At 42.0% G+C, this 72,089-nt stretch overlaps 2 protein-coding genes and 1 pseudogene across 3 annotated transcripts; all 3 read left to right on the top strand.

The window, feature by feature from the left end:
- Positions 1–46,497: 46,497 nt before the first annotated feature.
- LOC110607504 (protein PYRICULARIA ORYZAE RESISTANCE 21) lies at positions 46,498–47,986 on the top strand. 2 transcript variants are annotated; one of them, XM_043959539.1, is made up of 4 exons: positions 46,498–46,640; positions 46,883–46,967; positions 47,066–47,391; positions 47,443–47,986. In XM_043959539.1, the coding sequence occupies exons 1-4, from the start codon at positions 46,629–46,631 to the stop codon at positions 47,761–47,763; spliced, it is 744 nt and encodes a 247-aa protein (XP_043815474.1). In that variant the 5' UTR covers positions 46,498–46,628; the 3' UTR covers positions 47,764–47,986. The 2 variants fall into 2 exon arrangements, with proteins under 2 accessions (XP_043815474.1, XP_021602325.1); XM_021746633.2 differs by having other exon boundaries at positions 47,066–47,986.
- An 8,326-nt stretch (positions 47,987–56,312) lies between these two features.
- On the top strand, positions 56,313–62,170 carry LOC110608134 (annotated as a pseudogene).
- Positions 62,171–65,905: 3,735 nt separating this feature from the next.
- On the top strand, positions 65,906–67,314 carry LOC110608135 (protein PYRICULARIA ORYZAE RESISTANCE 21). The gene is made up of 3 exons (XM_021747344.2): positions 65,906–66,126; positions 66,372–66,456; positions 66,556–67,314. Exons 1-3 carry the CDS (start codon positions 66,115–66,117, stop codon positions 67,089–67,091), a joined length of 633 nt encoding a protein of 210 aa, XP_021603036.1. The 5' UTR covers positions 65,906–66,114; the 3' UTR covers positions 67,092–67,314.
- Positions 67,315–72,089: the final 4,775 nt, after the last annotated feature.

Below are 72,089 nucleotides of genomic sequence, written 5' to 3'. Positions count from 1 at the left end.
AATCTCAGTCACTGTCGTGGGTCTGGGCCAGTTAGCTACAGCCTCTATCTTCTTGGGGTCTACCTCAATCCCTTCTGCTGATACCACGTGTCCCAAGAAGAAAATGCTCCTTAACCAAAACTCACACGTAGAGAACTTGGCATACAAACCATGCTCTCTTAGTGTCTGCAGAACTATCCTCAGATGCTGGGCATGCTTCTCTGCATCTCTGGAATACACAAAGATATCATCGATAAAAACAATAACAAAAGTGATCCAGATACTCGCTGAAAACTCTGTTCATGAGATCCATGAATGCTGCATTAGTCAACCCGAACGGCATCACTAAGAACTCATAATGCCCATATCTGGTCCTAAAGCTATCTTTGGCACATCTGCCTCTCTGACTCTCAACTGATGATACCCGGATCTCATATCTATTTTAGAGAAACAACCCGCTCCAGCTAGCTGATCGAATAGATCATCAATCCTAGGTAGGGGATACCTATTCTTGGTAGTGACCTTGTTCAACTGTCTGTAGTCGATACAAAGTCTGAGAGATCCATCCTTCTTTCTGACAAAGAGCACTGGAGCACCCCAAGGTGAGGTACTAGGGCGGATGAAACCCTTATCTACCAAATCCTGCAACTGCCTTTTCAACTCTTGTAATTCTACTGGCGCCATCCTGTAGGGAGGAATAGAGATAGGTCTGGTATCAGGCAGCAATTCAATTTCAAACTCTATCTCCCTACCAGGTGGTAGTCCTGGAAGTTCGTCTGGGAAGACATCTGGAAACTCTCGGACTACTGGTACTGTGGCTGGTTCCCTAACCTGATTATCTAGCTCTCTCACATGAGCTAGAAACACCTAACAACCCCTCATAAGCAAACGACGAGCCTGAAGGGCTGAAATCAAACCTCTGGGTGTACCTCTCCTGTCTCCTCTGAAGACACACTCTGACCCATCCTGGTCTCTGAGACTAACTACCTTCTCTCTACAGTCCAAGGTCGCACCATATGCAGATAACCAATCCATCCCTAGAATGACATCAAAATCTGTCAAATCTAGAACAACAAGGTCAACTGGAAGGTATCTACCCTCTATGAATACTAGACTGAAACGACAGACTGACGCTGCCACTGATGGGTCTCACTTGGGTCCACTGACCCAGAGAGGATACTCTAACTCAGAAATCATCAAACCCAACCTCTCTATGGCTCTCGAAGCAACAAAGGAATGAGAAGCACCGGGGTCCATCAAAGCATACACATCGGAACACCCTATGATGAGATTACCTGACACCACTGTGTTCGATGTGTTAGCCTCCTCCTGTGTCACAGTGAAAATCCGTGCTGGGGCTACCGGATTTCCACCTCGGGAACCTGCTGCTGAAGTAGAGGCTGCCCCTCTCCCTCTACCTCTGCCACTACTTTGAGGTACGGCTGGAGCTGCTGGCTGTACTACACTGCCTGAACTCATCCGCTGGGATGGTGCAAAAGTCACCTGAGGACAATCCCGAGCAAAATGCCCTTCCCGTCCACACCTATAACAAGCTGAAGATCCCAACTGATAAGCTCCTTTGTGTGGTCTCCCACATCTTCTACATACTGGACTGCTTGCGCCAGAGCTTGAGCCACTACCTATTCCCAGACCAGACTTAACTTTACTCCAGAACTTACTCTTTGTTCCTTTTGCTCTATCCCATCTTTTGCTACTTGAAACTGCTGCACTGGGGGCCTTAGAACCCGAAGCCTGTGCCTTTGACTGTCTCTGAATATTGGCACTTGCTTCCATTTTCCTGGCTGCATCCACTATCGAGTGGAAACTCTCCTTTTCTGCTGGAAGAATCAAGGAAGAATACCTGGGATGAAGTCTCATAGTGTATCTCCTTGCCTTCTTTTGATCAGTATCATAGGCTTGACCCACATACTGAAGCAAATCTAGGAACTTATCTGTAAACTCGTCAATAGTCATCTCGTCTGTCTGTCTCAACTGCTCAAATTCAATTACTTTCATCTCCCTGGAGCTATCAGGAAAAGCCCACCCTGCAAACTCATTGGCAAACTCTCCCCATGACATACTGTCCTTCCTGGGCTCCACATAGTTCTTGAACCATTCTCGAGCTTTCTTACACTTAAGTGTAAACCCCGCCATTTCAATGGCTCTACTATCATCAGCTCCCAATTCATCAGTAATCATCTTCACAGTTCGAAGATACTCAAATGGATCATTTCCTGGGTTGTATTTAGGAGCATCCAATTTCAAGTACTCTGTCATTTGCACCTTACCTCCAGATGAGCTAGGTTGATGTCTATCAACAATAGGGGCTACTGGTTCTGGTGGTGGTGATACTGGGTCATTTAGCTCTGGGTGTGCTGCACTTGGATGGGTAGGGGAAGGTGGATACATAGGATATGGTGGGTAATAATGAGGATAAGGCATATATGGCATGTAAGTAGGATATGGGACAAAGCTAGAGTACTCCAACATACCTTCCATCGGATACCCTGGGTCCTAAGGAAAGGATGGATAGCCATAACTTGAGGCCTGAACGCCTCCCTGAGACTCTCCCATACCTTCTTCAGATCTGCCTACACCCATGCTTCCATCTATAGACTGGTCAATCTCCATAGCCTCCCTCACTTCCTCTGATCTTCCTCCTCTCACGATACCTCTTCTGCTCTCGTCTACAGACCTTCTAGGGCCTATTGACGTACCTTCCCTGCTAGATCTTTGTGACTATGCCCTTGGCAATGCAGGAGGATGAGCAGCTGTTCTCTCACTATCTGGTGGGACTCCAGTCAATCGAGCTGATCGACGAGTTCCTCGCATTCTTAACTCTGAAAACAAAACAAACACAGCACATAATATAGCATATCAGCATATATTTAACTCACATATATGTCAATAATGCACATGCATATCATGGCATTTCATAGCATCAAACAGACAGGACTCAACATCCTATCCTAGTGGACATGATTTCCTATTGTACTTGACTTCCTCTAGCCATTATGAGCCCAACACTCTCTCTATAGGTCCGATTATGTGAACCTAGGGCTCTGATACCAATCTGTAACGACCCCAAAATAGACCGCCACCGGCGCTAGGATTAAGGTCGGCTTAAGGCCGCCAGAACCCGTAGCAAGCCTGCTATATGCTCTGTGTACCTATAAATCTCATACATGATCATGCATTTTCTGTGAAAATAAACACTCTTTTCTGAACCACGGCTTAACCTGTGCATGCACTATCTCTGTACTCTGTACCCTTACTAGAGCTTGCTCTAGATGGGTTAACTCATACCTGTTAAGCCTGGTTTTTCACATACTCTGTAAAACAGTTATATAAACAGACCAGGTATACAAAAGATTTACAACACAAACTAACTAAGTCAAGCACAACTGTAGCTGTATACACAACTAGTACATCTCATTAATATTACATGTCCACTCTAAGCTATTACAAATCTCTTTACTCTTGCTGTACTCTGCTGATCTCCCCTGTACACTGTATACTGAACCTGCAAGACTGGGGTTAAGGGAGTGGGATGAGCTCTATAGCCCAGTGAGTAGAACAGTAAAACAAGTCATTAACACATGATCTTATGGAATGCATCATATCACAGACAAACCACATCAAGGGTAAACCTGTCACCAAATAGTCCCAGTATCTCATACCAGGGCGTAGTCAAAGGCACTTGGATTTCCTGTCTCATATATGTATATGTGTATATAACACCTGTACTTACCATTGCCAGGGCGTAGTCACAGGCTCCTGGACTTTACTATACCTGCCAGGGCGTAGTCAAGGCTCCTGGACTTCTATACCTGCCAGGGCATAGTCAAAGGCTCCTGGACTTATCTCAGTGACTATTGGATCATTCAGCATTCACCCACATCAATAAATAACTATGCAATGCAACATATTCGTGGAGTCTAATGCAATCAACCTACTGCATAACCATGATGCATGAAACATGCTAAAAACATTCCATTTCTTAATTAAAAGAATTAAGTTTAGTTCCACTCACCTCTGGCTATCTGGACTGACTCTGCAGGCTCTGAAGCAGTACTCACTGCTGCTCTCTCTGGTTCCTCTGGTCTGTGTAGGCACAGATAAACTCAAATGAGGGACCAAACGAACTCAAGAACAACTCTATTAACCTTCCCAAGACTCCCCTTAAACGCACGCAAACATCCATGCAAAACATGCAAAGGAAGGCTAGACAGAACACTTTCGGAGGCAGGTTCGGCGGCCGAAAGTCCTCTCCAGAGCCGAAACTCATGCACCTTTGGCGGCCGAATCTCAACTTTCGGCAGCCGAACCCTTTCGGGGGCAAGTTTCGGGGGCTGAAAGGCACTCCAAAGAAGAAAGTCTCTAACCTTCGGCGGCATCTTCGGCGACCGAAACTCCCCGCCAGAGCCGAAAGTCCAAAGGCTCGGGGGCAAGCTTAGGCAACCGAAGCCACCTTCTCAGCACGTTCAGCGGCCGAGCCTTTCTTCGGCGGTCGAAGCTGGGTTCATCAGCAAGGCAGAAACTTGCTCTGCCTCTCGCCAAATGCACAAAACGCTCCCAATCTCAAACACCTCACTTCCTCAACTTGCATACACCCAAGTATATGCTCAAAGGGGTCAAAACCTACCTAAAAACCCCAACAAACATCAAAACATAACACATATACAAGCTTTCTCACAACATATCACAAAACCTCTCTTTTACCCTATTCATGCACAACTCTCCCAAAACCACATAAAACCTTCAGAAAACATAAAAACAAGGTCAGGATCTTCACTTACCTCTTGAAACCAAGAAGATGAACGATCCTAACGTGGAGTTTTGAAGCAACTCTCCTTCAAACTCTCCAAACTTCACAACGTTGTGTTTTTAGCTCAAAACCTTCATAAAAACTATAAAACTCAATCAAATCTTTGCACGATTGAATGAAAACATGAAGAGAACATCAGGAAGACAGAGTCTCACCTCAGAAAGTGAAAGAAAAAGGCAAAGCTTAGCCTTTCAACCGACTGAGGGCCTTTTATAGGTGGCTGGCCAGACCACCTTCGGCAGCCACACGTGAAACCGAAAGCCATGCATGTTCGGCGGCCGAACCTGGCTTTTCTGCCTTGGTTCTTTTCTTTCCAAAACTCTTTGTGCTATGTACCTGTAAAACATTAAAACATTCTATATTCCATTAGAAAACCATAAATCTCACCCGTCTAAAGATGCCGACATCCTGGATTCCACCGGACGATAGGAATTCCGATGCCGGACTCTAGCCGGGTATTAATGCAAAGGAAGGCTGAACAGGGTACTTTCGGTGGCAGGTTCGGCGGCCAAAAGTCCCTCCAAAGCCGAAAGTCAGGCAGGTTCGGCGGCACCTTCGGCGGCCGAAACTCCCAGACAGAGACGAAACTCATGCATGTTCAACGGCACTTTCGGCGGCCGAAACTGCCCTCCAGAGACGAAAGTCCTCTTTCAGGGGCAGGCTTCGGCAGCCGAAGGCTGCCTCCACAAGCGGGTTCGGCGGCCGAAAGTTCCTTCGGCGGCCGAACCTGAGTTTCTCCAAAGTGGCAGAAACTCAGCTCCAACATGCACAAACGCCTCCCAAACCTTTCAACATGCATAAACCTATTCTACAACACTCCCAAACATACAAAACCAAGCATACAAGCTCCTAGGGGCTTCAAACCAACAAAAACCCCAACTACAACACATCAAACAACTCACATTGTTCATAAACATACATAAACCCATAAACCTAACAATAACCTAAACATGCATTTCTACCCCATAGATCTACTCAAAACTTACTTAAAACATGCAATGAGCTCAAGATCGGCTCTTACCTCTTAAAGATCAAGAGGAAGATGACCTAAACTTGGAAACCAAAGGAAAGGAGCTCCTGTGCCTTCCAAGCTTCAAAACTTGCTCAAATGCTCAAAATCTTCAAAACAAAGTGAAAACTTATGAAAATCTTGAAAGATCTGAAGGAAGAAACTCAAAATTGGTGAGGGACGGCGGAGAGCTCACCTTGGCCGAAAATGGGGAGAAAACTCGCCTATTTCGGCTAAGGAACCCATTTATAGGTGGCTGGCCAGGCCACATTTGGGAGCCGAACGTGCCTCCGCATGCATGCCATGTTCGGCAGCCGAACATAAGGTTCAGCGGCCGAACCTGGACTTCCCTCACTTATGCTTTTGGGGGCCTAAAGCACACCCGAAACATATGCATGTTCGGCGGCCGAACTTGAGGTTCGGCGGCCGAACCTGCATCTTTCTCCAAGGCTATTTTCATTCAAAACTTAACTTCCTTTTTACTTAAAATCATAAAACATATTAAAACATTTTATAAAAACATGATTTTACCCTTCTAGAGGTTTCCGACATCCGAGATCCGACCGGACGGTAGGGATTCCGATACCGGAGTCTAGCCGGGTATTACACTTTCGGCCGCCAAACCTGCCTGTGGAGGCAAGCTTTTAGCTGCCGAACCCTACCCCCGAAAGTGGACTTTCGGCTCTGGAAGGGACTTTCGGCCGTCGAAGGTGCCGCCAAACCTGCATGAGTTTCGTCTCTGGAAGGGACTTTTGGCCGCCGAAGGTGCCGCTAAAAGTGGCTGAGTTTCGGCTCTGGAGGGACTTTCGGCCGCCGAAAATGCCTTGTTCAGCCTTTCTTTGCATGATTTCTATGATTGTTTTATTGTGTTTTAGGGGGGTTTTGGGGAGTATTTTAGAGTCATGTTCGTGTATGTTTGGTCCCTCATTTGAGTCCACCTGTGTAGGTTCGGACCCGAGGAACCGAGGACCCCAGCAATGAGTTAGCTGCTTCAGTGTTTTTCAAAGCTAGCCTAAGGTGAGTAGAATAACTCTTTAATGTTTCAAAGCAAATAGATCAATTTTTTAGTATGTTCATGCATCACGAATGCCATGAGATATATTAGGTCGTTTGCATTAGAATTCACGAATATGTTACATTGCATAATATGATGATGATGTGGATGAGTATTGGATGATCCTTTAGTCCTCATATGATATGATGTGATATGGTATGATATGGTATGGTATGGAAGTCCAGGTCGAGGCCCATTCTACGCCCCTGGCACTATGTTAAGAGAAAGACCAGGTTGAGGCCCATTCTACGCCTCTAGCACTAATGGATATGTAGAGGACTATTGGTGACAAGACCATCCTTGATTGTGATTTGTTTGTGATGTGATGCATTCCATGAGATCATATATTTTAAATACAATGTTTTATTATTCTGCTCACTGGGCTCTAGTAGCTCACCCCATTCCCTAAATCCCCAGGTTTGCAGGTACGGGATAGATTAGGAAGTCATCAAGAGTAAAGAAGTCATGTGTATGTAATAGTTAGATGTGGACATGTAATGTGAAATGATTTAATGTGATGTAATGTAAAGAATTGTATTAAGGATAGAATTGTGTTTGACCCTAGTGTATGTTAATCCCTTTGTAATACATGATATTTTTAATGAAAGGTTTTAATGATGTTTATGTAAACCAAGCTTAATGTATGGTATGTTACCCCATTGGAGCATTTGATGAGGGCTCCAGTGTGGGGTTTAATGTTTATGATTATGAGTTGTGCATGCACAGGTTAAGCTTGGTGAATGAAAGGAGAAAGTTTAAAATTTTTATGTAAATGTATGATCATGTATGGGATTTAACAGGTGTACAGGATGTATGTTAGGCTTGCTACAGGTCCCGGCGGCCTTAAGCCAATCTGGATCCTAGCGCCGATAGCGGTCCGGTTTCCGGGTCATTACAGATTGGTATCAGAGCCCTAGGTTCATATGTTCGGACCTATAGTGTGTTGGGCTTATAGAGGTTATAGAAGGGCAAGCACAATAGGAAAATCATGTCCACTTGGATAGGATGTAGAGTCCTGTCTTGAATAATGATGTGAAATGCCATGATTTTATGCATGTGCATTGATGATATGTTATGTATGTGATGTATGTGATGCGGGTTCATGTGTTTCCACATGAACCATATGATGCTAATGTTTTATGTGATGTGTGTTGTTTTTCAGTAAGCAAGATGAGAGGAACTCGTCGATCTGCACGATTAACTGGAGTACCACCTCAGGATGACGGCACGGATGCCCGTCCTCCTGCATTGCCTAGGGCAATATCCTGCAAGTCTAGCAGGGAGAGAACATCAAGGGACCCTAGAAGGTCTTTTGATGTGAGCAGAAGAGGAACAGTTCAAGGTCGAATGTCAGAAGATGTGGGGGATGATATGGAAGTGGATCAGAGGAGGGATGACAGTCTTGGTGTGAGCATGTCTGAAGAGGGCATGGGAGAGTCTCAGGGAGGCACTCAGGCCTCGGGGTTTGTTCAGCCACCCCAATACCCACCATTTTCACAGAACCCCGGGTATTCGATGGGAGGTACATCGGATTACCCCAATGTTAACCCTTACCCTTCTCACATGCCATACCCACCTTTTTACCCACCATACTCTCAGTACCCTATGTACCCACCCCCATCCTTTTATCCAGGTACAACAAACCCTAATCCAGGGGATGTTGCACCTCCTCCACCACCAGCAGAACCTATGGTCCTAGAAACCCAAGTACCTAAACCTAGCTCATCTGGAGGGAGCAAGGTCAAGATGATCGACTATTTGAAGTTGGATGCTCCTAAGTATGAAACAGGAGATGACCCGTTTGAGTACCTCAAGATGGTCAAGATGATAACAGATAAGTTAAGGGCTGATGATAGTAGAGCCATTCAGATGGTTGGGTTCACACTGAAGTGCAAGAAGGCCCGTGAGTGGTTTAAAAATTATGTGAACCCGAGGGTGGACAGTCTATCATGGGAAGAGTTTGCAAATGAGTTTGCAGGATGGGCTTTCCCTGATAGTTCAAGGGAGTTGAAGATGATTGAGTTTGAGCAGTTAAGGCAGATGGAGGAAATGAGTGTAGATGAGTACACAGATAGGTTCTTGGAGCTGTTACCGTTTGCACGGCAAAATCTTGACACAGATCAGAAGAAGGCTAGGAGGTATATCATGAGGCTTCATTCCAGGTATTCCTCCTTGATCCAGTCAGTAGAGAGGGAGAGTTTCCATGCCATAGTGGATATGGCCCGGAGGATGGAGGCTAGTGCAATAATCGAAGGAAGAGTCAGGCAGTCAGTGGCACAGCCTTTTGATTCCAAGACCCCAGGTGGGGGAAGGTTGGACCCTTCTTCTCTGAGTGCAGCAGCTTCAGGCAGTAAAAAGTGGGGAAAGGCCAAGTCCAAGAAGAACAAGTTCTGGAACAAGATCAAGTCAGGTTTGGGATTAGGAAGTGGCTCGAGCTCAGGTGCAGACAATGCAGTTTGTATGAAGTGTGGGAAGCCGCACAAGGGAATATGTTGGTTTGGGACGACAGCCTACTTCAGATGTGGGCAGGAGGGACACATGGCACGGGAGTGTCCTAGAGCAGCTTTTATGGCACAGTCCCAGCAGACAGCTTCTGGTAGTGTGGCTCAGCCAACAGCTCCAGCCGCGATGCAGGCCAGTGGCAGAGGCAGAGGGAGAGGGGCAGCCTCTTCTTCAGCGGGATTCAGGGGTGAAGGTCCATCAGCTCCAGCACGGATCTTCACCATGACACAGCAGGAGGCAAATGCATCAAACACCGTGGTGGCAGGTAATCTCATCATTGGTTGTTCAGATGTTTATGCCTTAATGGACCCTGGTGCATCTCATTCTTTTGTTGCTCTGAGAGCCATCGAGAGGTTGGAGTTGATGGTCTCTGGGTTAGAGTGTCCCCTATGGGTCAGTGGACCTAAGTGCGACCCATCAATTGCAGAGTCAGTCTGCTAGTGTAGTCTAGTTTTTGTTGAGGGGAGATGCCTTTCAGCCGACCTTGTGGTTCTAGATTTGACGGATTTTGATGTCATTCTAGGGATGGATTGGCTACCTACCCATGATGCTACCTTGCACTGCAGAGACAAGGTAGTTAGGTTCAGAGGTCAGGATGGGTCAGAGGTTGTCTTCAGAGGAGACAAGAGGGGTACACTTAGAGGTTTGATATCAGCCCTACAGGCTCGTAGGTTGCTCAGGAGGGGTTGTCAGGGTTTTCTAGCTCATGTGAGAGAGTTGGATAGTCATGTCAGAGAGCCAGCCTCAGTGCCCGAGGTCAGAGAGTTTTTAGATGTCTTCCCAGACGAGCTACCAGACCGATCTCTATCCCTCCCTACAGGATGGCGCCAGCAGAGTTGAAAGAACTGAAGGAGTGTAACGACCCGAAAATCGGACCGCTACCGGCGCTAGGATCCAGATCGGCTTAAGGCCGCCGGGACCCGTAGCAAGCCTGACATAAACCTGTAAACCTGTATAATCCCATACATGATCAACAACATACATAGAAATTAAAACTTTTCTTTCCATGAACATCGACCAAACTCAACCTGTGCATAACATAAACATAACTTTGATCCCTCTGTGGGATAACATCTGTGCCCTCAATGGGTAACAAATCAAGTGCTGAGTTGGTTTACATAAGTGACATAAAAATCTCTAAGATCATGTAATTAACAAGGGATAACAACAATCTATGGTCAAGCACAATTCTAGTATCCATATACATCATCTCCTTACATATCTATACTGATAAAGACTTTACATTACAATTTGATCATGTCCATTGCTAGCTATTACATAAACAGAACTTCTTTACTCTATCCGGACTCCCGCACTATACTGTACCTGCAAGCCTGGGGGTAAAGGGAGAGGGGTGAGCTAAAAGCCCAGTGAGTAGAGCTATTAAAACACATTAACACTATGCTCTATGAAATGCATCATAACACAAACAATCCACATAAGGGTTGGGTGAACTCGTCACCAATTAGTCCAAGTTAACTCTGTGCCAGGCCTGTAGAATGGGGTCCTGGTCTTTCCTGTCAGAACATACATTACTTACCATATTCCCAGGGCCTCCTCTGGCTCCTGGTCTTCAAGTCCCATAACCGTGCTAGACCATAGGATGGAATCCTGGTCTTTCCTTACTGTGTGCCAGGCCTGTAGACTGGGGCCTGGACTTGCTTACTCTGTGCCAGGCCTGTAGCATGGGGCCTGGTCTTCCTGTCTTGGACTAATTGGGTCATCTGACATTCACCCACATCAACAACAATAATTTATGCAATGCGGCATATTCGTGAAAACTAATGCAATCATCCTATTGCGTAATCATGATGCATGAAACATGATAAAGCATTTAATTTAAAAGATTAAGTTTTAGTTCCACTCACATCTGGCTGACTCTGACAACACCGAAGCAGCTGAACTCACTGCTGGGGTCCTCGGTTCCTCGGGTCCGAACCTACACAGGTGGACTCAAATGAGGGACCAAACATACTTGAACATAACTCTAAAATATTCCCCAAAAACCCCTAAAACATCCTGAAAATATCTCATAGAGATATGCATGAAATAGCTGAACAGGGCACTTTCGGCGGCACCTTCGGCGGCCGAAAGTCCTGGACAGATCCGAAAGTCAGGCACTTTCGGCGGCACCTTCGGCGGCCGAAAGTCCCAGACAGAGACGAAAGTCTCCTTTCGGGGGCAACTTCGGCAGCCGAATGCTGCCTCCACAAAGGGGGTTCGGCGGCCGAAACTCCCTTCGGCGGCCGAACCTGGTTTCTGCCAGAAGGGCAGAAACTTGGTTCAAATGAACCTCTTGCCTCCCAAAACTTCAAATCAAGCATAAACCTCAACCAAAACATGCATACAAGTTCCTAGGGGTCTCAAACAGTCATATACCCCAACTACAACACTTCAAACATACTCAAGCAAGCCACATTGTTCAAAACATCAATATAGACCCATAACTCAACATAAACCCTAACATGCATTTCTACTCAAAGAACTCATAAAATCTCACTTAAAACACATAAGGAGCTTAAGATCGGCCCTTACCTCTTGAAGATCGAGAGGGAGACGACCTAAACTTGGAGATCCACGAAAATGAGCTCCTGAGTTCCCAAAGCTCCAAAACTTGTTTCAAAAGCTTAAATCTTCAAAACCAAGGGAAAACAAGTGAAAATCTTGAAAGATTTAGAGGAAGAACATCAAAAATGGGTGAGGGACGGCGGAGAGCTCACCTTGGCCGAAAATGGGAAAAAAGCTCGCCCGTTTTCGGCTAAGGGACCCTTTTATAGTGGCTGGCCAGACCACGTTCGGGGGCAAAATGTGCCTCCGCATGCATGCCATGTTCGGCGGCCGAACATGAGGTTCGGCGGCCGAACCTGGACTTCCCTCACTCATGCTTTCGGGGGCCTAACGTGCCTCCAAAACGCATGCATGTTCGGCGGCCGAACTTGACTTTCGGCGGCCGAACCTGGGTTTTCCTCCAAGGACTTTTCATGCAAAAACTCATTCAATTTCATACTCAAAACCATTAAAAACATGAAAACATTTCATAAAAACATGATTCTAACCTTCTAGAGGTCTCCGACATCCGAGATTCCACCGGACGGTAGGAATTCCGATACCGGAGTCTAGCCGGGTATTACATTCTCCCCCCCTTAAGAACATTCGTCCCCGAATGTTCCTCAACTAGTACATGTATAACATAAAACGTAACATACATACTAAACACATAGAACACATAGAGACTAACCTTAAAAGAGATGAGGATATTGCCGGAGCATGGACTCCCGTGTCTCCCAAGTGCATTCTTCCATATTGTGGTGGTTCCACAGGACTTTCACCATCGGGATTTCCTTGTTTCTCAGCTTCCTGATCTGGGTGTCTAGGATCCGTACTGGCTGCTCAACATAGGTGAGATCCTCCTGGATCTCTACATCAGGCTCACTAAGAACCTTGCCCGGATCTGACACGAATTTTCTTAACATAGAAACATGGAAAACCGGATGGATTCTCTCCATTGGAGTAGGTAAATCCAGCTTGTACGATACATTCCCAATCTTTTGCAAGACTTCAAAGGGTCCGATGTACCGCGGAGCCAGCTTACCTTTCTTCCCAAAGCGAACCACTCCTTTCATTGGAGACACTTTGAGCAATACCAGATCCCCCTCCTGAAACTCTACTAGCCTTCTGCGGATGTCTGCATAACTCTTCTGTCTGCTTGCAGCCGTCTTGATTCTCTCTCTGATTAAGGGTACCACCCTGCTGGTGATCTCTACTAGCTCAGGCCCTGCCAAGGCCTTTTCTCCAACTTCCTCCCAGCAAACAGGTGACCTGCACTTCCTTCCATATAAAGCTTCATATGGAGCCATCCCGATGCTAGCATGATGGCTGTTATTGTAGGCAAACTCCACCAAAGGTAGATGCTGCCTCCAAGAACCGCCAAAGTCCAGCACACACATTCTTAGCATATCTTCTATAGTTTGGATGGTCCTCTCTGACTGTCCGTCTGTCTGTGGATGGAAGGCAGTGCTAAAATCCAATCTAGTACCCATGGCATTCTGCAGACTCCGCCAAAACTTGGAGGTGAACTGGGGCCCTCTATCTGACACTATAGAAACAGGAACCCCATGCAGTCTGACTATCTCATCTACATACACCTGCGCCAACTTGTCCACAGAATAACCACTCCTGACAGGGATGAAGTGAGCAGATTTGGTGAGTCTGTCCACAATCACCCATATGGAGTCCAATCTGTTGGACGTTGCCGGTAACCCCACTACGAAGTCCATAGCTATATTCTCCCATTTCCACTCTGGAATAGGTAGCGGGTTAAGCATTCCAGCCGGCTTCTGATGTTCCAGCTTCACCCTCTGACATACTTCGCAGGCTGACACAAACTGTGCCACTTCTCTCTTCATAGCTGGCCACCAATAAACTTTCTTCAGATCTTGATACATCTTGGTGGCTCCGGGGTGAATGCTGTATTTTGCATTATGGGCCTCTCTCATAATGTCTCCTTTTAGCTCTATGTCATCTGGTACACACAATCGACTCCCATAGCGGAGGATCCCCTTATTGTCGAATCTGAACTCACTGTCCTTGCCTGACTGAACAGTCCTGGCAATCTTCACTAACTCTGGGTCCTCATGCTGTTTCTGAGCCACCTGCTCCAGAAACACGTGTGTCACTTTCATCTGAGCAACCAAGGCACCTGTACCAGACAACTCCAACTGTAGACCTTCCTCAATGAGCTTGTAAAACTCCTTCACCACTGGTCTCCTCTCTGCCGTGATGTGGGATAGACTGCCTAGTGACTTCCGGCTTAGGGCGTCTGCCACGACATTCGCCTTACCCGGATGATACTGAATCTTGCAATCATAGTCACTCAGCAACTCTACCCATCTCCTCTGTCTCAAATTCAAATCTCTTTGACTCAGGATGTACTGCAGGCTTTTATGATCTGTGAAGATCTCACATTTTACCCCATAGAGGTAATGCCTCCACATCTTGAGTGCAAAGATTACTGCTGCCATCTCAAGGTCATGTGTGGGGTAATTCAACTCATGCTTCTTTAGCTGCCTAGAAGCATAAGCAATCACCCTCTCATTCTGCATAAGCACACAACCCAGTCCCACACGGGACGCATCACAAAAGACTGTAAAGTCCTCTCCACTAGATGGCAGAGCTAAAACTGGTGCTGAAGTCAACCTCTTCTTGAGCTCTTCAAAACTCTCCTCGCACTGGTCGGTCCACAGAAACTTCTGATTCTTCCTGGTTAGTCTGGTCAGAGGAGCTGCAATTTTTGAGAAGTCCTGAACGAACCTCCAGTAGTAACCTGCCAAACCCAAGAAACTCCTAATCTCTGTCACTGAAGTGGGTCTAGGCCAGTTAGCCACAGTCTCTGTCTTCTTGGGGTCTACCTCAATCCCATTCTCTGACACTACATGCCCCAAGAACGAAATGCTCCTCAGCCAGAACTCACATTTAGAGAACTTGGCATACAAGCCATGTTCCCTCAAGGTCTGTAGAACCAACCGCAGATGATGGGCATGCTCCTCTGCATTCCTGGAATACACTAAGATATCATCTATGAAGACAATAACGAAGTGATCCAGGTACTGGCTAAACACTCTATTCATGAGGTCCATGAATGCTGCAGGGGCGTTAGTTAACCCGAACGGCATTACAAGGAACTCAAAATGCCCATATCTGGTCCTGAAAGCTGTCTTTGGTACATCCTCTTCCCTGATCCTCAACTGATGATACCCGGACCTCAGATCTATTTTAGAGAAACAACCCGCTCCTGCTAGCTGGTCGAATAGATCGTCGATCCTTGGCAATGGGTACTTGTTCTTGGTAGTGACTTTGTTCAACTGCCTGTAGTCGATACAAAGTCTAAGAGATCCATCCTTCTTTTTCACAAACAGCACTGGAGCACCCCAAGGTGAGGTACTTGGTCGGATGAAGCCCTTGTCTACTGTAACTGCTCCTTCAACTCTTTCAATTCTGCTGGCGCCATCCTGTAGGGAGGGATAGAGATCGGTCGGGTTCCAGGCATTAGTTCTATCTCGAACTCTATCTCCCTAGCAGGTGGTAAACCTGGCAGTTCGTCTGGGAACACATCTAAGAACTCTCTAACCACTGGCACCGAGGCGGGTTCTCTAACCTGACTATTTAGCTCTCTCACATGAGCCAAATACCCCTGACATCCCTTCCTAAGCAACCTACGAGCCTGAAGAGCTGAGATCATACCTCTAGGTGTACCCCTCCTGTCTCCTCTGAAGACGACCTCTGATCCATCCTGACCTCTGAACCTGACTACCTTGTCCCTGCAGTCCAAGGTAGCACCATGGGTAGATAACCAGTCCATCCCTAGAATGACGTCAAAGTCTGTCAAATCTAGAACCACAAGGTCGGCGGACATGCATCTCCCCTCAACAAAAACTGGACTACACTGACAGACTGACTCTGCCACTGATGGATCACACTTGGGTCCACTGACCCAGAGAGGACACTCTAACTCAGAGATCATCAATCCCAACCTCTCTACGGCCCTCGGAGCAATAAAAGAATGAGATGCACCAGGGTCCATCAATGAATAAACATCCGAACAACCTATGACGAGATTACCTGCCACCACGGTGTTGGATGCGTCTGCCTCCTGCTGTGTCATTGTGAAGATCCGTGCTGGGGCTGATGGACCTTCACCTCTGAAACCCGCTGAAGAAGAGGCTGCTCCTCTCCCTCTGCCTCTGCCACTGGCCTGAGTCATGGCTGGAGCTGCTGGCTGCGCTACACTGCCTGAAGCTGTCTGCTGGGACTGAGCCATCGGGGCCGCTCTTGGACAATCTCGAGCTATATGCCCCTCCTGACCACATCTGAAGCAGGCGTTCGTCCCAAACCGACATACTCCCTTGTGTGGCCTACCACACCTTGCACAAATTGCATTATCCGCACCAGAGCTTGAGCCACTCCCAAATCCCAGACTAGACTTGACCTTGTTCCAGAACTTATTCTTCTTACCCTTGGGTTTACTCCATCTCTTACTGCCTGAAGCTGCTGCACTCAAGGTAGAGGGATCTAACCTTCCCCCACCCGGAGTTTTAGAACCAGAAGCTTGTGCCACTGTCTGCTTAACTGTCCCCTGAATGATGGCACTAGCCTCCATTCTCCTAGCCATGTCTACTATGGCGTGAAAACTCTCTCTATCTGCTGACTGTACCAAGGAGGAATACCTGGGATGGAGCTTCATGATATACCTCCTCGACTTCTTCTGGTCTGTGCTAAGGTCCTGCCCAGCAAATGGCAGCAACTCCATAAACCTGTCAGTATATTCGTCTACACTCATGTCATCAGTCTGCCTCAACTGCTCGAATTCTATCATCTTCAATTCCCTTGAACTATCAGGGAAAGCCCATCCTGCAAACTCGTTTGCAAACTCTTCCCAAGTCATGCTGTCCACTCTCGGGTTCACATAATTCTTGAACCACTCCCGTGCCTTCTTGCACTTAAGCGTGAACCCGGCCATCTGAATGGCTCTACTGTCATCCGCCCCTATTTCATCTGTAATTGCCTTGACCCGCTCCAAGTACACGAACGGATCATCACCGGTTTCAAACTGGGGAGCACCCAGCTTCATATAGTCTGTCATCTTGACCTTGCTCCCACTGGCTGAGCTAGATCTAGGAGGTTGAGCAACTGGGGCTGCTGGTTCTGCAGGTGGTGGAGGTGGTGCAACATTTTCTGAGGTAGGGTTTTCTGGATTTGGATAGTAGGGTGGAGGTGGATACATTGGGTACTGAGAGTACGGTGGGTAGTATGGTGGGTATGGCATCTGTGTGGGATAAGGGGTGAAACTAGGGTAATCCGATGTACCTCCCATCGAATACCCGGGATGTTGTGAGAAATGTGGGTAGTGAGGTGGCTGTACAAATCCCGAGGCCTGAGTGCCTCCTTGGGACTCTCCCACTCCTTCTTCTGACATACTGACTCCCAAACTGCCATCCCTCCTCTGTTCTACGTCCATATCATCCCCCATATCCTCTGACGCTCCTCCCTGAACTGTTCCTCTGACTGATCTGCTCCTACCCAGATCCAGAGACCTTCTAGGGTCTCTTGCTACTCTGTCCCTGTTGGACCTGCTAGACATTGCCCTAGGCAATGCTGGAGGACGGGCGCTCATGCCCTCATCCTCAGGTGGTACTCCAGTCAATCTCGCTGATCGACGAGTTCCTCTCATCCTGTTTTCTGAAAAACAGTGCACATCACAAGCAACATTAGCATCATATGGTTCATGTGGGCACACATGAATCCGCATCACAAACATCACATAGCATATCATTAATGCGCATGCATATCATCATGGCATTTCACATCATCATGCAAGACAGGACTCCACATCCTATCCTAGTGGACATGATCTTTCCTATTGTGCTTGACCTTCTATAACATCTATGAGCCCGACACTCTAGGTCCGACCATATGAACCTAGGGCTCTGATACCATTCTGTAACGACCCGAAAATCGGACCGCTACCGGCGCTAGGATCCAGATCGGCTTAAGGCCGTCGGGACCCGTAGCAAGCCTGACATAAACCTGTAAACCTGTATAATCCCATACATGATCAACAACATACATAGAAATTAAAACTTTTCTTTCCATGAACATCGACCAAACTCAACCTGTGCATAACATAAACATAACTTTGATCCCTCTGTGGGATAACATCTGTGCCCTCAATGGGTAACAAATCAAATGCTGAGTTGGTTTACATAAGTGACATAAAAATCTCTAAGATCATGTAATTAACAAGGGATAACAACAATCTATGGTCAAGCACAATTCTAGTATCCATATACATCATCTCCTTACATATCTATACTGATAAAGACTTTACATTACAATTTGATCATGTCCATTGCTAGCTATTACATAAACAGAACTTCTTTACTCTATCCGGACTCCCGCACTATACTGTACCTGCAAGCCTGGGGGTAAAGGGAGAGGGGTGAGCTAAAAGCCCAGTGAGTAGAGCTATTAAAACACATTAACACTATGCTCTATGAAATGCATCATAACACAAACAATCCACATAAGGGTTGGGTGAACTCGTCACCAATTAGTCCAAGTTAACTCTGTGCCAGGCCTGTAGAATGGGGTCCTGGTCTTTCCTGTCAGAACATACATTACTTACCATATTCCCAGGGCCTCCTCTGGCTCCTGGTCTTCAAGTCCCATAACCGTGCTAGACCATAGGATGGAATCCTGGTCTTTCCTTACTCTGTGCCAGGCCTGTAGACTGGGGCCTGGACTTGCTTACTCTGTGCCAGGCCTGTAGCATGGGGCCTGGTCTTCCTGTCTTGGACTAATTGGGTCATCCGACATTCACCCACATCAACAACAATAATTTATGCAATGCGGCATATTCGTGAAAACTAATGCAATCATCCTATTGCATAATCATGATGCATGAAACATGATAAAGCATTTAATTTAAAAGATTAAGTTTTAGTTCCACTCACATCTGGCTGACTCTGACAACACCGAAGCAGCTGAACTCACTGCTGGGGTCCTCGGTTCCTCGGGTCCGAACCTACACAGGTGGACTCAAATGAGGGACCAAACATACTTGAACATAACTCTAAAATATTCCCCAAAAACCCCTAAAACATCCTGAAAATATCTCATAGAGATATGCATGAAATAGCTGAACAGGGCACTTTCGGCGGCACCTTCGGCGGCCGAAAGTCCTGGACAGATCCGAAAGTCAGGCACTTTCGGCGGCACCTTCGGCGGCCGAAAGTCCCAGACAGAGACGAAAGTCTCCTTTCGGGGGCAACTTCGGCAGCCGAATGCTGCCTCCACAAAGGGGGTTCGGCGGCCGAAACTCCCTTCGGCGGCCGAACCTGGTTTCTGCCAGAAGGGTAGAAACTTGGTTCAAATGAACCTCTTGCCTCCCAAAACTTCAAATCAAGCATAAACCTCAACCAAAACATGCATACAAGTTCCTAGGGGTCTCAAACAGTCATATACCCCAACTACAACACTTCAAACATACTCAAGCAAGCCACATTGTTCAAAACATCAATATAGACCCATAACTCAACATAAACCCTAACATGCATTTCTACTCAAAGAACTCATAAAATCTCACTTAAAACACATAAGGAGCTTAAGATCGGCCCTTACCTCTTGAAGATCGAGAGGGAGACGACCTAAACTTGGAGATCCACGAAAATGAGCTCCTGATTTCCCAAAGCTCCAAAACTTGTTTCAAAAGCTTAAATCTTCAAAACCAAGGGAAAACAAGTGAAAATCTTGAAAGATTTAGAGGAAGAACATCAAAAATGGGTGAGGGACGGCGGAGAGCTCACCTTGGCCGAAAATGGGAAAAAAGCTCGCCCGTTTTCGGCTAAGGGACCCTTTTATAGTGGCTGGCCAGACCACGTTCGGGGGCCGAATGTGCCTCCGCATGCATGCCATGTTCGGCGGCCGAACATGAGGTTCGGCGGCCGAACCTGGACTTCCCTCACTCATGCTTTCGGGGGCCTAACGTGCCTCCAAAACGCATGCATGTTCGGCGGCCGAACTTGACTTTCGGCGGCCGAACCTGGGTTTTCTCCAAGGACTTTTCATGCAAAAACTCATTCAATTTCATACTCAAAACCATTAAAAACATGAAAACATTTCATAAAAACATGATTCTAACCTTCTAGAGGTCTCCGACATCCGAGATTCCACCGGACGGTAGGAATTCCGATACCGGAGTCTAGCCGGGTATTACAAGGAGCAGTTGCAAGAATTGGTAGATAAGGGCTTCATCTGACCGAGTACCTCACCTTGGGGTGCTCCAGTGCTGTTTGTGAAAAAGAAGGATGGATCCTTTAGACTTTGTATCGACTACAGGCAGTTGAACAAAGTCACTACCAAGAATAGGTATCCGTTGCCGAGGATCGACAATCTATTTGACCAGTTAGCAGGAGCAGGGTGTTTCTCCAAGATAGATCTGAGATCCGGGTACCATCAGCTGAGAATAAGAGAGGAAGATGTGCCGAAGACGGTGTTCAGGACCAGATATGGGCACTATGAGTTCCTTGTGATGCCGTTCGGGTTAACCAATGCCCCTGCAGCATTCATGGACCTCATGAATAGAGTTTTCAGTCAGTATCTAGATCACTTTGTTATTATCTTCATAGATAATATCTTAGTGTATTCCAGGAATGCAGAGGAGCATGCCCATCATCTGAGGTTGGTTTTGCAGACCTTGAGGGAACATGGCTTGTATGCCAAGTTCTCCAAGTGTGAGTTCTGGCTGAGGAGCATTTCATTCTTGGGGCATGTGGTGTCAGAAAATGGAATAGAGATAGACCCCAAGAAGGTGGAAGCTGTAGCTAACTAGCCTAGACCCACTACAGTGACAGAGATCAAGAGCTTTTTGGGTTTGGCAGGTTACTACAGGAGGTTCGTTCAGGACTTCTCTAAGATTGCAGCTCCTATGACCAGACTAACTAAGAAGAATCAGAGGTTTTTGTGGACCGACCAGTGTGAAGAGAGTTTCGAAGAGCTAAAGAAAAGGTTGACATCGGCACCGGTGTTAGCTCTGTCTACCAGTAACGAAGACTTCACAGTGTATTGTGATGCGTCCCATGTGGGACTGGATTGTGTACTGATGCAGAATGAAAGGGTGATTGCTTATGCTTCTAGGCAGTTGAAGAAGCACGAGTATAATTACCCTACACATGACCTAGAGATGGCAGCAGTAATCTTTGCACTCAAGATGTGGAGGCATTACCTCTATGGGGTTAAATGTGAGATCTTTACAGATCATAAGAGCCTGTAGTACATCTTGAGTCAGAGAGAGTTGAATCTGAGGCAGAGGAGATGGGTAGAACTGCTTAGTGACTATGATTGCAAGATTCAGTACCATCCGGGTAAGGCGAATGTTGTGGCAAACGCCTTAAGCCGGAAATCACTTGGCAATCTATCCCATATCACAGCAGAGAGGAGACCGGTGGTGAAGGAGTTTCTTAAGCCCATGAATGAAGGTCCACAGTTGGAGTTGTCTGGTACAGGTGCTTTGATAGCCCAAATGAGAGTGACACCTATGTTTCTGGAGCAGGTGGCTTAGAAACAGCACGAGGACCCAGAGTTAGTGAAGATTGCCAGGACTGTTCAGTCAGGCAAGAATGATGAGTTCAGATTTGACAGCAAGGGGATCCTCCGCTATGGGAATAGATTGTGTGTACCAGATGACGTAGGTCTGAAGGGAGACATTATGAGGGAAGCTCATAATGCCATATATAGTGTTCAACCTGGAGCCACCAATGTAACGACCCGGAAATCGAACCGCTACCGGTGCTAGGATCGAGATCGGCTTAAGGCCGTCGGGACCCGTAGCAAGCCTCCTATGCACTCTGTGTGCCTGATAAATCCCATACATGATCAAACATAACCATAAAAACTTTAGAACTTTTCTCTATACACCAAGCTTAATCCTGAGCATGCTCTCTGAAACTTCTCTGTAAGTCCGATATGAGATGCATTGATCCCTGAGCATCATCGCTCAGCACACCGTACTCATGAGACAAACCCCTTACTGGAGCCCTCATCAAATGCCCCAGTTGGGTTAACATATCAGATGTTAAGTCTGGTTCATCATCATCATAACATGATAAAACATGTAAAAGATCCATGTACAAAGGGATTATCCATATACTAGGGCCAAGCACAATACTATAACTCTGCATACATGTCATAACATGTCTTTACATAACTTTACTTTACATCATGTCCACTACCTTTCTATTACACTGAGACATAACCATAGCCATGCTCTTACTCTTGCTGACTCTGACTTTCCCATAGCTAACTCTGGCCCTGAAAACATAGGGTTAAGGGAATGGGGTGAGCTATAAAGCCCAGTGAGCAGAACTATAAAAATAGTAAAACATATGCCATCATGGAATGCATCACATCACAATAAATCACATCAAGGATGAACTGACTCAAAACTCCCTCTACTCTGTGCCCGGCCCTCGAAGGAGCTCCTCAGGACTTCTGTTACATACATAGCTCTGTGCCCGGCCCTCAACAGGCTCCTTAGGACTTCTGTTACATGCAATACTAGAGGGCTAATGAGTCGTCCTATTGTCCATCCACATAGACAATAAACAATGCAATGCGTCATCTTCGTGAACACTAATGCAATATACCCTACTATAAAAATGGCATTCGTGATGCATGAAACATGCTAAAATAGTCAGTTATTTAAAACATAGTTGAGTTCCACTCACCTCTAGCAACTGCTGGGCTAACTCTGGACTCACTCTGAAGCAGCTAACACTGCTAAACACCTCGATTCCTCAGGTCCGATCCTACACAGGTGGACTCAAATGAGGGATCAAACAACTCTATTATAGCTCTTAACATTCCCCTATAAACCCCCTAAAACACCTCAAGCATGCATGGAAAAACAAGCAAAGAAAGGTTGGACAGGGCACCTTCGGCGGCCGAATCCCCTCTCCAGATTTGAAAGTCAGGCACTTTCGGCGGCACCTTCGGCGGCCGGAAGGCTGCTCCAGATCCGAAACTCAGGCATCTTCGGCGGCCTAACCTTCCTTCAGCAGCCGAAAGCCTGCTACAAAGCCGAAACGCAACTTTCGGGGGCAAGGTTAGGCGGCCAAACCATGCATTCACAGGCAGCTTCGGCGGCCGAAACCTGAGTTCGTCCAGAACTCAGCCTCGCATGCATACAAGCCTCCCAAACCTTCCAAACACCCAAAACATGCAACCAACCTCTCAAAACCATGCATAAACCCTTAACCATGCATAAAGGAGCTTAAATCAAGCTTAAACTCCCACAAACATCATCATAAAGCATACATAGGCATAAAGGGTACATAAACCCTATCATGCACAACCATGCAAAACCATGCAATCCTAACCCTTTTCCCTTCATAAAACTCACTTAAAACACCATAAAACATAAGGATCTACACGTACCTCTTGAAGAACAAGAGTTGGTGCAACCCAAACTTGAAGATCTGGAGAATCCAAGCTCTAAAGTCTCCAAGCTCCACCCCCTTGCTCCAAGCTCATAACTCTTCTACACACGGAGAACACTCATGAAAACCTTGAAGGATTTGAAGAAAAAGCCATGAAAACAACCCAAGGAGAGCATGAACTCACCTTAGCCCAAGAATGGAGAGAAAACTCCCCCTTTTCCGGACAAGGGGCCTTTTATAGGCAGCCTGGTCAACCATTTCTGGCGGCTAAACCTGCATGCAAATCTCCACCACGTTCAGCGGTCGAACATAGGCTTCGGAGGCAGCAAAACCATATAACGTTCGGCGGCCAAACATCACTTTCGGCGGCCGAACCTCGCCAATGCCTCCTTGGTCTTTTCTCTTCAAAACCCAAATCCTTCGCATTCAAAACCATAAAACCCTTAAAACCATTTTAGAAAATCTTTACTCTACCCCTCTAGAAGGCTCCGACATCCACACATTCCAGATTCCAACGGAAAATCCACCGGAAAATAAGAATTCTGATGCCGGCGTCTAGCGGGGTATTACAACCAAGATGTACCAAGATCTAAAGAGAGTTTATTGGTGGCCAGCTATGAAGAGAGAAGTGGCACAGTTCGTGTCCGCCTGCGAAGTATGTCAGAGGGTGAAGCTGGAACATCAGAAGCCGGCTGGAATGCTTAACCCACTGCCGATTCCAGAGTGGAAATGGGAGAATATAGCTATGGACTTCGTGGTGGGGTTACCGGCGGCGTCAAACAGATTAGACTCCATATGGGTGATTGTGGACAGACTGACCAAATCTGCTCACTTCATTCCTGTCAGGAGTAATAACTCTGTGGACAAATTGGCATAGGTGTTTGTTGATGAAGTGGTCAAGTTGCATGGGGCTCCTGTTTCAATAGTGTCTGATAGAGGACCCCAGTTCACCTCCAGGTTTTGGCGGAGTCTACAGAGCGCTATGGGTACCAAGTTGGATTTTAGCACTGCTTTCCATCCTCAGACTGATGGACAGTCAGAGAGGACCATCCAGACTATAGAAGATATGCTCAGAATGTGTGTGCTAGATTTTGGCGGTTCTTGGAGGCAGCATCTACCCTTGGTGGAGTTTGCCTACAATAATAGCTATCATGCTACCATAGGGATGGCTCCATATGAAGCTTTGTATGGAAGGAAGTGCAGGTCACCGGTCTGTTAGGAGGAAGTTAGAGAAAGGGCCTTAGCAGGGCCTGAGCTAGTAGAGATCACCAACAGGGTGGTGCCCATTATCAGAGAAAGGATAAAGACTGCCGCCAGTCGGCAGAAAAGTTATGCAGATATTCGCAGAAGGCAAGTAGAGTTTCAGGAGGGGGATTTGGTATTGCTCAAAGTGTCTCCTATGAAAGGGGTGATTCGGTTCGGGAAGAAAGGTAAGCTGGCTCCACGGTACATCGGACCCTTTGAGATCTTGCAGAAGATTGGGAATGTATCGTACAAGTTGGATTTACCTGCTTCTATGGAGAGAATCCATCCAGTTTTCCATGTTTCTATGTTACGAAAGTTCATGTCGGATCCGGGCAAGGTTCTTAGTGAGCCTGATGTGGAGATCCTTGGAGATCTCACCTATGTTGAGCAGCCAGTACGGATCCTAGACACCCAGATCAGAAAGTTGAGAAACAAGGAAATCCCGATGGTGAAAGTCCTTTGGAATCACCATAACATCGAGGAGTGTACCTGGGAGACACGGAAGTGTATGCTCCAGCAATATCCTCATCTCTTCTAAGGTTAGTGTTATGTGTTTTGTATGTATGTTTATGTTTGATGCTATGCATGTTTGTTTGGTGAACATTTGGGGACGAATGTTCTTAAGGGGGGAGATTGTAATACCCAGCTAGACTCCGGTATCGGAATTCCTACCGTCCGGTGGAATCTCGGATGTCGGAAACCTCTAGAAGGGTAAAATCATGTTTTTATAAAATGTTTTAATGTATTTTAAGGTTTTAAGTAAGAAAGAAATTGAGTTTTGAATGAAAAAGACTATGGAGGCATTTCCAGGTTCGGCCGCAAAACCTCAAGTTCGGCCGCCGAACATGGGATAGTTTAGGGGGGCAAGTTAGGCTTCCAAAAGTGGCTTAGGTTCGGCCGCCGAACTTGCATGAGTTTTGGAGTCATCTTCAGCTTCCGAAGGTGGTCTGGCCAGCCCCTATAAAAGGCCCTGTGACCGAAAATGGGCGAGTTTTCTTCCCCATTTCCGACCAACGGTGAGTCCATGCTCTCCCATGGTTGGTTTTGATGATTTTCCTCAAATCCTTCAAGTGTTAACAAGAGTTTACTTTGTTTTTGAAGATTTGTGATCTTAGATCAAGTTTTTGGAGCTTGGAGACCCAAGGAGCTAGATCTCTCCCATCTCCGAGTTGGATCGCCTCTCCTCTCGATCTTCAAGAGGTAAGAGTAGATCCTTAGCTCATTTCATGTTTTAAACAAGTTTTATGAAGTTTATTGTAATACCCGGCTAGATCAGGCATCGAAATTCTTACCATCCGGTGGAATTCGAGGATGTCAGAGGTTTCTAGAAGGGTAGAGTGAAGGTTTTCTAAAAGATTTTTAAGTGTTTTAAAGGTTTTGAATCAAACCGGATTGAGTTTTGAAGAGAAAGGGCAAAGGAGACATTTGCCAGGTTCGGCCCCCGAATGTTAAAGTTCGGCCGCCGAAAGTGCCCAATGTTCGGCCCCCGAAGGTTAAGTTCGGCCCCCGAAAGTTGCATGGTTTTGCATGCAGTTTCGGCAGCCGAAGCTGAGGAAGTCGGCTAGTTATGCACGCTCCTCAGTCCGTGATTTGGCCAGGTGTTCGCCTCCAGATCATGACCAGAGGTTAGGCCACGTCTCCTTTGACTCATCTGCAAGCTTTTATCAGCTTAGGCAGAGGGTTAGGTTGTGTTTTCAGTAAGTTTGAACGTTTTGAGAGAAAAGAGAGAAAAGAGAGGTTTTGATGGTTGAAGTTTGAGAAGGGGTTTTGCTGTGTTCAGGTTGTTCCTCTTCTAGTTTCAGGAGGTAAGGGAAGTCTTTAAGTTTGTTTTAATGGTTTTTAATAGCGTTTTAAAGAGGTTATGGGAGTGTATGTAGAGTTGCATGCTTAGGTTAGTTTTGATGAGTTTATGGAGAAGTTTGATTATGTGTTATGCATGTTAGAGTAGAGTTGGTGCTTGGCAGAAGGTGACTGTGCACGAAGCTGAGTTCCTGATGAACTCAGGTTCGGCCGCCGAAGAAGCATTCGGCCGCCGAACCACTTGCATGGTGGCTTAGGCTGCCACAGCTTGCCCCTGAGTGCCTTTGAGGTTCGGCTCTGTCATGGGGATTCGGCTTCCGAAAGTTGCCCCGAAAGGGTTCGGCCGCCGAAAGAGGAGCTTCGGCCGCCGAAGGTATGCCAGTTTCGGCTCTGTTCAGGACATTCGGCCACCGAACCTGCTGCCGAATGTGTTCTGTCCAGCCTTTCTTTGTATGTTTTCTATGATTGTTTTGAGGTATTCTAGAGGGGTTTTGGGGAGTTGTGTATCAGTTGTACAGAGTATGTTTGGTACCTCATTTGAATCCTCCATTGTAGGATTGGAACCGAGGAACCAAGGTGTTCAGCAGTAGTAGCTGCGTCAGAGATAGAGTTGGCCCAGAATTAGCCAAGCAGTGGCTAGAGGTGAGTGGAACTAACTTAATGTTTTAACTTAAGAAATGACACGACTCTAGCATGATCCATGCATCATAAAATGTCATGTTATATTTTAGGTTGTGTTGCATTAGAATTCACGAATATGATGCATTGCATAAGTTATTGTTGGTGTGGATGAATGTTGGATGATCCTTAGCCCTTGACATGAGAGCAGATATTATGAGATGAGATATGGCTCAGATAGCCATTCCAGGTCGCTCCTGGATAATCCAGGTCGCTCCTGGTACTATGAGACAGACAGACCATAGTTAAGAGAAGACTGGGTGATGGCTCTGCCTCCCTGGCACTTTTGGATACATTGTGATGTTATACCATAGAGATATTAGGTGATGGCTCTGCCTCCCTAAACATAGTAGGTATAGCACCACACCCATACTGTAGAGGGCTATTGGTGACAAGTTCATCCTTGGTATGATATGATTGTGATGTGATTCATTTCATGACAGCATGTAATTAATGAACTGTTTTATTGTTCCTCCTCACTGGGCTATAGTAGCTCATCCCTCTCCCTTAACCCCAGTTTTGCAGGTTCCAAGATAGCCAAGGATAGTCAGAGTCAGCAAGAGTAAAGTGGAAGGATATGCATGTGTGTATGTTGTAATAGAGTAGTGGACATGATGTAATTTTAAAGATTAGTTGTAATGTAATGTATAGAAATGTACTATCAGATGATGGATGGAATTGTGCTTTACCCTAGTGTTTGTTTTGTTATAGTATGGTGTATGATCTATCCTTTGTACATGGATCCGGTTTTACGTTTCTTGATGAGAAATGTGTTGAACCAGGTTTAACGTATAGCATTTATAGATTGTGATGGGAAGATAGGGTTTCATTCCCTTGACCCTGAGTGGACAGTATCCACTAGAGTAAGCCCTGAGGGCTGTTTCAGATTGGTATGTCTGAGTGTTGCTTTAGTTAAGCCTGGTAAGTTGTAAAAAGTTTTACAGCTTTATGTTTATGTTGGATCATGTACAGGATTTTATCAGGTACACAGAGTTCAGAATAGGCTTACTACGGGTCTAGGCGGCCTTAAGCCGATCTGGATCCTAGTGCCGGGCGGTTCGGGCCGTTACAGAGAGGTATCGGTTTCCGGGTCGTTACATTTATGGGGTAGAAATGCATGTGTAAGTTAGTTGTTTGTTGTTAGGGTTAATGTTGAGTTTATGGGTAATGTATGTTGTTTGAGTTGCTTTATGTTGTTTGTGTTGGGGTTTAGGATAGTTTGAGACCCCTATAAGCTTATGTATGTGTGTATGCATGTTTTGGAAGTGTTGGTTTTGAGTTGGAATGGTTTGGGAGGCAAATGTGCATTGAATGGCTGAGTTCTGCCACTTTGGAAGAACTCAGGTTCGACAGTCGAAGGGACTTTCGGCCGCTGAACCTGCCTGTGGAGGCAAGCTTTTGGCTGCCGAACCCTGCCCCCGAAAGTGGACTTTCGGCTCTAGAAGGGACTTTCGGCCGCCGAAGGTGCCGCCGAACCTACATGAGTTTCGTCTCTGGAAGGGACTTTCGGCCGCCGAAGGTGCCGCTGAAAGTGGCTGAGTTTCGGCTCTGGAGGGACTTTTGGCCGCCGAACCTGCCGCCGAAAGTGCCCTGTTCAGTCTTCCTTTGAATGATTTCTATGATTGTTTTATGGTGTTTTAGGGGGGTTTTGGGGAGTATTTTAGAGTCATGTTCGTGTATGTTTGGTCCCTCATTTGAGTCCAGCTGTGTAGGTTCGGACCTAAGGAACCGAGGACCCCAGCAGTGAGTTAGCTGCTTCAGTGTTTTTCAGAGCTAGTCTAAGGTGAGTAGAATAACTCTTTAATGTTTCAAAGCAAATAGATCAGTTTTTGAGCATGTTCATGCATCACAAATGCCATGAGATATATTAGGTCGTTTGCATTAGAATTCACGAATATGTTGCATTGCATAATATGATGATGATGTGGATGAGTATTGTAACGACCCGGAAATCCGACCCGTTACCGGCGCTAGGATCCAGATCGGCTTAAGGCCGCCGGGACCCGTAGCAAGCCTACATACCTCCTGTAAACCTGTGGAATCCCATACATGCAACATATACATGATCTGTAAAAATTTTCTTTTCTCTTATCCAAGCAAAACCTGTGCATGCACAAAATCATACATAAACCCCACACTGGAGTCCTCAACAAATACTCCAATGGGGTATCATCATCATACATAACAGCTTGGATAATCATGGTCATTAACATCATTACTCATTAAACACTCTGTACATAATGGGGATTCACACACCTCTAGGTCAAGCACTACTATAATCCTCAATACATCATCAAATCATTCATTACATTACATGGTCATAAATACTCATTACATCAATGTTCATGTCCACTACTATCTATTACAACATACATGACTTGACTTCACTCTAGCCGACTTCTTGATCTCTCCTGTACCTGCAACTCCGGGGATAAAGGGAGTGGGGTGAGCTACTAGAGCCCAGTGAGCAGAAACTAAAAACATTTGTTTTAATTCCTCCATTTTTAGGTATATTATTATTCATTTTATTATTATTATTATCATATAACTTTTTCTTTCTTCATGCTTTCATGTATGCGCCATAACACAAACATTTCACAACAAGGATGAACTTGTCACCATTTAGCCCCTATCTTTCTTACTTATACATACCGGGGGCGTAGAGCCGTAGCAGGCACACCCGGACTTCCATAATCTGTCATAGTGCCAGGGGCGTAGAGCCGTAGCAGGCACACCTGGACTCACATAGGCTATCATGACATACAAGGGCTAATGGATCATTCAACATTCATCCACATCAACAACAAAGTATGCAATGCAACATATTCGTGAATTCTAATGCAAACAACCTAATATTGCATGGCATAATGATGCGTGGGCAATGCTTTATGATTCATTCATTTATTCATTTACTTTAAAGCTTAAGGGGGTTGTTCCACTCACTTGGTAACTGAAGATTTAACAACGAACTCTGAACGACTATCTCACAACCGGGGGTCTCGGTTCCTCGGGTCCGAACCTACACAGGTGGACTCAAATGAGGCACCAAACATACATGAACATGACTCTGAAATACTCCCCAAAAACCCCCTAAAACATCCTGAAAACATCACATGAAAACATGCAAGAAATGGCTGAACAGGGCACTTTCGGCGGCACCTTCGGCGGCCGAAAGTCCTGGACAGAGACGAAACTCAGGTAGGTTCGGCGGCACCTTCGGCGGCCGAAAGTGCCAGACAGAGACGAAAGTCTCTTTTCGGGGGCAACTTCGGCAGCCGAAAGGCCTGCCTCCCCAGCCATGTTCGGCGGCCGAAAGTACCTTCGGCTGCCGAACCTGGTTTCTGCCAAAGGGCAGAAACTTGGCTCCCTTAGCACATTTCGCCTCCAAACCTTCCAAACATGCATATTGTTCAACCAAAGCATGCATACAAGTTCCTAGGGGCCTCAAACATGCAAATACCCCATCTACAACACTTCAATCACACACAATCAAGCTACATTGTTCAAAACGTCATCAAAAACCCATAGGTTTAACATATACCCTAACATGCATTCTGCCCTTTAAAACTTCATAAAACTTGTTTAAATCATACATTGAGCTTAAGATCGGCTCTTACCTCTTGAAGATCGAGGGTTGAGGAGATCTAAACTTGGAGATGGGAGAAGTTCCAACTTTTGGTCTCCAAGCTCCAAAACTCGTTCTAAGTTCAAAGATCTTCAAAACCAAAGTTATAAACTTGTAAAGATCATGGAAAAAGGAAGGAAAAACTCAAGATTGGGGAAGGATGGCGGAATGCTCACCTTGGCCGAAATGGGGAGAAAAAGCTCGCCCATTTTCGGCTAAGGGACCCTTTTATAGTGGCTGGCCAGACCACGTTCGGGGGCCGAATGTGCCTCCGCATCCATGCAAATGTTCGGCGGCCGAACATGAGGTTCGGCGGCCGAACCTTGACTTCCCTCACTCATGCTTTCGGGGGCCTAACGTGCCTCCAAAACGCATGCATGTTCGGCGGCCGAACTTCGGAGTTCGGCGGCCGAACCTGGGTTTTTCTCCAAAGATTTTTCATGCAAAAACTCATTTAATTTCTTACTTAAAAACATGAAATACATGAAAACATTTCATAAAATCATAGTTTTACCCTTCTAGAGGTTTCCGACAACCGAAATTCCACCGGACGGTAGGAATCCCGATACCGGAGTCTAGCCGGGTATTACATTAACAGCCCGGCCTTCCTCTGGGTCCGGCACTGTTACCGCTCACGGCCCAGGGCTATCCCTCGCCTGGCCTCTTGCCACCTCGGGCTTTCCACTGGCGTCGTGAGCAGCTCTTAACATCCCTTCACCCTCACGGGTTCCAGGCAGGATTTGTCCCCTTGGGTTCTCGTCAAACGCATCCTTCCCCAAGTGGATTTGGCCCAAATTTCCCTTAGGAAATTAGGTCGCCTCCCCCACTGCTCGAACCCTTGACCTCCCACTTTAAGGGAATAGTCTGGTGAGAGTGAGTACCAATTGTTCAATTGGTACTCACTCTCACCAGACTATTCCCTTAAAGTGGGAGGTCAAGGGTTCGAGCAGTGGGGGAGGCGACCTAATTTCCTAAGGGAAATTTGGGCCAAATCCACTTGGGGAAGGATGCGTTTGACGAGAACCCAAGGGGACAAATCCTGCCTGGAACCCGTGAGGGTGAAGGGATGTTAAGAGCTGCTCACGACGCCAGTGGAAAGCCCGAGGTGGCAAGAGGCCAGGCGAGGGATAGCCCTGGGCCGTGAGCGGTAACAGTGCCGGACCCAGAGGAAGGCCGGGCTGTTACATAAAAAGTATTGGATGATCCTTTAGTCCTCATATGATATGATGTGATATGGTATGATATGGTATGGTATGGAAGTCCAGGTCGAGGCCCATTCTACGTCCCTGGCACTATGTTAAGAGAAAGACCAAGTCGAAGCCCATTCTACGCCCCTAGCATTATTGGAATGTAATGTTATGCTATGTTGAGTTAAGAGAAAGACCAGGTCGAGGCCCATTCTACGCCCCTAGCACTAATGGATATGTAGAGGATTATTGGTGACAAGACCATCCTTGATTGTGATTTGTTTGTGATGTGATGCATTCCATTAGATCATATGTTTTAAATACAATGTTTTATTATTCTGCTCACTGGGCTCTAGTAGCTCACCCCATTCCCTAAATCCCCAGGTTTGCAGGTACGGGATAGACCAGGAAGTCAGCAAGAGTAAAGAAGTCATGTGTATGTAATAGTTAGATGTGGACATGTAATGTGAAATGATTTAATGTGATATAATGTAAAGAATTGTATTAAGGATAGAATTGTGCTTGACCCTAGTGTATGTTAATCCCTTTGTGATACATGATATTTTTAATGAAAAGTTTTAATGATGTTTATGTAAACCAAGCTTAATGTATGGTATGTTACCCCATTGGAACATTTGATGAGGGCTACAGTGTGGGGTTTAATGTTTATGATTATGAGTTGTGCATGCACAGGTTAAGCTTGGTGAATGAAAGGAGAAAGTTTAAAATTTTTATGTAATGTATGATCATGTATGGGATTTAACAGGTGTACAGGATGTATGTTAGGCTTGCTACGAGTCCCAGCGGCCTTAAGCCGATCTGGATCCTAGCGCCGGTAGTGATCCGATTTTCGGGTCGTTACAAACAACTTGGCTGAATATGAATCTTTGATCAATGGGATACAGTTAGTAATGGGGAAAGGAGTAAGAGATTTAAACAGTCTCAGCGACTCACAGCTGGTCGTCAATAAGGTCTGAGGGATATATGAAGCGCAAGATGAAATGATGGAACGATATTTAGTCTGGGTGTGAGAGTTACAGTCTGAATTCAAGTCAAAAAGTATCCCTCTTCGAATGGATCTCATACCACGAGCCTAGAACAAAGAAGCTGATTTAATGAGTCAGTTAACTCGCGAAGAACTAGGGCGATTATAGTAAGAAGTGCTCATCAAAACCGTATCACAATCGAGCCTCGTGAGGTCAGCACTCATTATGCATCTTCATTCCGGGTTGAGCTAGATGGACCTTTGCATCTTCATTTCGGGTTGAGCTAGATGGACCTTTTCATCAAATATCTTGACAAAGGGGAATTACCTAATGACAAAAACAAAGCTAAGAAAATCTCAACCAAAGCAAGCAATTATCTATATAAGGACAGGGTACTATTCAAAAGGGGAAAGTCTACCCCTTGGCAGAGATGTGTAGGGCAAGAAGAGGCCTCCACCATCATTGAAGAAATTCATCAAGGCATCTGTGGCACTCATGAAGGAGCAACCACACTGGATAATAAGATCATTAGACGAGGCTACTGCTGGCCTACTCTAAAAGCAAATGTGGAGAAATTTGTGAAGAAATGTGATATATGTTAGCAATTCGGAAGAGCAATCAACGCACTTGCAACAGCTCAAACTAATATCTTAACATCCTAGCCATTTTCCCAGTGGGGAATCGACATCCTTGGGCCTTTTTCTCAAACCACCAGCTAAATAAAGTATGTGATAATAGCCATTGAATACTTCTCTAAATGGTTCGAGGCTAAAGCAGTCAAAAGCATTACATCATGGCAAATGATCAAGTTCATATGGGGCAACATAATATCCCGGTTTCGGTGCCTCGTATCCTCATATCAGATAATGGAACCCACTTTGATTGCAAGGAGTATGAAAATTTCACAAGAAACCTGGGGATAAACCATAGGTTCGCATCGATCGCTCATCCCTAAACTAATGGGCAGACCGAGGTAACTAATCGGACTATCCTAACAGGCCTAAAGAAGAGACTAAATGGCATAAAGGTTGGATGGATAAACAAGCTTCCAATCATATTATGGGCCTGTAGAACCTCACCTAGGGTGGCGATTGGGGAAACACCTTTCTCCCTGGCATATGGAACTAAGGCAATGGTGCCCGTAGAGCTAAAAATTCCAACTCACCGAGTGCAATATTGTGACGAGCTAGCTAACGATGAAAAGTTGCATGGTAATCTAGATGCTTTAGAAGAATTCAGAGACATGCTAGCATTCAAACCACAACCTACCAGCAAAGGGCAGCCAGATATCACGATTGTAAGGTCAATGAGAGAATATTAAAAGTAGGAGACTTAGTCCTGCAAAAGATAGGTGCCACCAGTAAAAGAGAAGGTCAAGGAAAGCTCACCCCCACATGAGAAGGGCAGTTCAGAATCATTAAAATGGTCAGACTGGGAGTATTTCATTAGGAAGACTCAAGCGGAAAAAGCGAACCACATGCCTAGAATGAAGAACACCTTAAAGGATACTATGTGCAACTCTATGATTTATATGAAATTAAAGTCTTCTGAATTCTTCCTACCAAAATAGTTGTAACTCACTAGCAATGATATAACTGAATGTTAACCACAAAAAGATAAGACAATCGGCCAGAATAACAAATAACTTAGACCCATAGAGACAAAAATGTTAGACTCTAAGACAATACCTGTTGAAATCAATAGTCACTTTTGACCAAAATAATGAGACACTGGATAGGATTTTCTTTGTCAATAAATATTATTGAAGTTCGCTATGAATATTATCTTGAAGCATATGTTGCATAAGTCTTATTTTTGCATATAGATTCGAAATTGCCAGTAAGGCCACAAGCCTGAATCCGAGAATCGCCAATAAGGCCACGACCATGAATTCTTAAAAAAAGAATCACGGCTAAGAGAAGTGGAGATGCTCAAGAGCAAAAATGCTCGGAAGAAAAATCAGGGCTAAGAGCCCGAAAGATGAATAAGGACAAGATGCTTGGAAGAAGACCCAAGGCTAAGAGCTTGAAAGATACTTAAGAGCAAAATGCTTAGAAGAAAACCTAGGGCTAAGAGCCCGGAAGACGTGCAAGAGCAAAAACTCTCGAAAGAAGAATCAAGGCTAAGAGCCTAGAATATGTGTAAGAGCAAAATGCTCGGAAGAAGACCCAAGGCTAAGAGCCCAAAAGACATTCAAGGACGAAATGCTTGTAAAACGACCTAGGGCAAAGAGCCCGAGAGACGCGTAAGGGCAAAATTCTTGGAAGAAGACCCAAGGCTAAGAGCTAGAAGAATACATAAGGAAAAAATGCTCGGAAGAAGATCCAGGACTACAAGCCCGAAAGATGGTTAAGGGCAAAATGCTCGGAAGGCAATAGAGAATCAACAGATGTAGAAAAATATCAAAAGGATAAGAAAAGGTATCAAGATAAAAGCTTTCACAAAATATTAAGACCAAAAACTATAAAAGAAAAAGTTAGGAATGTTTTTAATCTAGCAACTAAGCCATCTTAATTGTCTCTTCAGTTCCACAAACCATCAAAGCTAAGAAAAGGCACACATACCCTACCGACCTTCACGAGACCGCAAAGTTTAGTATAAAGTTATTATTTATTTATTTATTTATACCAAGTATTTATAATTAGCTAACGGAGATCTAAGGCTTGTATAAATAAATAAACAGGGCTAAGCTTGACCGCCTAAATCTAATCTTTAGCTAAGAGAAAGCATAATGTTTTATAAATAATAAAACATAAAGCACAATACAAGTAGACAAGCTAGAGATTTCATTAATCAGAATGTATTACAATTCAAAAAGTAGTCTAAACGAACATACAAATAAAATTGTTTATAGGAAGCAAATCCTTAATTTTCTCTAGAAAAGGCAAGGTCACCAGTCAAAACGGGCTCAACTTCGGAGGTGCTCTTTGAAACATCAGCAGTCACAACAGTCGAATATGCTAGAGCACACCTTCTAAAGAAGGATCCAAAAGGGCATTAGCAGCCTTAAAAGCAGGGGGATCATCATTGACCTGGCTGTTACCCTGATCAAACTTAGCCGCTAGACGAGCTAATGTCTCTTAAGGAGCAGGAGGATGAATTTTGGGAATAGCACGATCGTCAGGACCATATTACACCTCATTGTCAGAGTCATACTCTACAGCATAAAGAGTACTGAGTGGAACAGCCTAAAATTCCCGAGCTTTCAAGAGGCCATCATTAAAACCCATCGCATAAAAGCAAGTGGACTGATAAAAGACTTTGGCCTTGAACTCATCTGACCTCAGATACTTATTGACATGGCTCTATGCCACCAAATCACCATCTCATGAGCATCTATAACCTTCTTTTCATAATCTTTACATCGAATAAAAAGGTCATGGATCTTGGTTTTGTGCTCACTTTTCATGGCTTCAGTTTATCTCCGAGCACTACTCAACTCCAGCTTTATCCCCAGGCAACCTCTACACCTCCTCCTCAAGCTTGGCAAACCGGGTGGCAAGATTTCTCTCCCTTTGATCTACGAAAGCTTTCTTATAAGCAAGTTTAGCTTATGCGGCAACTCTCTCCTTAGCAAGTTGGTCCTTCAGACGGGCAACCTTATCATTCTAAGCCTGTTTGACTTGGAGAAGTCTTTCCAGCCAACCAATCTCCCCCTCGTAAAATTTTTTCAATGCGGTGGCCACCCACACACTTTCTCTTCCTTAGCTTTTTCAACATCATGACGGACAACCTCCCGAGCACTAGTCATTTTACCCTCCAACTCTACCAGAGCACTAAGAAGCTACAGGGGAAAAAATAAGTTAGAAAACTACTAAAAATCAACCATTGAATAAGGAAAGAGTAAGAAAAACTTACGAGAAGAACTTGTCTCTCAGAGGCACTAAAAAAGTCCTTGTCCGCCTAAGCAGCAAACGAAGCTGACTGCCTCATGGATTGGATTGTGTGGCAAATCATGCTCACCTTTCGAGGATAATTCAAGTTCAAGGATGTCCTAAAGACGTGATTGTTGAGCAACTCGACAATAGAAGTAGGCTTAGAGTCAGGGTCAATTGGAAATACAGCCCTTACATGTTGGGAATTAAGATGGTCAGAAGATCATCGCTACCTTCTTGAAGCGAGCTCTCCCTATCTTTGCCCTTGCCTGACTTTTCCGTTGAAGACCTCTTTGGAGGCAAGGAAGACGAGGTCTCTTTTCGGGAAGGGACCAGCTCGAATTCCTTGACCAACCTCCTTTTCTTAACGTTCATCCTTACAGAGGTAGCAGACAGTGCCAATCAGGAGTTCTTCCTCTTTAAGCCCTTAGTAATCTCCTCCGTTAGCGAAGACTACTCCAGGTTAACTACTATTCTCATAATAGGAACATTTGACTCGCCCTCAGAAGTAGGAGCGCTCCCACCAGCCGGAGGAATGACCTCAGATTGGCCTGTGCTAACAATAGCCAACTCCATACGTGCCCCAACAAAAGATGGACGGAGCACAGTCTAAGTTAAAATAAGCTCCACCCCTAGCATCTCCATCAAAACGTCCATATTCTTCCTAGTCGTAAAAGCCTTGATGAATACCCGGATAGCATCCCAATTGAGAGAAAAATTCTGGGACGTTGAGATTTTATCCAAGGGAACTATGAAAGCTGCAAAATAAAATAGAAGCAAGTCAAAAACACAAAATGACAAAGACAATAAAAGGTAACAACAAAAGGAGTGGTCGGTACCGGCATAATAATAATTCTCCCCAGATCGGATACCCAAACACTTAAAGACATTGTATTTGAAAGGTAGGGAAGTGATCTGAGTGAAATATAATTGTTTCCACTCGAAAAGCAAAGGGAAAGAATTGCAGAATATGTCAATGGCCCCCCATCCTAACTCTAAACCCCAATCAAAACTCCCTTTAGCTTTGACATTAGTGAAATGCTCCAACCAATATTTTATGGAGACTTTATGACTGATGAAAATTGTTAAGCTATTCCTTTCGCAAAAACTCAGAAAACCATTATTTGCCTTCAAAATCTTAAAGAAAGCCCTACATAAACCTAACAAGGGAACAAAACCCCATCCCCGATACATCGCCTCAAAAGCACTCATAAATAGAATCGAATTTGGGGTCAACATTCGAGGGGTGACCTAGAAAAATTAAAAATAGAGTGGACGAACCTAGAAAAAAGGGAAACAAATGCCATTTTCAACTTGCTTCAGATAAAAGATAAGCCTCCTTTTGAACTAAGCATCCACTAAGTCAAGTGAGGGGGAGAAGAAAAGAAGACTAAGGCAATCTGCTTGTTAGAATTCGGAGCCTAAATGTAGTGGGTCTCCATTGAAAGAAAAGCTCGAGGAAAGGTTTTCTAAAGGGAAGAAGGCGTGACTCTAGAAACTACTTTCTAGACTTAGGGGTATGGTAAACGAGCCATCGAAGAAAGGATGTGTACATTTAGTTTGAGAGCTTAGGAAGCAGAAGAAAGAGATAAAGATAACTCTAGTATAACAAGCAAACACGATAAAAGCTGCGAAAGTAAGAAAGTAAATGTGAGGCCCTCTATTTATACTCGAAATCAAGCATTAATTTGCACTTAAGACACCGTGTTTTTGTATCCTAAATGACGGTAGCCGTTAAATGCGTATTAAGGATGCGGCTCCATTCATTATGATTATTTATTATGTCTCATCATCAGTTGAAGAAAATTAATAAGCTCACATTTGGCAATGAGACGCCAAAAAGGATTCACTCCTTCGACCGTCATGAATAACCTTCGAAGAAGTGAAAGGGCATCTGATAACATATCAGATATAAGACACCCTATGATTAGACACGTGTCCATGGTCCAACTAATCCTTAGCAACCTTAGAGAACCAATGTAATACCCCGCTAGACGCCGGCATCAGAATTCTTACTTTCCGGCAGATTTTCCGTTGGAATCTGGAATGTGTGGATGTCGGAGCCTTCTAGAGGGGTAGAGTAAAGGTTTTCTCAAAGGTTTTTTTTAAGTGTTTTATGGTATATAAAGTTATGGTTTTGTGCTTGGCCCTAGTGTATGGATAATCACTTTGTACATGGATCTTTTACATGTTTTATCATGTGTTATGATGGTGAACCAGGCTTAACATCTGATATGTTAACCCAACTGGGGCATTTGATGAGGGCTCCAGTAAGGGGTTTGTCTCTTGAGTACGGTGTGCTGAGCGATGACACTCAGGGATCAATGCATCTCACATCGGACTTACAGAGAAGTTTCAGAGCATGCTCAGGATTAAGCTTGGTGTATAGAGAAGCGTTTTACAGTTTTTATGTTATTGTTTGATCATGCATGGGATTTATCAGGTACACAGAGTGCATAGGAGGCTTGCTACGGGTCCCAGCGGCCTTAAGCCGATCTGGATCCTAACGCCAGTAGCGGTCCGATTTTCGGGTCGTTACAGATTGGTATCAGAGCTTCGGGCCTCATGAGTACGATGTGCTGAGCAAGGACGCTCAGGGATCAAAGGTATCCCACATCGGAAAGAGGTTATAGTAGGGCAAGCAAAATAGAGAGATCATGTCCACTAGGATAGGATGTGGAGTCCTGTCTTCTATGATGATGATGTGAAATGCCATGATTTTATGCATGTGCATTGTTGATGTTGTGGATGGATATTGGATGATCCTTTAGCCCTCAGTATGACATGTTATGTGATGTCATGAGATGGAAGTCCAGTTGTGGCTTAATCGCCCCTGGCACAGAGTAAGAGAAGACCAGGTGTGGTTGTATCACCCCTGGCATATTGGGAAATGTGAATGTTATGGTTATGTAGAGGGCTATTGGTGCCAAGTGCATCCATGATATGCTATGTATGTGATAGGGTTCATGTGTTTCCACATGGACCATATGATGCTATGTTTATATGATATGCTATGATTGATGTGAGGCTTCATGTGTAACTACATGGGCCGTTTGATGCTATGGTTTCTGTGTGTGTGCTTAGCAGGCAGGATGCGAGGTACTCGTTGATCTACGGGATTGACAGGAGTTCCGCTGAGAGGAAAGGTATAGATACTTTCCCCCTGTTCTGCCGAGAGCGCAGTAGTGTAGTCTCAGCTGAAAGGATTCATCAAGGGACCCTAGGAGGTCTTTTGATGCAATCAGAGGAGGACTGAATCCTGCAGGATGTCAGCTGATGTGAGAGCGCATAGCAGAGATAGAGGTTCAGAGAAGGGCGTGAGAGGTGCCAAGAGGTGCTCTGGCCTTGGGTTTCACAACTCCGGGTACAGGGAGAGTTGATCTCTCATCTCTGAGTGCAGCTCCCTAAGAGGAGTAAAGTGGGCTAGAGTCAAGAGTAAGGAGAAGTAAGAGTAAGTTCAGAGAGAGGTTACAGTCCGATCTGGGATTAGGTGGTGGTTGAGCTCTGGTCCAAATAGTTTTGGATGCACGAGGTGTAGTAAGCTACACGAAGGAGTCTGTCGGTATGGGACTACGGCATGTTGAGATGCGAGCAGGAAGGGGCTCATGGTATGTGAGTGTCCTACTGTGCCCTGGTTGGCACAGTCCCAGTGGATGGCTTCAGGCAGTGTGGCTCAGCTAGTAGCTCCAGCCATGTTTCAGGGCAGTGGTTGAGGCAGGAGGAGAGGGTTAGCCTTTTCTTCTGTAGGTTCCCGCTGAGAAGGTCCGTCAACTTCAGCTTGGATCTTTACCCTGACTCAGCAGAAGGCTAACACAGCGAACACGGTGACGTCAGGTACGTTCACTTGTGGATGTTCGGATGTGTACGCTTTTCTTTTGGACCCTGAGGTTTCTCTTTCCCTGTTGCTCCGAGAGCCTTAGAGAGAGTGGGTTGCTAGCTTCTGGGCTTAGAGTGTTCTCTTTGGGTGAGTAAACCCAAGTGTGATCCATCAGTGGCAGAGTCAGTCTGCCAGTATAGTGTGAGTAGGTGCCTTCCAGCCGACCTTATGGTTCTAGATTTGACTGTTGGATGTCATTCTAAGGATGGATTGGCTAGCTACTCGTGGTGCTACCTGAGTCTGCAGAGACAAGGTAGTCAGGTCCAGAGTTCAGGATGGATCAGAGGTAGTCCTTGGAGGGGACAGAGGTTGTGTGCCTAGAGGTTTGATGTCAGCCCTTCAGGCTCGTAGGTTGCTCAGGAGAGGTCATCAGGGGGGTTTCTAACTCTTGTTAGAGAGTTTGGCAGTCAGGTCAGGGAATCAGCCTCAATGCTCGTAGCTAGAGAGAGTTAAATGTTTTTCCCAGATGAGCTGTCAGGTTTACCATCTGTCAGGGAAATAGAGTTTAGAATAGGAGTGGTGTCTGGACCCAGAACCATTTCTATTCTTCCCTACAAGATGGCACCTGCAGAGTTGTAAGAGTGGTAGAGCAGTGGCGAGACTTGGTAGACAAGGGTTTTATTCGACCTAGTACCTCACCCTGGAGTATTCCAGTGTTGTTGTGGGAAACGAAGGATGGATCCTTGAGACTGTGTAATTGAACAAGTTCACTACCAAGGACAGGTATGCCCCTTAGGATTGATGATCTATGGGATCAGCTAGCAGGAGCTGGTTGTTTTCCTAGATAGAGCTGAAACACGGGTACTACCTGTTGCGCCGTAGAGATAGTATAGTGTAGCAGTGAGAAGAGCAGAGTTTTTCAGAGTGCGCAGCGGAAGCTGTTAAGGTTTAGGAGGAAGTTGAGGTATTGCTGGCAGTGTCTCCTAGAGAGGGTGATTCGTTATGGGCAGGAGAGCCATCTGGTTTTTTTTTTTCTTGTTTTCTTATTCTCTTGGCAGTTCGTGTTGGATCCGAGTATGGTTCGTTCTGAACCAGAGGTGGAGATCTCTGAGGGTCTCACCTGTGTTGAGCAGCTAGAGCGGATCATAGACACACCGAGTAGAGGAACAAGGAATTTTCGAGGTGGCAGTCCCTTAGAATCACCTCAGTTGTTTAGTGTGCTTGGGAGACCGAGAGTTTTTCGCCAGTAATATTATGCCTCTTTTTATGTGTGTTTATGTGTTCTTCCCTTGCATGAGCTAGTTCAGGAACATTCAGGGATGAATGTTCGTAAGGGGAGAGATTGTAATACCCCGCTAGATGCCGGCATCGAAATTCTTACTTTCCGGCGGATTTTCCGTTGGAATCTGGAATGTGTGGATGTCGGAGCCTTCTAGAGGGGTAGAGTAAAGGTTTTCTCAAAGGTTTTTTTAAGTGTTTTATGGTATATAGAGTTATGGTTTTGTGCTTGGCCCTAGTGTATGGATAATCCCTTTGTACATGGATCTTTTACATGTTTTATCATGTGTTATGATGGTGAACCAGGCTTAACATCTGATATGTTAACCCAACTAGGGCATTTGATGAGGGTTCAAGAGGTTTGTCTCTTGAGTACGATGTGCTGAGCGATGATGCTCAGGGATCAATGCATCTCACATCGGACTTACAGAGAAGTTTCAGAGCATGCTCAGGATTAAGCTTGGTGTATAGAGAAGCGTTTTACAGTTTTTATATTATTGTTTGATCATGTATGGGATTTATCAGGTACACAGAGTGCATAGGAGGCTTGCTACGGGTCCCAGCGGCCTTAAACCGATCTGAATCCTAGCGCCGGTAGCGGTCCGGTTTCCGGGTCGTTACAACCAATCTAGATAGAGACCATACATGACAACCATGACCTGATCCGACCAGGAGCTAAACGCTAGCCTTCATCATAATAGTTAGCTTCTCTAATCCTTGCCGAGGTCATAAATGCGCATGCTATGGAATAGGCTGGTGTGACGCCAATGAGATGATAGGGCATGAGCTAATCGACTCTGCACTTATTAGTCGACTGCTCACCATTAATTATCCACTTCACACGTCTGCTACAGGATGTCTCCATCCAATCTTATGAAATATAATTTAGAGAGTGCCGGAATGATCATGATATATATACCCCTAGACCAACCACACCTCAACATGACTAATTTCATCCGAAAAACTTTACACTAAGATTCCTCCTCAAAAATCTCAGCTTATCCAAATCTACGATAAGCTCTATTAACCTTTAACTACTAATTTCAATTCATTGATTTCTCCATAAACTGAGCTTTAATCTAAGTGTCTTGTCCTAGTGAATCCATTGGATCTCAATCATAATAATAATAATTAAAAGTGTTAAAATTAATTTAAATTTAAATTTAATATTGTTAAATTTATTATTCATAATTCTAATAACATATTTTTTTTTCTCATCAGGATGGAACATCTATTTCATTTTAATCAGGAAAAAACATCTATTTCATTTTGTCCACTGTGAGGGCGGCGAGTAGTTTGCCTATTGATTGGTTGGATGATAATTGAATAATTTGTATTCATTTGTTGAAAGATAAACCTACTAAAATTGTATATTTTAATTTCATTATTTATGGATAATTATTCCAATAAACCTATATAGACTTAAAAAATTATTAAAATAATTTAGATTATTCTTAATAACATTTATATATTATTTCGTAAGAATTCTTTTTCCACCCAAAATCTTAATATAGAAGGGAGGTTACATAATTAAATTTGGATTAACTCATCCAATTATTCTCAAGCCGGTACAACTTTGGACACATGCTTTTGAAATTATTCAGTTGTTGACATAACAGAATATACACATGGCGTTCATACAACGAATGATCACTTTTCGGATTTACTTTAGTTAATTTTAATTTATTTTATTAATTATTCAAATTATTGTTGAAAATTACGTACATCTCAATCAAAACAGAAACTATTTTATCAATAATACTTTACTTGAAATATATATATATATATATATATATATATATATATAAAATGTGATTTTACTTATTTTTATTTTAAAATTTATAATTTAATTTATATTAAAATAATATTTATAATATCATATATTTAGTAAATAACAGTTATTTTTTAACATCATCAAAAAATATTAATGTATTAAAATATATATATTTATTAATTATAATAAAAATATAAAAAATATTATGTAATTATATTGATTTTTATTTAAAATATATAATTTAATTTATATGAAATTAATATTTCATAAAATCTTTATCTAAAAATTATCATTATTTACAAACGGTGTGATATATAAATATTATTTTAATACAAATTGAAATATAAATTTTAAATTAAAAAATAATAAAATTATATAATATATTTTTATATTTTTTTCATATACTGTTTTTTAAATTGAAATTTTTTTTAAATTGAAAATTAGAGATTGAAAGTATACTAAAGTTTTTATAAACGAAGAAATTTGATATTCAAACCTTAATTAAAATTAATTATATTAAAAAAAATAAAAATTATTTTATTTTAAAGCATGAATAAAAAAATGTTTTTAACTTGTAATTATAATAAAAATATCACAATTATAAAAATAAATACGATTACATAAAAATGCTTTTTCAATATATGAAACAATGAAGCCAATTAGTATAATGCTTATTTCTTTTCTTCAATCTCTTTAATTTTTTTTTTCATAAATAGTTATATTCCTTTTCATTGGTTATTTATGAAAGATAGAGATATGTGAAAAAGAAAGAGAAGGAAGCAAGAGAAAAAGGTGAATAAGATGCATAGCTAAAGTGTGATTTATAATAGAAAGAAAATGAAAGAGAGACTTATCATAGAGGATCAGAAAGAGACATATAAGTGAATTATTTGATTAAAAATTACAAAAATGAAGTAAATTGAAATTAATAATTTTTAAAAAAATTAAATAAATTATAAAAATAAATTCAATTTTTCTGAAGCATACGAATTTGATAAAAAATAATTATATTAAAATTTTATAAATAAATTGAAGCTTACTGAGTTAAAAATTGATGATAGGTTGTTGACGAGGGAGCAGAGCAGGTTGACCTAAGAAATACATACAAGTCTGTTAAATGCTCCACACAAAAGGCATGTGAAGGGTTGCCGACGAAGGCTGCACAGCCCATAATTGAAGCTGACCAAACAAAGTAACTTAGAAAACAAGTTGTTAATATTTTCTTTGAATTTATTATTATATTAAATTGGGATGATAATATAAAAGATATAAGAAGGTGAGATGTGTCAATCAAAGCCAGCACATGCAGTTGAAAGATTGGAGATTCAGCAATCACATATGGCCAAAACTCCCCCACTTCCACTCCTGACCCACAGTTTCCTTTATCACTTCCAATTCTGCGTCCTAATTCCATCTCCTCACTTTTCACTGCTTTCCAAATTATGTAAGTTTAGTAAATTAAATAACCTAATAATTAAATTGAATTAATTTAAAATTTTAATTTGTTTTTTTATTTATTTTAATTTAATTTTTAATTTTAAAATTTTTTATTATTCGATTCATTTACGAATTGATTAGTATAATAATATATTATTTTTAATAATATAAAGAGATTAGATTATAATTATAATTAAAATATTTTAATTAAATTATAAAATATAAAAAAATAAAAAAATTTATTAAAAATTTAAATTAATTAAATCGAATCAAATTAAATCAAATTAATTTAATTTAATTTAATTTTTAATTAAAATTAATTTAAATTAATTTTTATAAATATCAAAATTTTAATTTTTAATTTATTCAATTCAATTCAATTTTAAATTAAATCCACCGATATTCAATCTCTTTAACAATTATCTAATTAACAAGTAATGCACGGTTTAAACACGCTTTGTTATGGCATCAGGAAAATAGTGCACTTATTTAGGAATTCGACAAGAGGATCGATGTTTTGGAAATAAGAACTAATAGTCAAAATATCTACTCTGAATTCAAAAAATTTACATAAATTTTTATAAAATCATTCATATTTAAAAAATTTTTAATTTTTTATTTTAAATAAAATTAAAAAAATTAATTTAATTTAATTTAAATTTTATAAAATTTTTAATTTTAAATGGAGAGATAATAGAATTAAAGAGATTCTTCTCACATTTTTAATTATTATATATGCTTAAAATTAAAATTAAAATTTAAAATTATTGATTCAGGTGTGATAGATTTTAATAATCCCATTTATACTGTGAAATAGTTAAATATTTTATTTTATATTTGTAAATATTTATTTTAGGTATTTATAATTTTTATCTATTAATAGAAAAAAAAACTCATTTAATTCAAAAATTTTTGTAATTAAAAAAAATTATTTTAAATTAATTTTCTTGATTTGTTAATTAATCAAACGATCACATAGTTTAACTTCTTAATATTTCAGTTAAATTAAGTTTAAACTAATTTTTTAAAATTTAATTTAGATAAAAAGTTAAAAGTTCATTGAATTAATAAATTTAATAAATACAGAGATTAAAAATTAAGCTTAAAATAATTTTTTTATTTAATTTGAATAAAGAATAAAAATATTAAATTGATTTCTTCGGAAAATACAAAAGTGAAAAAGATCATTAAATTTCATTAATTAAATTATTATTTCACATGAAATTATTCATATAAAATTACAAAAATAAAATATAATCTACCGTACGGAACCCGTCTCTTTCTAAAAGGGAAAATTAGTATATAATATTTCTTGTAGACAGTACTCCATCTGTCACTAAAATTTAAATTTAATTATTTGAAAAATGATATATCCAGAATAATCAATATCTCTCTCTATCTCTTCCTTGCATCTACTTAAGATGCAAACCACCTTAATTAACAACAATCTTTTTGATACTTCTCTCTCTCTTCCCCGTTCTGTTTCATTAAAGTCTAGGTGTCGGCTACCCATTTCAATCATCTTCATCAGGTTCAGATCCTTGTGTTTCATCCATCACAGCCATGGCAGAGAAGGTATGCAAGTGGGACTTAATCATTGCTCTGTTATCTCTTTATCTTCATCTCTTTCTACCCACTTATTTTTTGTGGTGCTGGTTTTTTTCTAATTCATTAATTCGATTTCTCTCTCCCTCTCTCTCTCTCTCTCTCTGCTTATTCCATCTCTTCCTTGTGTCAGAAACAAGTTTCAATCATTGAAATTCTTTGTTGGCTTTATTCATGATGAAAAGGGAAACTAAGTTTATTTACTGTTGCAGAAAGTTACAGTCATGGTGATTAAGGTGGATCTTGGCTGCGAGAAATGCCAGAAGAAAATCAAGAAAGTTCTCTGTAAAATTCCTCGTGAGTAAATTATCTTTGTACTAGTTGATATTAATTTTTCCATTTGAAGGAAAGTGACTCAGTTATTTTTGTGATTTGATTGGCGTTGTGTACAAGAGAAATTCAGAATCAGATATATGATGAGAAGGCGAACACGGTGACTATCACTGTGGTGTGTTGCAGCCCAGAAAAGATCAAGAAGAAGATTTGCTGCAAAGGTGGTGATTCTGTCAAGGGTATTGAGATTAAAGTTCCTGAGAAACCTAAACCACAAGAGAAGCCCAAGGAGCCTGAGAAGCCTAAACAGCCTGAAAAGCCTAAGGAACCCGAGAAGCCTAAAGAGAAGCCTAAGGAGCCCGAGAAGCCTAAACAACCAGAGAAGCCTAAAGAGCCAGAAAAGCCAAAGCAAGCAGAAAAGCCTAAGGCTCCGGCTCCGGCTCCAGCACCGGCACCAGCACCTGCACCTGCACCGCCACCTAAGGCTCCGGCTCCGGCGCCGGCGCCAGCTCCAGCACCGGCACCTGCGCCGCCACCTAAGGCTCCTGAACTAATACCAGACTACCCACCGCCGGTGAGAGCGTGTTGCATGGAATGTTATCAAGGACATGGTGGAGGCCCTTGTTATCACGGGTATGGAAGGCCACTCCCATGTTATGAGAGTTACGGAACTCCAGTTCCATGTTACGAGGCTTATGGAAGGCCAGTATATGATAGTTGGGGTGGTGGTGGCGGATTCAACGGTTGCCGGAGAGGATGCTATGTGGGCAGATGTGATTGCCTAAGTGAAGAAAATCCGTCGGCATGCAGTGTCATGTAATTAATTAATCAGAAATGGTGGTCTTAATCATGGCATGATCTTCCATAGTTGGCTACGTTGGGATTTTTCTTTTTTACAACTAAGGTTTTTATATTAAGGTTAATAATAGAAAATAAGGTTTTGTGTCTGTCAGTGGACAATTAATTAATTGTCCATTTGATTGGTATAACAGAGGCTGTTGATTAAAATTTTTAATTAATTAATAAAAAGTTCTCATTAATCACGAACAAATCTATATTTTTTTTCATAGCAAATCCTTTAATTAATTAAATAAGTATTAGAAAGTAGAAAAGGAAAACTCTTAAAAAGGATTTCTATATGATTTCAACAAATGGCAAGGATTTGTGTGGTTTGATGATTAATTAGAAATGAAAGTCTAAACACAATGAGGGAATGTTTAACTTGTAATCTAAACAAAGAGGCAGTGGGTGATTAACACTCTCTTTACATTTCAGTGAAGAATTAATTAAGTAGAATGAATGAGAAAAAGTAAGCTTTGGGCAGTTGGCTGTCATTGTTGAAAATTGAAATCATGAACTACAAACCAAGACCCAGATCTCAGTTTGTTGGATAACTCGATTAATTTCAAAATTTTAAAAATTATTAAAATTCTTTTTATATAGTTGGCTTTTTTTATTTTTTAAGAAATCAAAGCTTTTATTTTTTTATTATAGGTAAAATATATTTTTTTAAAATTTAAGTTATTTGCTTGCAGAAAAATAACTTTCTTCAAAAAGTAAGTCATTTAAATCAATGCCAAATTTAATTAAATATCTGATGTTTTACGACCACTGCTAACCTCCTAGCTTTCCTAGCCCAGAAATAAGGACGGATCCAAGAGAAGGCCACAAGTCCAAAGGCCGTCAGACCATACGCTTGAAAGACGGCCCAACTTTACAAGCCCGGGACCAACAACCCGGAGCAATCTGGATCAGATACGAGCACAAGCAGGGAGTGGGCCCAATCACTCACCAACCTTGTTTGCACGCGTACCAGGGTGAATTAATTAACCCCCTGGCGTGGAGAAGAGGCCTGACATGTCCGTACGTACGGGACTGAAGGATACAGACAGGTAACACTATAAACGTGGGGGAGACAGGAAAAAAGGGGACTCTCTCTCGATCTCCTCTCCCTTCTCTCTTCTTCTTCTTCTGGAGGGCCTCCATTATTCTTCTCTGAACTCTGACCCATCCATGAAACATTATATCACAAACCTAACTTGGGCGTCGGAGGGAATCCACCGGGGGCACCCCGGTAGACCCCTGACCATTTTGCCCTGTTTTGCAGGTCTTTTAATCAAACAGAGCATCGAGAGACCCATTTGACAGATCTATGGGATGAAGCAAGAAGGACCCCAGACCCATTAGGGAGCCCAGGAAGGAATCAGATCCATATAACAGGGGACGAGGGAGAACCAGATCTGTAACGACCCGTAAACCGACACCCCTCTGTAACGGCCCGAACCGCCACCGGCGCTAGGATCCAGATCGGCTTAAGGCCGCCGGGACCCGTAGCAAGCCAAACATACTTCCTATCACCTGGTCAAATCCCATACATGATCAAAACTTTAACATAAAACCTGTAAAACTGAACATACACCAAGCTTGATCCGTATGCTAAAACATAACTGTGAACATAAACTTTCCCATGCTAGAGCCCTCATCAAATGCTCTAGCTGGGTCAACATTACATACAACAAGCCTGGTTCTCAACTCAATATATAACATAAACATAACCATGCATTAACAGGGACTAACCAGTCTATAGGGCCAAGCACAACTAATCCATAGACACAACTTTACTTAACATTACGTACATTATCTCAATTTACATTACATCAACTTATGTTACATGTCCACTTCTAAAACTACTAAACTGATACATAAACATAAACTATTACATATAAACATGATGCATGAACATGCTTTAGGCATTTGATTTCGTAAAATAAAAGATTAAGTTTAGTTCTACTCACCTCCTGGCAGACGCTGACTGACTCTGCACCTGCTAGCACTAATGGCCTCCTCGGTCTCTCGGGTCCGATCCTACACAGGTGGACTCGAATGAGGTGCCAAACATACTCTAACAACTCAAAAACATACCCCCAAAAACCCCTCTAAACATCACTTAAACATGCATGGAAAACACCCAAGAAACGGCTGGACAGGGCACTTTCGGCGGCACCTTCGGCGGCCGAAAGTCCCCTCCAGAGACGAAACTCGGGCAGGTTCGGCGGCACCTTCGGCGGCCGAAAGTCCCAGACAGAACCGAAACTCCACTTTCGGGGGCAGGCTTCGGCAGCCGAAACTGCCTTCACAAGAGGGTTCGGCGGCCGAAAGTCACTTCGGCGGCCGAACCTGAGCTTCTGCCAAAGGGCAGAAACTCGGCTCCTCATGCACATTTGCTCCCCAACACCTCAAATCATGCATAAACTTGTTTCTACACATGCATACACATCATACATCACACCTAGGGGTCTCAAACTATAATATACCCCAACTACAACACTTCAAACAACACATTTCCAACATACATTGGGTATAAAACCCACATAAACCTAAACATGCATATCTACCCAAACTCAACCATCAAACTCTATAAAACTTACTTAAAACTTCATTAAACATAAGGAAAAGCAAAGATCCACACTAACCTCTTGGAGATCGAGGGTTGGTGTGACCCGAACCTTGGAGATGTGGAGGAAACTAGCTCCGGGGTCTCCAAGCTCCAAATCCTTGATCCAAGCTTAAAACTCTTCAAAGCACAAGGGTGGAAATCATGAAAAACTTGAGAGATGGGTAGAGAAAACACGAAAACGACCAAAGGAAGGCATAAACTCACCTGAGCTCGAGAATGGGGAGAAAACTCATCCATTTCCGATCTGAGGGCCCTTTATAGGTGGCCTGGTCAAAGACCTTCGGCAGCCTAACGTGCCCCCTAAACTCATGCATGTTCGGCGGCCGAACTTGACTTTCGGCGGCCGAACCTTGGCTCGTTTAAACAAGACTTTCGGAGGCCAAAGGCGCTCCCGAAGTCTTTCCATGTTCGGCGGCCGAACTTCACTTTCGGCGGCCGAACCTGGCAATTGCCTCCTTGGTCTTTTTCCTTTCAAAACTAAATTTATTTCCTTTTAAAACCATGAAATCATGTGAAAAACATTTTAGAAAACACATTTTACCCTTCTAGAGAGATCCAACACCCTAGATTCCGCCGGAGGGCAGGAATTCCGATGCCGGATTCTAGCCGGGTATTACATTCTTCCCCCCTTTAAGAACATTCGTCCCCGAATGTTCCTCAACTACTCATGCATAAAAACATAACATAAGAACATATCATCGTACATACACATCAAGCAAGCAATCAAGCAAGCAAGACCTCTAAACTTTCTCCTAAAAGAGACACGGCATTGCCGGAGTCAAAACTCCCGGTTCTCCTAAGAACACTCCTCAAGCTGGGGTGATTCTACAGGACCTCTCCATCTGAATCTCCTTGTCCCAAAGCTAACTAACTGATGTGTCCATGATCCACAATAGCTGCTCAACTCAGGTGAGATCCCTTGGGACCTCCACCTCTAGTTCCTCAAGAACCCTACTTGGATCTGACACGAACTTTCATAAAGTGGAACGTGGAAATCTGAATGGATTCTCTCCCTCATGAATCACCCTTCGCAAAGGAGACACCTCAAGCAATACCTCAACCTCCTCCTGAAACTCCTCCTGCTTCCACTGCGCTACTCTGATCTTCTCTTCTGATCCGCAAGGATCCATCCTTCTTTTCCACAAAAACCGGCACTAGAACACCCCAAGGAGAGTGACTAGGTCGGATGAAACTCCCATCTACTAACTCCTGCAGTTGCTCCTCCAACTCAAAACTCTGCAGGTGCCAACCTGTAGGGAAGGATAGAAATGGTTCTGGGTCCAGACACCACTCCTATTCCAAGCTCTAACTCCCTAACAGATGGTAAACCTGACAGCTCGCCTGGGAATACATCCACGACTTCTCTCTCTAACTACTACTATCACTGAGGCTGGTTCCCGACCCAACTACTAACTCTCCAGCAAGAACTAGAACCCTCTGACAACCCCTCCTACGCACCCTATGAGCCTGACAGGCTGACATCAAACTTCTAGGCAACCTACACTGTCCCCTCCAAAGACTACCTCTGACCCATCCTGTCCTCTGAACCTGGCCACCCAGTCTCTACGGACCAAGGTAGCACCTCAAGTAGAAACCCAATCCATTCCGAGAGTGATGTCTGAACATTCAAGTCCAAGACCTCAAAATCGGGTGGATGGATTCTACCCTCAGTTGACACCTGAACTGAACCGGCAGACTGACTCTGCCTCAGATGGATCACACTTGGGTCCACTGACCCTAAGAGAACACTCTAGCCTAGAAGTTATCAACCCAACCCCTCGACGACTCTTTAGAGTAACTAAGGAAAGAGAAATACCAAGGTTCACAAAAGCATGCACATCAGAACATCAAAGTGAGCGTACCTGACACCACCGTGTTCGATGTGTCTGCCTCCTGCTGAGCCTGGACGAAGATCCGAACCGGAGCTAACGGACCTCCTCTAAGGGAACCTGCTGAAGAAGAGGCTGCCCCTCTCCCTCTGCCTCGACCACTAGCCTGAAACATGGTTTGAGCTGCTGGCTGAGTCGCTCCACCTGAAGCTGCCCGTTGAGACTGAGCTGACCGGAGCGCATTAGGACACTCACGTGCCATGTGCCCCTCCTGTCTGCATCTAAAACACACTGTCGTCCCAGCCAGACAAACTCCCTGGTGTGTCTTACCACACCTCCTGCAACGAGTTGCACCCGAACCAGAGCTCGAACCACCAAAACCCAGACTGGCCTTCAAATTCTGCCAAAACTTCTTCTGCGACTTCCTGAGACCTCTCTTCCATTTCTTACCTCTCGTGGCAGCTGTACTCAGAGTGGAGGGATCAATCCCTCCTGAACCTGAAATCCTAGAATCCTGAGTCTGAGCATCCTCCTGAGAATCTCCCATACCTTCTTTAGGCACTCTGACTCCCATACTGACATCCCTTCTCTGAACATCTGACTCTACTTCCCTCATACTAGCTGACATCCTTCTTGGAGCCATCGCTTCTCTGCTTGCATCAAAAGACCTTCCAGGGTCCCTTGATGTTTCCCATCTGCTAACTCCCCAAGACTGCGCTCTTGGCAGAGCAGGGGGAAAGGTGTCCATACCTTCCCTTTCAGATGGAACTCCAGTCGATTCCACAGATCGACGAGCACCTCGCATTCTGGCTCCTCTGAAGAACAACACACAAGCATACAATCCATCATTAGCATCATACGGTTCATATGAAAACACATGAACCCACACATACATAGCATATCATACATAACATTAATGCACATGCATAAAATCATGGCATTACACCTCATCATCAAGACAGGACTCTACATCCTATCCTAGTGGACATGATTCTACTCTTGATCTTTCTTATTGTGCTTGCCCTTCTATGACCTCTAAGCCAACCTCTTTCCGATGTGCGAGACACCGTACTCTCGAGGCCCAAAGCTCTGATACCATTCTGTAACGACCCGTAAACCGACACCCCTCTGTAACGGCCCGAACCGCCACCGGCGCTAGGATCCAGATCGGCTTAAGGCCGCCGGGACCCGTAGCAAGCCAAACATACTTCCTATCACCTGGTCAAATCCCATACATGATCAAAACTTTAACATAAAACCTGTAAAACTGAACATACACCAAGCTTGATCCGTATGCTAAAACATAACTGTGAACATAAACTTTCCCATGCTAGAGCCCTCATCAAATGCTCTTGCTGGGTCAACATTACATACAACAAGCCTGGTTCTCAACTCAATATATAACATAAACATAACCATGCATTAACAGGGACTAACCAGTCTATAGGGCCAAGCACAACTAATCCATAGACACAACTTTACTTAACATTACGTACATTATCTCAATTTACATTACATCAACTTATGTTACATGTCCACTTCTAAAACTACTAAACTGATACATAAACATAAACTATTACATATAAACATGATGCATGAACATGCTTTAGGCATTTGATTTCGTAAAATAAAAGATTAAGTTTAGTTCTACTCACCTCCTGGCAGACGCTGACTGACTCTGCACCTGCTAGCACTAATGGCCTCCTCGGTCTCTCGGGTCCGATCCTACACAGGTGGACTCGAATGAGGTGCCAAACATACTCTAACAACTCAAAAACATACCCCCAAAAACCCCTCTAAACATCACTTAAACATGCATGGAAAACACCCAAGAAACGGCTGGACAGGGCACTTTCGGCGGCACCTTCGGCGGCCGAAAGTCCCCTCCAGAGACGAAACTCGGGCAGGTTCGGCGGCACCTTCGGCGGCCGAAAGTCCCAGACAGAACCGAAACTCCACTTTCGGGGGCAGGCTTCGGCAGCCGAAACTGCCTTCACAAGAGGGTTCGGCGGCCGAAAGTCACTTCGGCGGCCGAACCTGAGCTTCTGCCAAAGGGCAGAAACTCGGCTCCTCATGCACATTTGCTCCCCAACACCTCAAATCATGCATAAACTTGTTTCTACACATGCATACACATCATACATCACACCTAGGGGTCTCAAACTATAATATACCCCAACTACAACACTTCAAACAACACATTTCCAACATACATTGGGTATAAAACCCACATAAACCTAAACATGCATATCTACCCAAACTCAACCATCAAACTCTATAAAACTTACTTAAAACTTCATTAAACATAAGGAAAAGCAAAGATCCACACTAACCTCTTGGAGATCGAGGGTTGGTGTGACCCGAACCTTGGAGATGTGGAGGAAACTAGCTCCGGGGTCTCCAAGCTCCAAATCCTTGATCCAAGCTTAAAACTCTTCAAAGCACAAGGGTGGAAATCATGAAAAACTTGAGAGATGGGTAGAGAAAACACGAAAACGACCAAAGGAAGGCATAAACTCACCTGAGCTCGAGAATGGGGAGAAAACTCATCCATTTCCGATCTGAGGGCCCTTTATAGGTGGCCTGGTCAAAGACCTTCGGCAGCCTAACGTGCCCCCTAAACTCATGCATGTTCGGCGGCCGAACTTGACTTTCGGCGGCCGAACCTTGGCTCGTTTAAACAAGACTTTCGGAGGCCAAAGGCGCTCCCGAAGTCTTTCCATGTTCGGCGGCCGAACTTCACTTTCGGCGGCCGAACCTGGCAATTGCCTCCTTGGTCTTTTTCCTTTCAAAACTAAATTTATTTCCTTTTAAAACCATGAAATCATGTGAAAAACATTTTAGAAAACACATTTTACCCTTCTAGAGAGATCCAACACCCTAGATTCCGCCGGAGGGCAGGAATTCCGATGCCGGATTCTAGCCGGGTATTACAAGATCTATCAAATATGGAGATCAGGAAGATTTAGAGTTATCAACCACCATGCATGGTCTCCACGTCAAGATTAAATTTCAAAATAATGTAAATTTTAAAAGTAATTTCCTTTATTGTTTAATAAAAAATTGTTTTCTAATGTATAAAAAACAAATAATAAAATTTTATTAGAAAAATTAGAAAATATAACTGATATTGATACAAGTTCCATTAAATGAATGGACCCAAATTTATTAGATTTTATTACGACTGGTTTGTTCTTTGAAACCTGGTGAATATTTTCTGTAAAAGGAAAAAAGGTTAGTAATATATGTATTTGTTGAAATTCTGAGGTCGGCCGTATATATATTAAAAAAAAAAAAAAGGCAAGAGAAAGAGAAGAGGAGTCCATGAAAAATAAACGAAGTCGGATAGGGCGTCAGGTCGGATAGGGCGTCAGGTCGGAGGAGACATGAGTCATAGCCATCCAACTCGATTGCAGAGCAACGCCCCTCAAGTATTAGAGCAACCTGGAGACAATAGGAAATAATCAAATATCCAGTCAGATCGTGGTGGATAAGTTCAGACGCAGTATGTCATCCAGCTCGAAGACAAGGTGAACTGAGATACCCAGGTCGGCATGGTCGGCCTTAGTCCGTCTGACTGTCGAAAGAATGACTGATCAAACACCGCTAGTAAGACCGTCAATGGTTTCGCTGGTCGGAGTAGCAGAACTGAAAGGAGCTCGACATATCCAACGAACCCAACATTAGATTACTCGTTGAGGTCGGATCCATGCTCGAGCTTAGATATGTGATCGAGGTCGGATCCGTGTTTGAAGCATTACCTTTCTTCCTGGGTTTTGGCTTCTGGAACCAGTGTTCTGCAGAGAAATATTTCTGGGTTGGTTGGTCGGAATAGCAAGACAGGAAGGAACTCGGCAAATCCGACGACCACAGCGTTAGATTACTTGTTGAGGTCGGATCCGTGCTCAAGCTTAGGTCTGTGATTGAGGTCGGAGCCATGTTTAGCAAGACAGCAAGGAGCTCGGCAAATCCAACAACGACAGTGATAGATTGCTCGTTGAGGTCGAACCCGTGCTCGAGCTTAGATGTGATCGAGGACGGAGCCATGTTTGAGATCGGCCTCGCATTTCGGGTCGGATAAAAATGATTGTCGCGTCCAGTTGCCGCTCTCTGTTTCTGGTTCGCGTAATGCCGGAGGTCGGAGAACTCGGCAAATCCGACGACCATAGTGATAGATTGCTCGTTGAGTTCGGACCCGTGCTCGAAATTAGACTTGTGTTTGAGGTCGGAGCCATGCTTGAGGTCGGACTCGCATTTCAGGTCGGAAGAACAATGATGTTGTAGACATTGGCCGGCTTGAAGACGAGCGCAGGAGTTCGTCGCTCTCGTGGGCGTGTGGTTTCATGGGAGATGACGGATTTGAATCTATGTGGCTCTGTTTCACCTCAGATTTCCAGGCTTGATAAGCTCACCAAGTTGTCTCTTGCAGGAAACAACTTCACAGGCAGTATTGAAATTGCCAGGTTGAGTAATCTTCAGTTTATTAACATCTCAAACAATCAATTCAATGGTGGGTTGGATTGGAAGTACTCAGAAATTGAAAGCTTGGAAGTATTTGATGCTTACAACAATAACTTCACTGATTTTCTTCCTCTTGGGATTCTGAGCTTGAAGAAACTCAAGTACTTCGATCTTAGCAGCAATTATTTCTATGGAAAAATCCCATAAAGCTATGGGAAAATTGTTCTATTCCAAAGGAGTTAGGAAACTGGACCAGCATGGTGAATCTTGCACTCACTGGTAAAATCCCATCTGAATTCATCAATCTCAAGAAACTGAAGCTCTTCCAGATTATGGTGCAGAATTACCTGATTTGGAAGCACTAGGCTTATGGATGAGCAATTTCGCTGGAGAGATTCCTGGAAAACTTGGCCAAAATGGGAAGCTTTAGATTCTTAATTTGTCAACAAATAAGCTCACTGGTACAACCCCACAAGACTTGTGTTCATATAATCAGCTGAGGATTCTAATTCTTCTGAAAAATTTTCTGTTTGGGCCAATCCCATAAAGTTTGGGAAAATGTTATAGTCTCACTAGAGTGAGGCTGGGGCAGAATCACTTGAATGGCAGCATTCCAAATGGCTTCATTTACTTGCCTCAGTTGAATTTAGCAAAGTTACAGAACAATGTCCTGACAGGAACATTATCAGAAAATGGCAATCCTCAACTTTGTGGTCCTTCCCTTAACAATCCTTGCAATTTCACAACCAGCCTCAATTCACCAGGAAAATTCCCTGGTGACGTCAAGCTCATCTTTGCTCTAAGCCTACTGATATGCTCGCTGATATTTGCAACTACTACTATAATCAAAGCCAAGTCTTTCAAGAAAAACAGCTCGGATTCCTAGAAGCTGATAGCTTTTCAAAAAGCTAGAATTCACTGTCACAGACATCCTGGGGCGTGTGAAAGATGGAAATGTAATTGGAAGAGGAGGAGCTAGGATCGTTTACCATGGAAAAATGCCAAGTGGGATTGAAGTTGAAAAAAAAAAAAGGGGGGGGGGGCACCAACAGCCATGATCATGGCTTTAGAACAGAAATTCAAACACTAGGCAACATCAAGCATTGAAACACCGTCAGACTGCTCGCTTTCTGCACAAACAAAGAAACCAACTTGCTTTTTATGAGCTCATGAGAAATGGAAGCTTAGGAGAATCATTACATGGCAAAAAAGGTGGCTTTCTGAGCTGGAATTTGAGATTCGAGTTTCGAAGCACATGTTGCAGATTTCGGATTAGCTAAATTCCTCATTGATGGGGGAGCTTCGCAATGTATGTCAGCAATTGCAGGATCTTATGGATACGTTGCTCCTGGTAAGTACATTTTACTTAAGATTTTCCTTTTGCCAATTAAGTGATATCAGGATACCGGAATATCTCAGAGTATCATGTCTAATTATAAAGTTTAAATCTTAGAATAAAATTTCCATGAATACACAAGTATATGCCCAATAACATACTAGCCTAGCAGGAAAGTTTTTGTTGCTAGTTAAGAGTAGCATAAATATTCTAATGAAAGAGATTATGTATTTAAACATATTGCTTTTGTAAAGTAAAATTTTGAGAAATTTACGCATGCAAATATTGTTCATTGAACTTTTGAATAGCATGAGTTAATATTGTAAGTTAGAGCAAATATTTGTGTTCATCTGAAACATGAAACTAAGTGACACATGCGACATATTATTGGTGAACATTATGGAATTAACAACGAGCATCCCCGTTATATACACTCTGTGCAAGCTCTTATTTTGCAGAAAAATCCTGAATCTTTCAGAAGTCCGGGATTCCCAAGATCTCCCGGATGAAGACCGGGATCCCCAAGATCTCCCGGATGAAGCCCGGGATCCCCCAAGATCTCCCGGATGAAGCCCGGGATCCCTAAGATCTCCCGGATGAAGCCCGGGATCTCCAAGATCTCCCGGATGAAGCCCGGGATCTCCAAGATCTCCCGGATGAAGCCCGGGATCCCCAAGATCTCCCGGATGAAGCCCGGGATCCCCAAGATCTCCCAGATGAAGCTCGAGATCCCCAAGATCTCCCGGATGAAGCTCGGGATTCCCAAGATCTCCCGAATGAAGACCGGGATCCTTAAGATCTCCCGGATGAAGCAAGCCCGGGATCCCCAAGATCTCCCGGATCTACAAGTCCAGGATCTCCAAGATCTCCTGGCATCAAAAGACCTCCTTGAGACATAGAGACCTCCTGGAGGTAGAAGACCTCACTGAGATATAGAGATCTCAAAGACCCCCCGGAGCAAAAACGGCCGGCGAAGATCTCAAAGATCTCCAGGAGCAAAAAACAGTCGGCGAGATCCCCAAGATCTCCCGGAGCAACAAAGACCGGGATCCCCAAAGATCTTCCGGTGTCACATGTTCACAGCGAACAGCGGTATACAATGACAACACGCAAAAATAACTCATAAGAACATAGTTCCGACCTCACAATTGGGGCATGGGACCATAAATGAAAAGCTAAACTCCGACCTCCCAAAAGAGCTCGAGTCATAAGGTAAAGAGACTTTGATCTCACACAACAGCCAAAAGCGTCAAAGCACCAAGTCGACCTCAAGAAAATGAGCTCGGTACTGGTATACTCAATAGGCAGAACGGATTAAGGCGAGGCGAATCCTAAGCAAAATGCATCTCAAAATACAAAGTCAAACAAAGAATCAGGGGCAATCGTAAGAGGCACCGACCTCGAGAATTGACTGCTAATACTAAACCCATTCAGCTGGCCCAGAGAGAGGTCCAGGCAACAAAGAGCCCGCAAAACGCTCGAGAGCAAAAAGCACATAAGCACCCGGGGGCAAAAAACCCAACTAACCGATACATACACGGGAGCCAAATGCTCAGACAAAGAATCAAGGAGACAAGAGCAATGAAAAAAGCCAAATAAACCATTCTGAACGACCGAATGGGGCAGTGGAAAGCCCTGACTCATTATGATACAAAAGAATCGAACTACAGTATAGTCAAGTCCAAAACAGATAGACCGACCTCTCCAATCCAGGGTCGATCCCCCCAGAAGTTTGGAGGGGCCTTATATCTGGACCGGCAAGGCTATAAATCTATAGAAGAAAAGTTAAAGCCGAACAAACAAGCAATCAGATTGAAACATGGCCCGTATAAGGCTCGACTAGAAAATAAGAAATTATGTCCGACTTCACAAAAGAGCTCGGGGCACCAAAGTGAAAAAAGCGAAATTCCAAACTCCCGAGCTCGCGATACAAGAAGTGTCACAGGCTATAGGCACAAAAGCCTAAGCAAAAAGCAAAGAACCGAGCTCCTAGCTCGGATGAACGCGCAACAGGAAAACACTCAAGTAGAATAAAGCTAAATACAGAAGAAATGATAGAGAACCGAGCTCCCTCTATGAAAAGGCCCACAAATGCAGGAACACATAAAAGGATAAACGAAGACAAAGGACCGTGCTCACAGCTTGGGTTAGTTTGCAATGAACAAACATTTAGCAAGAATAACCCAAGAAGAGGGAAACGACAAAAGACCGAGCTCTCTATCCTAGTGGAGCACACAACTCAGACTGCACTAATCGCCAAAAGGTTACATCCAGAGGGACAAGGCATCTGAGCTCGTAACAGGAACAAGATTTAAAATCCTCTAAAGTGGGACACTCATACAAATAAGACATTTCTCTGGGTATTATGTATTTGAGCTCGCAACAATGACGAGATCGTGAGTCAAGAACAGGAACGCCCTCATGGGAATAAGAAAAACTCGTAAGTCAGAAGGTTAACCAGACTCCGAGCTCTCAACCCGGATTAGGCCAACTAGCAAAGTCTTAGTAGAGCCGGCCTGAACCATCAATTGAGTAAAATTGACAAAGCCGGAGGACAGTCTAAGTGAAAAATAATGATGAGGTACATGCCGAGGTGAAATATCATTCGTCATCGAACACACATCTCCATAACGCCATATATCCAAACATCAAAGTAAAGAGACAAAAATAATAAAAAGGCAAGGAAAGGATACTTTTGACAAGAGTAGTTCTCAGACCACACGGTCATGAATAGAGTTTAAGGATTTACCCCCTCACTAGTCATGAAATAACTACCGAGGAGGTAAAGGGGCAATTGATAACCTCTTGGCTTTCCTAGCCCAGAAATAAGGACGGATCCAAGAGAAGGCCACAAGTCCAAAGCCCGTCAGACCATACGCTTGAAAGACAGCCCAACTTCACAAGCCCGGGACCAACAACCCGGAGCAATCTGGATCAGATACGAGCATAAGCAGGGAGTGGGCCCAATCACTCACCAACCTTGTTTGCACGCGTACCAGGGTGAATTAATTGACCCCCTGGCGTGGAAAAGGGGCCTGACATGTCCGTACGTACGGGACTGAAGGATACAGACAGGTAACACTATAAACGTGGGGGAGACAGGAAAAAAGGGGACTCTCTCTCGATCTCCTCTCCCTTCTCTCTTCTTCTTCTTCTGGAGGGCCTCCATTATTCTTCTCTGAACTCTGACCCATCCATGAAACATTATATCACAAACCTAACTTGGGCGTCGGAGGGAATCCACCGGGGGCACCCCGGTAGACCCCTGACCATTTTGCCCTGTTTTGCAGGTCTTTTCATCAAACAGAGCATCGAGAGACCCATTTGACGGATCTATGGGATGAAGCAAGAAGGACCCCAGACCCATTAGGGAGCCCAGGAAGGAATCAGATCCATATAACAGGGGACGAGGGAGAACCAGATCTATCAAATATGGAGCCCTGGAAGATTTAGAGTTATCAACCACCATGCATGGTCTCCACGTCAAGATTAAATTTCAAAATAATGTAAATTTTAAAAGTAATTTCCTTTATTGTTTAATAAAAAATTGTTTTCTAATGTATAAAAAACAAATAATAAAATTTTATTAGAAAAATTAGAAAATATAACTGATATTGATACAAGTTCCATTAAATGAATGGACCCAAATTCAAAAGTCCAGCTAGAAAGAGAGATGTGATTCAAATATCCAAAGGGTTCTTCTAAAATCTCACTTTTTAGACGGAATTCTAAATAAGAGTCAAATAAAGAATTCTTGTTCCACCGTATGCAAGACTTAATAACGGATTCCAAATTATAATAGAATAAGATTTTCGACAAGCTATATATATAAGCAACATCTAAATATGCAGATCTTATTTTAGTATTTATTCTTTTACTGAATAGACCATTGAATTTTTTACTAGTTTAAGTGTTTTGCCCACCAAACCACTCAATATTCTTATTCTAGCGTCATCTGTAGGGAACAAAAATTTTCTCATAGGAATATAAATCTTGTAATTGTTTATCTCAATTCTTTCTTTTAGTGGTTCTTGATTCTGTTATTTCTAATCGCTGCATGGAGGACAATGATACTACCAAAGTAGGCAACAATGAAAATCTCACGAGTATAAACGATCTTCTTAGGGAAGAGTCATTGACTTGAGAGCAAATTTTGGAGAAACTGAGAACGTTAATAGAACTCTTGAAGAAATGAGAGGGGATGGCATCTTGCAAGAGAAATAGGTTATCCATGTGAAAGAGAATAGGGATGACACCTGGAAAAGAAGGGTAGAAAGTTGAGAAATTAAAGGTACGAAAACTAGAAACCATAAAGGTGGACAACTGGATGCAAGCTTGATGGATGTTGTGAGAAGAATCCAAAAGGAACAAATAGAAGATGAATTTTGAATTGGAGATGTTTTTCTCTTCTCTCATGAGATACTAGCATAGACTTTTCCAGATAAATTCAAACTACCCTCCTCGGACAAATATGATAGGAATACAAACCTGTGTAGCCACTTTGCCAATTTTCACATAATCATGCTCCTCCAAAATGTCAATTATACGATATTTTACCGGGTTTTTCTGTCTACCCTTACTGGATTAGCACAAAACTGGTATCAACACCTTCCAGCTAACTTCATTCATGACTTCAAAGAATTTACCTATGCCTTCAAGTAGTGGTTCATCACATGTATCCCTCTTAACAAGCTATCTTCTGACCTTCAAAAAGTGAGGTAAGGGGAGATTGAATCCCTCAGAAGCTATATGGACAAATTCAATATGGAAGTAATCCAATGGACAACCTGAACCATGAAATAGCTTACGAAGCAATAAAAAAGGGATGCCAAAATATAAGATTCATGGAGTCATTAATTAAAAGCCCGGCCAGAGACTACTATCTATTAATGGAGAGGGCCCCAAAATATATCCATCTAAATGATGAAAAACAAGCCTAGAAAGTTGAGAGAAGGGATAAGAGGAGACTTTTGGATGGAAGGGGGCACCCGACAATAGGGGAAGAGAAAGATTTTGAAACTAAACCCCCTAACTGAAAGTAGATCCCATGTCCTCATTTGGATCCAGAAGAATGATGAGCATATCAAATACACCTAGAGAATGAATCCTGACATAAGCAAAGAAAAAGACAAAAGTAAATTCGGTCATTTTTATGATGACTATGACCACACTACGGATGAATGTCAGAACCTAAAAGATGAAATCGAGAAACTGGCAAAGAAAGGAGCTTTGAACATGTTTACCAGGTAAAGGGAAGATGGAAGGATAAAGTTTGAATGCAAGAGGACTACATTCACACTAAAGGGCAAAGGCAGAGAAAAGGAAGGTGATGAGGAGACTTTAGGAACAATTAACATAATTTTAGGAGGTTCTGAATCAATTAGGGGGATGAGAGGAAAAGGAAAAAAACAAGTTTGTAAGGAAGCTAAGATTATGGCAATAGAATTATTGTCCCAACATCTACTAAACTTTAACATGATTTTCACTCTTCACACCCCTTGGTTATTTCACCGAGAATAATGTTCATGGTTAAGCGAATTTTGATTGACATTGAAATTTTCATAAACCTGATCACATTAGATGTATTTGACAAGCTAGGGTTGGACCAAAAGAAGAACCTTTCCAAAGTCTCGTATCCCTTAGTGGGGTTAGGTAATAAGTCAGTCCCGGTGTTACAAACCTAATCGTAGTAGTTGGAGATGAGAAGTTCAAAAGGAAAATTTACACCGAGTTTACAGTGGTAGACATCCCTTTATCATACAATTTGATATTGGGACGGCCAATCCTCAACAATTATAGGATCATCTTTAATATGGAATACCTATGCCTAAAAGTCCTAGCAAAAGAAGGAATAGCAGTGGCAAGGGGGAGCTAGGACTCGTCTTTCGTCATCCGAAGAGTCCCTTTGAACCTTTGGGATTGGAAAGTCCAACTCTCAGAAAATTCACGCTAACTCCCTCTAAAATGATTCTTCAATATGAAGAACTTGGATTTCCAATTCTTAATGGAACTTGGGAAACCTTCAAATAGACTGCATCGTTTTTTAAAACAAAATAGTAGAAAGCTTTCGCTTTTCTAGGTGATAAGGCATACATGGAAGTAAAGACTCGAGTATATGGTGATATGTTATGAATTTGACATAGAAAGAGAAAAGATATCAAAATTCATCAACTATTGGGATGAATATGAGAAATGATGGTATGAAAGAGTGTCAACACGACTACAATGAAGGGGTCCAAAAGAAAACGCAGTCCAGCCTTCAGCTGCTCCATATGGACAATAATACGCCTTCAGCACATGCAGTTGAAAGATTGGAGATTCAGCACTTCCCCTCCTTACCCACAATTTTCTTTATCACTAACAATTCTGCGTCCTAATTCCATCTCCTCACTTTTCATTGCTTTTCAAATTATGTAAGTCAATGTAAATTAAATAAGGGTGAGCAGTATTTAATTTAAATTAAAAAATTTGATTTAAATTTAAAAAATTAATTTAATTTTTTATTTATTTTAATTTAATTTAATTTAATTTTTAATTTTAAAATTTTTTATTATTTTAATTTAGTTCAATTTTAATGAAAAAAAATTAAAAAATTAAATTGAATTAATTAGTGATTATAATATATTATTTTTAATAATATAAATGAATTAAATTATAATTATAATTAAAATATTTTAATTAAATTTTAAAATATTAAAAATAAAGTGTAAAAAATAAAAAATTTATTAAAAATTTAAATTAATTAAATCAAACTGGATTAAATCAAATCAGATCAATTCGATTTAATTTAATTTAATTTTTAATCAAAATTAATTTTATTTTATTTTATAAATATTAAAATTTTAATTTTTAATACATTAGATTAAATTTTAAATTAAACCGATCATATGCTAATTCTACTAACAATAATGCACCCTTTAACCAAGCTGTGTTATTGCATCAGCAAAATAGTGCACTTATTTAGGAATTCGACAAAAGGATGTCTAAATATCTGCTCTAAATTTTTATCTAATAAACACATTCCCTTCATTTACTAGGAATGATTTTATATATAAAAAAAAATTAATAATTTTTTATAAAATTATCTATACATAATAAAAAAATTTTAAATTAAAAAATTAAAAAATTTTTTATTTTAAATAAAAATTTAAAAAATTAATTTAATTAAATTCAATTTTTATAAAATTTTTGATTTTACATTAAAGAGATTCTTTTCAATTTTTAATTATGCTATATGCTTAAAATTTAAATATAAAATTATTGATTCAGGTGTGATAGATTTTAATAATCCCATTTATACTGTAAAATAGTTACATATTTTATTTTATCTTGGTAAATATTTATTTTAGTTATTTTTAATTTTTATCTATTAATAAAAAAACTCAATTTAATTCAAAAATTTTTCTAATTAAAAAAATTATTTTAAATTAATTTTCTTGATTTGTTAATTAATCAAACGATCACATAGTTTAACTTCTTAATTTTCTTAATATTTCAGTTAAATTAAGTTTAAACTATTTTTTAAAAATTTAATTTAGATAAAAAGTTAAAAATTCATTGAATTAATAAATTTAATAAATACAGACATTATAAATTAAGTTTTAAATAACTTTTTTATTTAATGTGAATAAAGAATGAAAATATTAAATTGATTTCTTCGAAAAATAAAAAAGCAAAAAATTTCATTAAATTTCATTAATTAAATTATTATTTCACATGAAATTATTCATATAAAATCACAAAAATAAAATATAATCTACCGTACGGTCCAGTTCAAAAAAATCTATCGTACGGAACCCGTCTCTTTCTAAAAAGAAAAATTAGTATATAATATTTCCTGTAGACAGTACTCCATCTGTCACTAAAATTTAAATTTAATTATTTGAAAAATGATATATCCAGAATAATCAATATCTCTCTCTATCTCTTCCTTGCATCTACTTAAGATGCAAACCACCTTAATTAACAACAATCTTTTTGATACTTCTCTCTCTCTTCCCCGTTCTGTTTCATTAAAGTCTAGGTGTCGGCTACCCATTTCAATCATCTTCATCAGGTTCAGATCCTTGTGTTTCATCCATCACAGCCATGGCAGAGAAGGTATGCAAGTGGGACTTAATCATTGCTCTGTTATCTCTTTATCTTCATCTCTTTCTACCCACTTATTTTTTGTGGTGCTGGTTTTTTCTAATTCATTAATTCGATCTCTCTCTCTCTCTCTCTCTCTCTCGCTCTCTCTGCTTATTCCATCTCTTCCTTGTGTCAGAAACAAGTTTCAATCATTGAAATTCTTTGTTGGCTTTATTCATGATGAAAAGGGAAACTAAGTTTATTTACTGTTGCAGAAAGTTACAGTCATGGTGATTAAGGTGGATCTTGGCTGCGAGAAATGCCAGAAGAAAATCAAGAAAGTTCTCTGTAAAATTCCTCGTGAGTAAATTATCTTTGTACTAGTTCGATATTAATTTTTCCATTTGAAGGAAAGTGACTGAGTTATTTTTGTGATTTGATTGGCGTTGTGTACAAGAGAAATTCAGAATCAGATATATGATGAGAAGGCGAACACGGTGACAATCACTGTGGTGTGTTGCAGCCCAGAAAAGATCAAGAAGAAGATTTGCTGCAAAGGTGGTGATTCTGTCAAGGGTATTGAGATCAAAGTTCCTGAGAAAGTTAAACCACAAGAGAAGCCTAAAGAACCAGAGAAGCCAAAGCCTAAAGAACCAGAGAAGCCTAAAGAGAAGCCGAAGGAGCCCGAGAAGTCTAAACAAGCAGAGAAGCCTAAGGCTCTTCAACTAATACCAGACTACCCACCGCCGGTGAGAGCGTGTTGCATGGAATGTTATCAAGGATATGGTGGAGGCCCTTGTTATCACGGGTATGGAAGGCCACTCCCATGTTATGAGAGTTACGGAACACCAGTTCCATGTTACGAGGCTTATGGAAGGCCAGTATATGATAGTTGGGTTGGTGGTGGCGGATTCAACGGTTGCCGGAGAGGATGCTATGTGGGCAGATGTGATTGCCTAAGTGAAGGAAATCCGTCGGCATGCAGTGTCATGTAATTAATTAATCAGAAATGGTGGTCTTAATCATGGCATGATCTTCCATAGTTGGCTACGTTGGGATTTTTCTTTTTTACAACTAAGGTTTTTATATTAAGGTTAATAATAGAAAATAAGGTTTTGTGTCTGTCAGTGGACAATTAATTAATTGTCCATTTGATTGGTATAACAGAGGCTGTTGATTAAAATTTTTAATTAATTAATAAAAAGTTCTCATTAATCACAAACAAATCTATATTCGTATGTTTGTGCATCTCTTTTTCCTTCACTTTCTAATTGCTTTTATTTTTCTTTCTAAATAATAAAAAGTTATCATTAATCACAAAAATATATATATATATTTTTTCATAGCAAATCCTCTAATTAATTAAATAAGTATCAGAAAGTAGAAAAGGAAAACTCTTAAAAAGGAATTCTATATGATTTCAACAAATGGCAAGGATTTGTGTAGTTTTTCAGTGAAGAATTAATTAAGTAGAATGAATGAGAAAAAGTAAGCTTTGGGCAGTTGGCTGTCATTGTCGAAAATTGAAAACATGAACTACAAACCAAGACCCAGATCTCAGTTTGTTGGATAACTCGATTAATTTCAAACTTTTAAAAAGTATTAAAATTCTTTCTATATATAGTTGGCTTTTTTTTTTTTTTTTAAGAAATCAAAGCCTTTAATTTTTTTATTATAGGGAAAATATTTTTTTTTTAATTTAAGTTATTTACTTGCAGAAAAAATAACTTTTTTAAAAAGTAAGTCATTTAAATCAATGCCAAAATTACATATCTGATGTTTTACAACCACCATGCATGGTCTCCGCGTCAAGATTAAATTTCAAAATAAAAGTAATGTCCTTTATTGTTTAATAAAAAATTATTTTCTAATCTATAAAAAACAAATAATAAAATTTTATTAAAAAAATTAGAAAATATAATAAGGTCCATTAAAGAAATGCACCCAAATTCGAAAGTCCAGCTAAAAAGAGATCCGTGATTCGTGATTCAAATATCCAAAGGGTTCTCTCAAAGTCTCAATTTATATAGAATTTTAAATAAGAGTCAAATAAGGAAATTTTCCACCATGTAAGATTCAATAACAGACTCCAAATTTTATTAGAATAAAATTTTCGACAAGCTATATATATAAGCAACATTTAAGTATGTAGATTTTATTTCAGTATTTATCCTTTCACTAAATAGATCTTTGAATCTTTTACTAACTTAAGATTTTTACCCACCAAAACACTCGATATTCTTATTGTTTTGTAGACCCAAACCCAAAGAAGAAACTAGTATAGCATCATTAGCGTTGTTGATAGGGAACAAAAATTTTCTTATAGGAATACAAATCTTGTGATTGTTTGTCTCAATTCTTTCTTTCAGTGGTTCTTGATTCTGTTACTTCTAATCGCGGCATGGAGGACAATGATACCACCAAAGTAGGCAACAATGAAAATCTTACGAGTATGAAAAAATCTTCCTAGGGAAGAGTCGTTGACCTGAGAGAAGATTTTGGGGAAATTGAGAACATTAACGAAACTCCTAAAGAAACAAGTGGGGATGGAATCTTGCAAGGGAACTAGGCTATCCATGTGAGAGAATAAGGATGACACCTGGGAAGAACAGTAGAAATTAAGTTGAGTAATTAAAGGTACGAAAACAAGAAACCATGAAGGTGGATAGCTGGATGCAAGGTTGATGGATGCTATGAGAAGAATCCAAAAGGAACAGCTAGACGATGAATTTTGAATTGGAGATGTTTTCCTCTTCTCTTATGAGATACTAGCAGAAACTTTGCTAGATAAATTCAAGCTAACCTCCTCGGACAAATATGATAGGAATACCAACTTGTGTAGCCACTTGGCCAATTTTCGCATAACCATGCTCCTCCAAAACGTCAATTATATAATGTTTTACTGGTTTTTTCTGTCTACCCTTACTGGATTAGCACAAAAGTGGTATCAGCACCTTCCAGCTAACTTCATTCATGACTTCAAAGAATTGGCCTATGCCTTCAAGTAGCGGTTCATCACATGTATCCCTCTTAAGAAGCTATCTTCTGACCTTCAAAAAGTGAGGCAAGGGGAGACTGAATCCCTCAGAAGCTATATGGAAAAATTCAATGTGGAAGTAATCCAGTGGACAACCTGAACCATGAAATAGCTTGCAAAGCAATAGAAAAAGGATGGCAGAATCTAGGTTTCAAAGAGTCATTAATTAAAAGCTCGACCAGAGACTACTAACTATTAATAGATAGGGCCCCAAAATATATCCATCTGAATTATGAAAAATAAGCCTAGAAAGTTGAGAGAAGGGATGAGAGGAGACTTTTGGATGGAAGGGGGCACCAAGCAATAGGTGAAGGGAAAGATTTCATAACTACACCCCCATAACTCAAAGTAGATTACATGTCCTCGTGCGAATCCAGAAGAATGGTGAGCATATCAAATACCCCTTAAACCTTGACATAAGCAAAGAAAAAGACAAAAGTAAATTCTATCATTTCTATGATGACTATGGCCACACTACGGATGAATGTCAGAACCTAAAAGATGAAATCGAGAAACTGGCTAAGAAAGGAGCTTTGAACAAGTTTTCCAAGTAAAGGAAAGATGGAAGGAAAAAGTTTGAAGGCAAGAGGACCATGTTCACACTAAAGGGCAAAGGCAAAGAAGAGGAAGGTGATGAGGAGACATTAGGAATAATTAACATAATTGTAGGAGGTTCTGAACCAATCAGGGGGATGAGAGCTAAAGGAAAAAAAAAGTTTGCAAGGAAGCTAAAATTATGGTAGTAGAATCATTGTCCCAACATCTAATAACCTTGAACATGATTTCCACTCCTCATTCTGGCCTCTTAGTTATTTCAGCGAGAATAATGTTCATGGTTAAGCAAATTTTGATTGACATTGAAATTTTCATAAATCTGATCACATTAGATATATTTGACAAGCTAGGGTTGGACCAAAAGAAGAACCTTTCCAAAGTCTCATATCCCTTAGTGGAGTTAGGTGATAAGTTAGTCCCTGTGATTGGTGTTACAAACCTAATCGTAGTAGTTGGAGATGAGAAGTTCAAAAGGGAAATTTACATGAAGTTTACAGTAGTAGACATCCCTTTATCATACAATTCGATATTAGGATGGCCAATCCTTAATAATTATAAGATCATCTTTAATATGGAATACCTATGTCTAAAACTCCCAATAGGAGGAGGAATAGCAGTGGCAATGGGGAGCCAGGACTCGTCTTTTGTCATCCGGAGAGTCCCTGTGAACCTTTGTGATTAGAAAGTCTAACTCTCAGAAAAGCCACGCTAGCTCCCCCTAAGACGATTCTTCAATATGAAGAACTTGGATTTCCAATTCTTAATGGAACTTGGGAAACCTTCAAATAGACTACATCCTTTTTGAAAAAAAAATAGTAGAAAGTTTCCGCTCTTCTACATGATAAGGCATACATGGAAGCAAACACTCGAGTATATGGTGATATGTTATGAATTTGACATAGAAAGAGGAAAGGTATCAAAATTCTCCAACTATTGGGATGAATATGAGAAATCCTGATATGAAAGAGTGTCAACACGACTACAATGAAGGGGTCCAAAAGAAAACGCAGTCTAGCCTTCAGCTGCTCCATATAGACAATAACACACCTCCTCTTGGTAACCATCCCATTTTCTTTCTAATCCTCTGTAACAACTTGAAAATCGGACCGCTACTGGCACTAAGGTTTAGGTCGACTTAAGGTCGCTGGAGCTAGTAGCAAGCCTACTATACATCCTATTACACCTGATATAATCCCAAAAATGATCACACAAGCATATAAAAATATTTGCATTTCATGAACCAAAATACGACATGTGCATATATCATAACTGAAAAACATAAAACTCATACTGGAGCCCTCATCAAATGCTCTAGTATGGTCAACATTACATGCCTCAAGTTTGGTTCAAATATAGCTTATACTTTAAAATTTTTATATAAAAAGATAATAAATAAGGGATTATAAAAGAAAACTCAGGCAAAACACAATTCTAATCCATAATAAGAATTACATATCCACAGTCAAACTAGTACATTAGAGTTATACCATACAACACTGCTGACCTTCCGAGCTAACTCTAATCATGTAAACCTAGGATTAAGGGAAAGGGATAAGCTACAAGAGCCTAGTGAGTAGAAACACAACCAAAAGCAGTTTAATAAAATATATGATCGTATGAATGTGTCGCAACACAAACAATTCACATCAAGATGGACTTGTCACTAGCAATCCTCTATAAATTTCAATAGTGCCCAACCCACAATGGATGCTCTTCAAGACTTTCTCTTAAATATAACATAACATATCCATAGTGCCTGTAATACCCAGCTAGACCCCAGCATTAGAATTCCAACTTTCCGGCGGAATCTCGGATGTTGGAACCCTCTAGAAGGGTAAAATATATTTTTTTAAAATGTTTTTACATGTTTTTATAGTTTTAATGAAGAAAGAAAATGAGTTTTTGAAAGAAAATACCATGGAGGAAGAGCCCAGGTTTGGCCGCCGAACCTCATTTTCGGCCGCCGAACATGGTGCTCTTGCGGAAGCACCTTTGGCCCCCAAAGGTGGTCTGGCCAGCCACTTATAAAAGGCTCCTTGTCCGAAAATGGGCGAGTTTTCTCTCTCTATTTTCGAGCATAGTTGAGATTTCGCCTTCCTTTGGTCGATTTTATGTTTTCCTTCAAATCTTTCAAGTTTTTGACAAGCTTTCATCTTGTTTTGAAGTTTTTGAGCTAAAGATCAAAGTTTTGAAGCTTGGAGACCCCCGGAGCTCGTTCCTCCATATCTCCGAGTTTGGGATCGCATCTCCTCTCGATCTTCAAGAGGTAAGTGTCGATCCACGCCTTTTATAATGTTTTAAGTAAGTTTTAAGAAGGGGTTAAGGGTTTTGACGCATGTTTAGGCTAGTTGTAAAATATTAGGGTTTATGTTAGCTTAATGATAAATGCATGTTAAATGTG

This window comes from Manihot esculenta, chromosome 9 (assembly GCF_001659605.2).
Source record: "Manihot esculenta cultivar AM560-2 chromosome 9, M.esculenta_v8, whole genome shotgun sequence".
Taxonomy (NCBI): domain Eukaryota; kingdom Viridiplantae; phylum Streptophyta; class Magnoliopsida; order Malpighiales; family Euphorbiaceae; genus Manihot; species Manihot esculenta.
The sequence above is the reverse complement of the archived record's forward strand: the minus strand, read 5'-3'. Positions and strand labels throughout refer to the sequence as shown.

What these genes read in the sequence shown, in the direction of transcription:
- LOC110608135 (XM_021747344.2), top strand. An exon ending in AGTTCTCTGTAAAATTCCTC is followed by an intron (nt 66,457 to 66,555) that starts GTGAGTAAATTA and finishes TGTGTACAAGAG; the next exon opens with AAATTCAGAATCAGATATAT.
- LOC110607504 (XM_021746633.2), top strand. An exon ending in AGTTCTCTGTAAAATTCCTC is followed by an intron (nt 46,968 to 47,065) that starts GTGAGTAAATTA and finishes TGTGTACAAGAG; the next exon opens with AAATTCAGAATCAGATATAT.